At 36.9% G+C, this 72,089-nt stretch overlaps 1 protein-coding gene and 1 long non-coding RNA gene across 2 annotated transcripts; both read right to left on the bottom strand.

The window, feature by feature from the left end:
- Window positions 1-38,752: 38,752 nt before the first annotated feature.
- Window positions 38,753-52,336, bottom strand: LOC133801278 (uncharacterized). The gene is made up of 9 exons (XM_062239454.1): window positions 51,931-52,336; window positions 51,428-51,776; window positions 51,102-51,326; window positions 50,551-50,810; window positions 47,219-47,454; window positions 46,077-46,202; window positions 45,387-45,572; window positions 39,581-39,718; window positions 38,753-39,483 (listed from the first exon to the last, which is right to left on the bottom strand). The coding sequence occupies exons 1-9, from the start codon at window positions 52,127-52,129 to the stop codon at window positions 39,181-39,183; spliced, it is 2,022 nt and encodes a 673-aa protein (XP_062095438.1). The 5' UTR covers window positions 52,130-52,336; the 3' UTR covers window positions 38,753-39,180.
- On the bottom strand, window positions 39,725-45,369 carry LOC133801289 (uncharacterized). The gene is made up of 3 exons (XR_009876814.1): window positions 43,426-45,369; window positions 41,637-43,189; window positions 39,725-41,508 (listed from the first exon to the last, which is right to left on the bottom strand). It is a non-coding gene; the product is annotated as an uncharacterized LOC133801289 (long non-coding RNA).
- Window positions 52,337-72,089: the final 19,753 nt, after the last annotated feature.

Raw genomic sequence — 72,089 nt, 5'->3', positions numbered from 1 at the left:
TCGGCCTCCTCAAGCTTGATGACTTCCTCTGCCCGATCAAGGAACTTATGGGTGGTACGTGCAGACTTCCTTTTCAAACTGCTCCAGAACATACTCTTTAACTTAACTTCTGAATTGATGGCTATTAATTTACCATCATCACTAAGGGATTTCACTCTGGTGGCTTCCCACATAAAACGTTGAATGTAATCCTTTAGAGGTTCATTATCTCTCTATTTTATGTCTACCAGGTCATTCGGCTCGGCGGGAAGAGGCATTGCTGAGGAGAATTAGGAATAGAATGTGCGTACAAACCCATCCCATGATGTAATTGACACTAGTTGTAGCTTGAAAAACCATTGTTGGGTGATTTCTGATAGGCTGGCTGGGAAGATCCTGCAACTGGCATCATCCCGAACTCCCTATAAATCATTCTGTAGTTCAAAGTTGTGAACATGAGATGCTGGGTCCTCTAACCCAGTGTACATTTTCCATGTTGGCATTTTGAATTTGACAAGTATGGGCAGCTAATTAATACGATCTGAAAATGGGGAACCTCTCTGCCTTTCCATTTCAATATCTGTTAACTTGGGGGTTGTCAAGTCCCTTACCAGTCGGGTTAACAGATCCAGCTGGGCTTGGATGTTAAGGTCTGCAGATGCCTGGGATTGTGTTGTATTGCAGACCTCATCCATTCTCGGGTCCTGAACAGGCTCAGGCGGAGCTATGTTGTTCGAATCTCGATTTTCCCTGCTGCAATTGAGAGCATCTTGAAGGTCTTCACCTCCAATGAGGCCTATTCGGTTGAAAACAGAGTTTGGCCAAGTTCTGCCCCCGGCATTCTTCCTGGTACTAGAGGTACTCCCTGGAACCCTCCGCCTCGAGTTGGTTGGTTGATCGGGATATCTTACCCTTGTGGGACAAACGGTCCTTTGGGCTGGTTGCCTCTCTTACCTTGATTATTATGTGGGCAAACCTAGCTTGCTGCCTCATCATGGCTATACCCATCAACATAATGGGGCCTGTATGCACTACTAACCTCTGGCTCATCTCTTTCGGTATGATTGGTTTTTTAGCCAACTAAAGCGGAATCAAATAATTAATCAGAGAGCTTTCAATTAGACAATCAGTGAACAATATATGAGCCAAGAACCTAGTAATAATGAGCAATAAATACTAAAGAACACCATGATTTATAGAGGTTCGGCCCCAAATTTGTAATCACCTATGTCATCTTAGATTTGTATTAATCTTGAAGGTTTACACAAGATCACAAGGGATTACAAGTGGGTTTCTATGTGTAAGAGACAATACAGTATGGCAGAATCACTGCTAAGTACCAAGCCAAGCTGCTCGGTATGTTCCTGGTGCTGGTCGGTCGTCAATTTTTCTGAAACCTGATGCGTGTCATATGTCGTATCAAATTTAAATATATATATTATTCACTTACACCAGCTACTTCAGTATAGCGGTAAATAAGGGTCGAACCCACGAGGACTATGATCAAATTATTATTCAAAATAATACTAGACTGAAATTAAAAAAAGGGTTTTAGTTTTAATAGCTGAAAACATAAAATGAAATAAATATCAACGATTGAATAACTAAGGATATAATGATATTAAAGAAATAGTCAAGAATTACTCTCCACCTTCAACAATCAATCTATCAACAATGATGAATAATATTCCCTACTCCCAATTAAACTATTAACCCCACAGATAACACTTAAGCAGTCAATTATCCCAGTTTCCTTAATATAATTAATTAAAGCTAAGCGCTCTTAATTAACCCTTTTTACCCAGCAATAAACCCATTAAGCATGCAATCTATTTAACCTAGTAAAAGCATTACACTTTGTGGAAACAGGTTAATCTAGGCAACAAATTCATTAAACATGCAATTCATTTAACCTAGGTACTATTTCTCATCACAATTAAAATATCTGTCACAATACCTTAATTGCAATTTATTACTTTACTTAGAATCCTAAACTATTAGGTGAATAGAAATCCTAAGATGATAGTAGAATGATGCAAAACCTTAATTAAAGGTCATCTAAACAAGATTTTACAAGATCCATGACATTCAAATAGAAAAATAAAAGCAATTTAATATAAGGGAATAAAAGGAATAAAATTCGTCAATGCATTCAAGATCTCATGTCTAAGGTTTTGAAATAACCCTTAACTATAAAGAAAACTACTCCATAATCATATTCATATTCATAAACATAAATATTCAATGAAAATAAAAGAGTATTGAGAAGTAAGAAAAACTAGATTGAAGAATATAGATGATGATGTGTTTTCCTCCTCCTCTGCTGCTTTAGCCTCTAAAAATCACAATCCAAAGTTATAATAAAAGTTAACCCTAATCCCTTTTATAGCCCCCCAAAAATTACATTTAAAAATTGAAATTTAAGAAAAAATCGATCGCCGGCCGCGACCAGTGATTCTTGGTGGCCGCGGCCACTAGAAAAACGTATTTTCTAGAAAATCGGGCTCCGGCCGTGGCCTGGGACATTTCTGGTCGTGGCCACTATGTTCTGTCCCCCAGGCCCCAGCCTGGAATAAGGCTGGTCGCGGCCGTAGCAAGTTTTCTCGATTTTTGGTTTTCTTCTGCTGCAGTGACCGAAAGTATGTTAAGCATAACTTCCTCGATATAACTCGAAATTGGACGATTCAAAAATATTTGGAAAGATAAGAAAAATATCTAAAACTTCTGTTTCTAGGTATATTTCTAAAACAGTATTGGAAAGTTATCAAAATCAAGTATGAAGTTTCAGACTTGTAATTCCGAGCTTAACCATTGCTTGTAAAACATCGCAAATTCATTCACTTTCACCCAAATGTCTTGAAAATCCTAAAAACACAAGATAAACTAATTAAACATATATAAATAAATAATCAAGTGCATAATAATAGAAGAATAATGAATTAAAAATAGACAAATTCGGTACTTATAAAATTCCCACACACTTGACATTTGCTCGTCCTCGAGCAAACAAAATAAAAACTAAACACATAAGCAATGGTTTTTTCGAAGGCGTTATTTGTCTCAAAAATTGATCAAACAAATACGTCATAAGAAATATCTTAATTCCACATTCCTTATAATTTCAACTCAATACCCATTCACCACTTAAACTTGATCTCTTTATGATTATACACAATCAAACTTAGCAAAACACAAACATTTGAATCAATTTATACATGCCATAATATGTTTTAAAGTCTCATCTATAATAATATTTTCTTGAAAAAAATCCACTCCATAGATATTAACCAATTGTTCTCCACTAATGTAAACACACATAATCAATAATCAAAAGGTCTTTAAAAGCTTGTAATGTAAGGCTAAGGTTAAAGGTAGATGAAAAAAGAATATTTACGCTTAAATCACACCATAGCCTATATTTTTTTCTTTTCTATTCTCTAGATCTTCCCACAAATTTCCCATACAATTCAAGAAAATACATAATCTTTCCATTTTTTTCTTTTCACATTGATCTTACTACTTCCCCCACACTTATACTTTTGCAATACTTTTTTTTCATATTTCTCAATGCAAATTGTTTTTCTGTTTTTTTTCTTTTTCAATTCAACGCATTGGAAGAAATAGTAGATCATATACTTTCACATTATAATCCAACAAACCAATACAACTTCACATTCTTACAATCCATAATCCAACCCACCAAATCAAACAATCATATATAACAATCAAAACAATCATATGATGTCTTCTTCGCACGTATTATGTTCTATTAATATAACAATCAAAACAAGACCTAGCCTTAATCTCATTAGGCCTATGTGTGGGCCACAGTGCATTTGGACTATGGTTGACGCTAGCTACAGGGCTTTGGGCCCTGTGGTATTTTATCTCGATAAAATGCTATTTGTTGGGCCTTTATCATATTATTTTAAGTAGTATACAATTATTCCAAAAAACTAAATATAATTAAATTAATTTTTAATAAAAAATCATTTCACAAAATTATTATTATAATTTTATTTTCCATAAAATATTATTTCACAAATAATATTAATTTGTGAGATTAAAAATATTACTTTATTACTTTTAATTATTTCTTTTTAATGCAAAAAGCGTACCTCTGTGTTATCGATCAAGGTTGGGACAGTATGGTCCTGTAGTTCTAAGCTCTAGTAATTTAATTAATTTCACTAACTCTTAGTTCCATTAATTAATTTATTATCTATGAATTATTCCACTAGAAATTTATAGTTAAACTCTCAAAACTACAATCTTATTATATTATAAGTTATAACTACAATTTCGTCTATTCATTTAGTCATTGCATGAGTTATGACCCTCTGCTGGTTGTTCATAATTAAAGTTAGGTCTTAATGTCTCCTAACCTCTCTAATTATGTTTTTATCAATTAGTTTCATTGATCCTCTAATGAACAATATTCTATAAATTTAATTATAGAATGAAATTTTTGTTCTCTAATAGAAATTGAGCGCTCTATGTTCAATCCCTGAATCAACACTAAATGGAACAACTAATCTGCTTTCATTTAAGTAAGGAGCATATTTCATATATGTGTAGTATGTTCCCAGCCACTTGTAGTTCTATGGCTCCATGATATCAGGAATTCTTTCATAGGAATATTGAACCTTACCCGATAAGTCAAAAGTCATAAAAGTACAAATAGGAGTTCATTACTCACTTCAGGATTAAGGTCAAGTCTCAAATGACCATCGATTGATGAATGTTGAACTTCTTTATTTTAATAGAGATTATCATAAGTTCTTTATTTCATCGTTTCCTAGTCCAATACAATCTATATTCTATACAGTACCTCTATCTTTTTTTTTTGTCGCTACAATTAACAGTATGGATAAATTGCTTTGTCTTAAATAGAAGATAGATTGTACTCATAATCTTTAATAAATATCCCACTTTATTTAGCGATTATAGATAATTTTTGTATTATTATCTTCAATTAAATATTCTTGTATATATATATATATCATTATACATATACTTAATTGAATACCACATCAATAATATCGGATCTTCATGATAAATGGCAAGTATAATTAAATACAAATATGAGTGCAACATATTAACTTTATTTAATTAACATTAATCATTCATACAGAAATATGCTTTAAGGGCACAAATTCCAACAGAAGTACTTCTTGTGGCCAGGAATCTAGAAAGAAGTGGTTGAGTACGTGGCTCACTACTTATCTTGTGAGCAAACTAAATCAAAACATCAACGACCGACTGGGTTACTACAACCCTTTGAGATTACAAATTAGAAATGGGAGATGATTACCCAGGACTTCATTTTAGGTCTACCAATGATTCTTAAGGGAGAGGATACCATATGGGTTATTGTAGACAGATTGACTAAGTCCGCTCATTTCCTGTTTGTCAATATTACTTATGTTGCACATAAGTTAGTGGATATGTGTATAGCAGAGGTGGTAAGATTGCATGGAATACCCATCTCCATTGTATCCAACCAAGACAGACCATTTATTTCAACATTCTGAGAAAGAATTCAGACCAAACTTGGTACTACGCTTAAGTTTTGCACCGCCTTCCATTCCCAAACTGATGGCCAGAGCGAACGAACCATTCAAACCCCAAAGCATATATTGAGAGCATTTATGCTTGATTTCCATAAATAGAGTTTTCTTATAATAACAACTATCATGATTCCATTAAGATGGATCCATATGAAGCTCTTTATGGGAGGAAATTTTGATCACCAATTCATTATCATGAATCCAATGAAAGGAAATTCCTTGGGTTAGATGAAGTCGATCAGGCTAGTGAGGATATTCAGTGGATTCGGCAACGATTGCAGACCTCAGTGGATCGACAACATAAATAAACTGATCGACAAAGGAGACCCCTAGTGTTTGAGGTTGGCGATATGGTGCTATTAAAGATAGCTCCATTGAAAGGAGTTATGTGATTCGGAAAGAAGGGGAACCTAAGTCTGAGGTTTATCGGACCATTCGAGATCTTGGAAAGGATAGGGGAAGTGGCTTATAGGCTAGCCCAAAGTGTGAAGGAACAAATCAGTGCCACTAGTGAAGGTTCAGTGGTGTAACCACGACATTGAAGAAGCCACATGGGAGACTGAAGCCAAAATGAACGAGTTATATCCCATCTATTTTAAGTTTCGGGACAAAAATCTTATAAATTGTAGGTATTGTAACGCCCCGCGTTCCAGGCGCCTACGAATAGCTGAGAATGGGGTGGTGAGATGTATTTGAATGATAATATATGCTTGGGAAGCAAAACTCATGTTGCAATTGTTAGCCAAAATATGATATTTGCGATTTGGTAACAAATCGAGCATTTCGGTCCCAGACCGAAATGGAAACCCTAACCGGGTAATGTAATGCCCTACTACCATAGAGTCGTTACCAAGTGATTTTAAAATGTGTCATTAGGTCGCTAATCGAGGTCTTAGACTAAAAAGTATGATTAAATTAAAGTGAAGACCTGTTTAATGAAATTTAAATATAAAAGGTTGGACATTCATTTAAATCATAAAGGTGTTACATTGGGATCCCAAAATATTGTCTTAAAATATATTGACAACTCAAAAGTTAGGGTACAGTCAACCTAAGCGAGAAAATCAAACATTTGCACAGTGTCCCTCAAAACTACCCCAGTCGTGGTGGCTAGGTAGGCCAACATGTACGCGCCACTCGATGCCCTCCAACTCATGCTTGGTCAACCTTTCCCTTGCCTTTACCTGCACCATAGAGCACCCGTGAGCCAAGGCCCAAAAAGAAAACTCCACACACATAGCATATAACAATTCATTCCAGTAAATGCATAACTTTAAACAGATACAACAGACTATTCACATAGCGGCCTATGCCGACCAAGGTGCTTTACCAGGCACCAGATTCATGGTCATCACCGAACGGGTGAGTACAACACCCTAGATGGCCATGCGATGGCAGCCTGCATTGAGCCTACTTGCAGTCTTTCAGCATGCATTCATCATGCTTGCTACGGTTCCCGGCCTTTGTCGATCCCGACCTTCACCGATCCTGGACTTTGCTGATCCCGGCCTTCGCCGATCAGTCATAAACACACAAACATGGCATAACAATTATAAACATTCATAAATAAAACTAAACATAGATAATTGGGCCATGCCCTGCTCTACAAGCACAAACAGATTTCTTACCTGAGTCCCGAGTCGATCGTACAGTGCAATCCCAGGCACGATCCCCTAAACTCGAGTCTTAGCAGTAAAACCTAGTCACAATGCAATAATAATAAATATTCATCAAAGCCTAAGACAATTAAAAACTTTGAAAAAATATTCTAGCCTCTTGGACCTCGAATTCTACTAAATTGTGTAGTAGAATCCTTCCCAAGTCCTTAAATTTGAGTTCGCATGCTTAAAAACCCTATTTTGGCCATTTCCCTTAATTTGAGCCGTGGCCGGCCCCTAGGGCCATGGCGCACTACAAGTCAAAGAGCCTCATGGCTCTCTCCTGGGGGACGCGGACCGTGGCGCGCCCTAACCTGCATCGTGGCGCCTGAGCAACTTCAAGGACCCTCTAGGGCCTTCTCACGCACACAAGCCACGGCGCCTGAAGAACAGGGTCGCGACTCGAGCTCCAAACCCAGAACTCCCCTGCATTTTTCTTGAGCCAAATTCACTAAAATCCATCCAAATCAACACCCAAACCCAAAATTACATCAATACAACATAATCACTATAATTTCCCCAAAAACTACCTCATACTTTCATCAAAACCCAAAATCACACCAAAGCTTAAACCAAGGAAAATCTTTAAACTATAGGTGAAAACCACCAAAAATTCAGAGTAAAACCTTACCTTAATGAATAACCACGCCCCTTATGCTACTGCTAGTAAGTTCCTAGCTCCAATCCCCCTTCAATTCCAAGCTTTCCTCTTTGAATTTCAGCAAAGAACCCCAAACTAGAGAGAGAGAGAGAAAGGGCTGAAAGTTTTATGTTTATTCCTAAGTGTTCTACTAAAGTAAGTTGTAACGTCCCAAATATGCTAATAAAGCTTAGTGCCATGATTAGTGTGTCGGGAGGGCATATTTGGATATATATGTGTGAAATTAATTGATTAAATGTGTGACTACGTGGCATACATGATTTATATGGTAATATGAATATATATATATGCATGTTTATGTGTATTAAATATGCATGTAGGGTCGTTCTTGTTAATAAGAGCACATTTGTAATTTTGGCCCGTAGAGGGCATAAAAGTGATTATATTTGTTAAATGATTGAGACCATGTTATCATGTGGATGTATTCGCATTATTCGGCTCTAGGCGATCCTTGAGAGCGAATTTGTGGAATAGTCACAACGGGGTCTAATACCCGGCTCGGGGTGAGCCTAGGGGTATTTCGAGGACTTGGTGTGTATTTGGAATTTATTGGTTAATGGACAATTATTTGGTGATTAGTTGGGCATGTCGGGATTAATTAGGGATTTATAGGAATACTCGAGGAATTAGCAGGATGTGGAAAATGACAGAATTTCCCTTGGAGGCATTAAGTGGCTAAGGGTTAACATAGGGGTAATCTGGCTTTTAGAGGATGGACTTAGATTTAGCTTGGGGGCACTGGAAATAACCAGAACATCTCTAAGAATTCTCTCTCAGCCCTCTCCCATGTTTGCTCTCTCTCTCTCTCTCCCTCTCTTGGTGATAGTTTGAAAGATTGAAGGGAAGGGCACCAATTCTTTGAGTTTTGGGGCTGAGAATTGAGGAATCAAGCTAGGAGCACAATTGAAGTTAGCCCAGGGGATTGAAATCTCAATTGAGGTAAGCTTAACTCTGTTTCTTGATGAACTCCGGCCATGGTTTAAGTGTGTTTCTAGGTTTAAGACTCTAGTGCTGCTTTTGTGTTTGATGGTGTTTAAAGGGATTTTGATGACTACTTTATGATGGTCTTGTGTTGCTGGTGAAATTATGTGGTTAAAATGGACTAGAAATCAAGTTTAGGTTTTGATTTGGATAGATTTTGAGGAATTGGTTCGAGAAAAACATTGGGAAATTTCTGGGTTTTAGCCTCGAGCCGCGGCCCGTTTCATCAGGCATCGCTGCCCGTTTGATGCTTGGGGCCTCTGAAACTGTGTAGGCGCCATGGCTCAAATGGGGCGCGCCGTGGCCCGTGTCCCCCTGAAGAGAGCCCAAGGCTCTCTAACTTGTAGCGCGTTGGGGCCCTAAGGGGCTAGGTCACGGCTAAAATAGGGATTAAGAGCTATTTAAGGGCTCGAGAAGGCTCCTACTACCCAGTTTAGTAGAATTCGAAGTCCCAGAGGCTAGTATGTTATTCTAAAGATTTTAATTGGTTTAGGTTTTAAAGTTTATCCATTATCGCTTTATAACTAGGCTTACCGTTCAGGCTCGGGATTAAGGATCGTGCTCGGGACAGTCTCACACCTTCAGCTCATGACTCGAGGTAAGAAAACTGCACCCGGGTTGTGAATGGGGCTTAGACCCCTGTTAGCGAATATGTTATGATTGTCAATATATATGTATGCTAGAATATATGGGTAGGCATGCTTGTATATGTTGCCCCTGATTGCTTGATGTGCAATGTATATTTGTGATTATATCTATTCTGAAGGCCGGCCTAAGGGCGCTGGGGGCCGATAGCAAGCGTGCAGAATGCAGCTCGACCTAAGCGTGTCGGGGTCAGCTATAAGACCAGACGACTCGAACAAAGGGCATCGGGTCTGAACATTATACAATAAATAGAAGCCCTGATTGCACTTAAGTAATTGTATTGATTGATGTGAATTATTTAGGTGTTTGTTTGAGCTAAATATTACTGTTAAGCTTATTGCTTATATCTTGCTGTTGATTGAACTTATTGATCTAAGCTTACTGTGCATATATTGTGCTTATTTGTGCTTGTTGAATTAAGTTTTCTTGTTGAGCCTTGGTTCACAGGTGCTATGTGGTGCAGGTAAGGGAAAGGGAAAGCTGGACCAACCGTAAGTTGGAGAGCTTTAGGGGTGGTGTGTACATCAGTTTCTGCTCGACCGCCACGGCCAAGGGATCAACAGGGACTAGAGCCAAATTTTATTTTGCCACTTAGGCTGGCTTCAGTTGTAATTATTTTGAGGGTTGTAAATGCTTTGTAAACACCTTTTTCAGATCCTGTGTACAAACTCTTACTTTTTAATGAAACACAACTACTTTATGATCAAAATATTTTAACCCTAATCTATTAATTACCTTAGTAACACATTTATTTCCAAATGACTTGATTAGCAAGTCCTGCACTATTTAAAATACACAATGTAATGTTCTTGGCTATCCAAGGCATTACAACTTGGTATCAGAGCGGTCTAGGTTTAAGGGTTTCTAAAGACTGGCTGAGAATGTACACTCACCGCTAAAGACAAGCTCGACTCAGGGTTTGGTAACCATATGTGTGATTACATGTTTGATTGTTTAAATGAAATATAAATGTCTTATCTGCATGTTTATTATGAAGCATGAGATATAATGATAGGGCCTGGCCCTTGAATATTATGTGTATAAGATGGGGCATGCTTATTAGCATTGCTACTGTATGTGATAATTGCTAAAATGCCTGTTTGCATTGTAATTCTATTTTGTTGCTAGAGTATCGGCATTAGACCGTGGGATGATTTAAACCTATTATCATTGTCTAATCAGTTGAGTCGTTGATTGCAGATAAACTTGGAAAGTTATGCCTCCAAGGTGATCAGTTTGACTTGTCGGCACCGGGATCGAGGCTAGGGATAATGATTAGGGCCAGAACCCTCCACCAATCCTGGGGAACTAACAGCAGTTGCTTGCTGACATGCAAGCTAGACTTCATAGTCAAGAGGAAGATATTCATCTTCTGAGACAGCAAGTTCAGCCAGAGAACGCTATACCAGACCTGCCACCTATTGTGGCACCAATAGTATAGTAGCCTTAGAATTGGAACAAGTGGGAGCCGCTGTATAAAAGGTTTAGGAAGCCTTATCCTCCAATCTTCAAGGGAGGACCATATCCACTTAAAGTTGAACAGTGGATGAGTCTGATCACCTCCATCCTGGACTTCATGAAGGTGGAAGGTAACGATAGGGTGGCTTGCGCCACTTACATGTTTCGAGAAGATGCCCACATTTGGTGGAAGGTAGCATCCCAGACTCGAGATATTTCTACCATGAATTTGGAAGAGTTCAGAGATTCGTTCGACCACAAATACTACAACATTGCACAGGGTAGTGTGACGGTTACTGAGTATGCCCTAAAATTCTACAAATTAACAAAGTTTGCACCTGATCTAGTGCCTATAGATGCAGCCAGGCAAGACAGGTTTGTTCGGGGGCTAATGTTATGATAGCCTGAGATGTGCAAATCACATCAGTACTTGGGGAGACTACTTATGCTTAGGTGGTTGAGAAGGCCCTCATAGTTGAGGAGGCAGAGAACAAGATATGGAGAAAGAGTGCTGCAAGACGAAATGTTCGGAGGGCAGTGCCTCCACTTACAGGATCGAGTAGGGACGGAGGCCCCAATGATCAAAAGAGGAAGACCTGTGACACCTCGACCACTGTCGGTCCTGATAGGAGGGGCCGGGGTGTCCAGGGTGGCCACCAGGGCGGCGGTGAGACATGGAGAAGCTACCCAGAGTGTGCGAGATGCAGAAAGCGCCATCTGTGCGAATGTTGGGCAAAGGCATGCTACTTGTGCAGAGTGATTGGGCATCTCAGAAAAGACTATCCAACTTTGAATAAAGAAGAACCAAGGAAGGCGGACAGCTTGACTCCAGCTCGAGTGTTCACCTTGACTCAGGCAAAGGCTGAGGCTAGTCCCTCAGTGGTGACAGGTCAACTTTCTAGTGATGACACTTCATATACTGTATTGATTGACTCTAGTGCTACACATTCATTTGTTTCTAGCAAAGTTATTGATAGATTGTGTAGGCCTAGTGAGTATTATACTATGGGGTTTGGGACTATACTGCCTACAGGGGAACTGGTAGTTTCTAGGAGATGGATTAAAGCACCACCAATGATGGTGGACAGTAGGGAACTATCAGTAGACTTGATTGAGTTGGGAGTGGATGACTTCGACATGATTTTGGGGATGGATTGGTTAGTCAGGTATGGGATGACTATAGACTATAAGAAGAAGATGGTGACATTTGAGCCTGAGGGTGAGGACCCCTTCATTTTTGTTGGTACTGTGCATGGACCTCGCATTCCCATGATGTCAGCATTGAAGGCTAGAGACCTATTACAAGGAGGTTGTATAGGTTTTCTAGCAAGTGTGGTGGATACCACTAGGGTCATGCCAGTGGGACCAGGGGTGACTAGATTGGAATGTGAGTTCTTGGATGTGTTCCCTAAGGATTTATCGGGACTGCCGCCGCACCAGGAGATCGAGTCTGTCATCGAGTTAGCACCAGGTACAGAACTGGTGTCAAGAGCACCATACAGAGTGGCTTCGGCAGAGTTAAGGAGTTGAAGGTACACTTATAGGAGCTATTAGACTTGGGATTTATCATACCTAACTTCTCGCCATGGGGTGCTCCAGTTTTGTTTGTGAAGAAGGATGGGACCCTGAGGACGTGCATAGACTACAAGGATTTGAACAAGTTAACTATCAGGAACAAGTACCCACTACTGAGGATAGATGACATATTCGATCAGTTGTAGGGTAAGACAATATTCTCAAAGATTGATCTTTGATCTGGCTATCACCAGCTGAGGATCAAGGACGAGGATATCCCAAATACGGCCTTCCGCACGAGGTACGGGCATTATTAGTTCTTGGTCATGTCATTTGGATTGACCAATGCCCCAGCAGCATTTATGGATTTGATGAACAGGGTGTTCAAGGATTACTTAAATCAGTTCGTGATTGTCTTGATCGATGACAACCTGGTTTACTCTCATTCAGAGGCAAGCATGAGTAGCATCTCCGACTGGTATTGCAGAGGTTAAGGGAGCACCTGTTGTATGCTAAATTTAAGAAGTGTGAGTTCTGGCTACTGGAGGTGACGTTCCTTGGACATATTTTCAGTGGAGATGCGATTAAGGTTGATTCATCCAAGGTAGAAGCACTTAGGGATTGGCCGAGGCCAAGGAATGCCTCAGAGGTTAGGAGTTTCCTTGGGTTAGTGGGATATTACTGGCGGTTCATGGAAGGGTTTTCGAAGATTGCCAAGCCATTGACTGAGTTGACGCGAAAGAATCTGAAGTTCGCATGGTCAGACAAATGTGAGGGTAGTTTCCAGGAACTGAAGCAATGATTGATTACTACTCCAGTGTTGAGTCTTCCTTCAGATGGGGAAAATTGATGGTGTATTGTGACGCATCGATCGAGAATTGGGTTAGGATGTGTGTTGATCCAGAGTGGGAAGGTTATTACCTACGCATCGCAGTAGTTGAAGGAATATGAACAACGGTACCCTACCCATGATTTAGAACTAGCAGCGATGGTATTCGCACTGAAAGTGTGGCGACACTATTTGTATGGAGAGAAGTGCGAGATATACACCGATCACAAGAGTTTGAAGTATTTCTTCACCCAGAAGAACCTAAATATGAGACAGAAACATTGGCTAGAGTTGGTAAAGGAATATTACTATGACATCCTTTATCACCCAAGGAAAGCCAATGTAGTGGCAAACACTATGAGCCGAAGGGGCCTAGGACAGTTGTTTAGCTTAAAGTAAATATCGAAGGAATTGGCAGAAGATATGACTAGAGTAAGGATAGAATTGGTAGTTGGCCAATATTACCTTAAAGTCTACCCTCTTGGAGAGAATAAAAGAGGGACATATGGGTGATACACAGTTCCAAGAGATTGGAGGGGATGTTCTAGCTAGAGTAGCTAAGGATTATTCCATTTCTGAGACAAGTTTGCTAAGAAATAAGGATCAAATCTGTGTTCCTATGGATAGGGGTATCAAACAAGAAATTCTTGATGAATCTCATACTACACCATACTTATTACATCCAGGCACCACAAAGATGTATCACGATCTACGGTCGTTGTACTAGTGGCCTGGGATGAAGAAGGATGTGATTGATTACGTAGCAAAGTGCTTAACTTGTCAGCAGGTGAAGGCTGAACAGCAGCGGCCAGCAGGATTGTTATAGCCTTTAGGTATTCTCGAGTAGAAGTAGGAAGATATTACCATGGATTTTGTAGGAGGCTTGCCTAGGAAGGTGGGGCAACATGACTCAGTGTGAGTGATAGTAAACAGATACACCAAGTCAGCTCACTTGCTGGCAGTGAGGACAACCTATATTGTGGACTAGTATGCGGAGCTGTATATGAGGGAGATAGTATGTCTCCATGGGGTTCCAAAGTCTATAGTATCGAACTGGGATCCCATATTTTCTTCCAAGTTTTAGGGTGGTTTGCATAAGACTATGGGGACTGAATTGAAGTTCAGTACAGTCTTTCATCCTCAGACAGACGAGTAGTCTGAGAGGACAATTCAGATATATGAGGACATGCTTAGAGCATGTGTGTTAGACTTCGAGGGGTCTTGGAATAAGTACCTCCCATTGATTGAATTCTCGTACAACAATATTTATCAGTCAACGATTGGAGTAGCTCCATACAAGATGATGTATGGAAGGAAGAGTAGATCGCCCATTCATTAAGATGAGATGGGAGAATGGAAGTATTTGGGACCGGAGATGGTTTAGAAGACTAATGAAGCTACTGAGAAGATCTGAAACTCAAATTCTCACTTCGCAGAGCTGACAGAAAAGCTACGCTGGCCCTAAGCGTAGGGATGTGGAGTTCCAGGTAGTGGACAATGTATTTTTGCAAGTTTCACCATTGTGAGGAGTACGGAGATTTGGGAAGAAGGCCAAGCTGAGCCTAAGATTCGTAGGCTCTTTCGAGATCCTAGAAAGGATCGGGCAGGTAGCCTACAGATTGGCTCTACCCCCATCATTATCAGGAGTTCATGATGTGTTTCGCATCTCAATGCTTTGGAAGTATGTGTTAGATACGATCCATGTATTGGGATATGAGGATCTGAAGCTACAGACGGACTTGTCTTATGAGGAGCGACCAGTTCAGATCCTAGACAAGACGGACAAGGTTCTAAGAAACAAGATGATTCCTCTAGTCAAAGTCTTGTGGAGGAATAGCAAGGTCGAGGAAGCAACCTAGGAGCTAGAGTTGGCTATGTGGGATCAACATCCTGAGTTATTTAGGTCTATTTCGATGACGAAATTTTTCAGTAGGAGGGGATAGTTGTAACGTCCGAAAAATTCTAATAAGGCTTAGTGCCCTTATTAGTGTGCTGGGAGGGCATATTTGGATATATATATATATGTGTGTGTGTGTGTGTGTGTGTGTGTGTGTGTGTGTGTGTGTGTGTGTGAAATTGATTGATTAAATGTGTGACTGTGTGGCATACATTATTTATAGTAATATGAATATATATCAATGTTTATGTGTATTAAATATGCATGTAGGCCCGTTCTTGTTAATAAGGGCATATTTGTAATTTTGGCCCGTTGAGGGCATAAAAGTGATTATATGTGTTAAATGATTGAGGCCATGTTATTATGTGGATGTATTTACAGTATTTGGCTCGAGGCGATCCTAGTGAGCGGATTAGCAGAATAGTCACAACGTGGTCTAATACCCGGATCAGGGTGAGCCTAGGGGTATTTTGGGGACTTAGTACGTATTTGGAATTTATTAGTTAACAAACAATTATTTGGTGATTAGTTGGGCACATCAGGATTAATTTGGAAATTATATGAATACTCGAGGAATTAGCAGGATGTGGCAAATGATGGGATTGCCCTTGGAGGCATTATGTGGCTAGGGGTTAACATAGGGGTAATTTGGTCTTTTAGAGGATAGACTTTGTAACGCCTTGGATAACCAAGACTGTTACACTGTGTATTGTAAAATAGTGCAAGACTTGCTAATCAAGTCGTTTGAACATAAATGTAATTCTAAAGTCAAATAACAGGTTAGGTTAAAAGATTTTGATCATAAACGGTTAATTTTCATTAAAACAAATGTTTGATGCATGGGATCCAAAAAAACAATGTTTATGTGGTAAATATAACTCTCAAAAGTTGATACAACAAAAGCCAGTCTAACGGCAAAATATAATTTAGAGCTATATTCCTCTAACTTTCCTTTGACTGTGGCGGTCGAGCAGCTGACTATGTACATTCTGCCCCCAGAGCTCTCCAACTCATGGTTGGTCCAGTTTCTCTTTTCCTTTACCTGCACCACATAGCAACTGTGAGCCAAGGCCCAGCCAGAAAACCCTAAACAGTAAACAAATATAGCAGCAGTAGCATTCAATCAACTTTAATCAAATTAATTCAATTACTCAACAGAGTACAAGCATTAAGCTAAACAACAGTAAACATGTATTTCAAGCATACATCTCAATCAGTAATACAAAAGTTTAGGTGTCGGCGCCCTTAGGCCAAGCCCTCTGTTAATTTAGCTGATCCCGGCTCGCTTAGGCTGAGCTGCGTTCAGTATGCTTATCATCAGCCCTGGCACCCTTAGGTCGTACTTTCATATAACGCATAACAACCATATAATTACATAATACGTACGTTCAATTACAGGGAAACTCAGTCTCGTTCACAACCACATGGGTGTAGTTTTCTTACCTCGAATCCCGAGCAATGGATAAAGAACGGTTCCGAGCATGACCCTCAGTCCCAAGCCTTAGCAGTAATCCTAGTCACAAGCAATAATGAATAATGATCAACTCCTAATCCAATAAATGTTTTGAAAACAAATACTAGCCTCTAGGACCTCGAACTCTACTAAACAGGGTAGTAGAATTTGTCCCAAGCGCTTAGGTTTGAATCCCCAAGCCTAAAACCTTGGTTTCCCTTAATTTCCCATTTAGGGTCGCAACTTGCCCTTAAGGGCTGCGGCCCACCCCTTAAACAGAGGCCAGGCCCTCCCTGCTGGAGGACAAGGGTCACAACTTGCACCCCCCCTGGGTCGCGGTGCACCTGGCGAAACAGAGGCACCCTAGCCTCTTCAAGCACACGAGCCGCGACACGTGAAGAACGGGGTCGTGGCCCGGGCCACCAAACCCATAAAATCCTTCCTTTCCAACATTTTTCCTCGAGCCTAACCTCAAATTCATACCCCGAATCAGCAGCCAAACTCATATTTAAGCCCAAAATTCCCATCCTTATAGCCTAAACATTATATCTAGCCTATAAACAATTTCTTACTCTCCTTATACACCCAAAATCAGCCTTAGAAACAATTCTCATGCAAGCTCTAGGTTCTAACATTATTTCAACTGAATTCAACAATCAAAATTTAAATTTTTACCTAAATTGATAGCCTAATCTCCCTAGAACTCTTGTCTGGCCTTAGCTTTGATTTCACCAGTCTAAATCCTTTAGTTCTTTCCTTCAAATTTCCTTAGCTCCAAGCCTAAGAGAGGGAGTGAGAGTGAACGTGAATGAGAGAGTGAGAAGGTTGAGAGGTTCCATTAGTTTTCTATTAGTTCTAGTATAATCCTAAAGTGTCTAAGGATAAACTTAATCCCAAAAGACAGAAATGCCCCTCTAAAAACTCAGTCTTCTTTAATTGTTCCAAGGGTAAAATGGTCTTTTCCCAAATTCCCGCTAATTCACCAAGTCATCCTATCAATTCCCAATTAATCCCGACATGTCCAAATAATTACCAAGTACTTACTCGTTACTCAATAAACCCCAAATTATATTCTAAGTTCCCAAAATACCCCTAAGCTCACCTCGAGCCGGGTACTATTCACTGCTGTGACTATTCCGCTAATCTGCTCACTAGGATCGCCTCGAGCCATATACTGCAAATATATCCACATAATAATGTGGTCTCAGCCATTTATCACATATAATCACAATTATGCCCTTAACAGACAAAAATTACAAATATGCCCTTATAAGCAGTAAAAGGCCCACGTGCATATCTAATACTCATAAACATGCATATACTATATTCACATAATCATATAAATCATGCATGCCATATAGTCACACATTTAATCAATTACACACACATATGTCCAATTATGCCCTCCTGATACGCTAATCTAGGTACTAAACCCTATTAGCATTTTTGGGTCATTACAGACTTAGATTTGGCTTGGAGGCACTGGAAATAACCGGAACATCTCTCAACATTCTCTCTCAGCCCTCTCCCATGTTTTCTCTCTCTCTCCCTCTCTTGGTGATAGTTTGGAAGATTGAAGGGAAGGGCACCAATTCTTTGATGTTTGGGGCTGAGAATTGAGGAATCAAGCTAGGAGCACAATTGGAGTTAGCTCAGGGGATTGAAATCTCACTTGAGGTGAGTTTAACTCTGTTTCTTGATGAATTCCAGCCATAGTTTCAGTGTTTTTCTAGATTTAAGACTCTAGTGTTGCTTTTGTGTTTGAGGGTGTTTAAAGGGGTTTCAATGACTGCTTTGTGATGGTCTTGTGTTGCTAATGAAATTATGTGGTTAAAATGGACTAGAAATCAAGTTTAGGTTTTAATTTGGATAGATTTTGAGGAATTGGTAAGAGAAAAATGTTGGGAAATTTTTGGGTTTTGGCCTCGAGTCGCGGCCCATTTCTTCAGGCGCCACGGCCCATATAAACCAGGATGCTTGGGAGCCTTTAAAACCGTCCAGACGTCACGGCTCAAATGGGGCACGTTGCGGCCCATGTCCCCATGAAGAGAGCCCAAGGCTCTCTGACTTGTAGAGTGCATCGCAGCCCTAAGGTGCTAGGTTGAGGCTAAATTAGGGATTAAGGGCTAAAACAGGGTTTAAAGCTCGGGAACCCAAATTTAAGGGCTTGGGAAGGATCCTACTACCCGGTTTAGTAGAATTCGAAATCTTGGAGGCTAGTATGTTATTCTAAAGCTTTTAGTTGGTTTAGGTTTTAATGTTTATCCATTATCGCTTTGTAACTAGGGTTACCGTTAAGGCTCGGGATTGAGGATCGTGCTCGGGACCGTCTCACACCTTCAGCTCGGGACTCGAGGTAAGAAAACTGCACCTCGGTTGTGAATGGGGCTTAGACTCTTATTAGCGAATATGTTATGATTGTGAATATATCTTTATCTAAGAATATCTGGGTAGGCATGCTTGTATATGTTGCCTCTTATTGCTTGTTATGCAATGTATATTTGTGATTATATCTATTCTGAAGGCCGGCCTAAGGGCGTCGGGGACCGATAACAAGCGTACGGAATTCAGCCTGGCCTAAACATTCCAGGGTCAGTGATAAGACCAGAGGACTCAACCTATGGGCGTCGGGCCTGAACATTATACAATAAACAGAAGTGTTGATTGCACTTAACTAATTGTATTGATTGATGTGATTGGATTAGGTGTTTGTTTTAGCTGAATATTACTGTTAAGCTTATTGCTTATATCCTGCTGTTGATTGAACTTATTGATCTAAGTTTACCGTGCATATACTGTGGCTTACCACGTATGTTTAAAATTACTGCTGGGCTCACTAAACGAGCCATTTGGACTAAAACATGTGATTAAGCCACTAAGGATTCATATATTAAAAATCCTGGTCAATGAATAAACATTTCCATTAAAAGAAAACTTAGGTCTTTATATGGGATCCCAAAATACAAGTTTAAATTTTTGCTTACATCTCAGGGATTACAATATAAGCCGACCTAAGGGGCAAAACAGGGTCCAACCCTAGTTCCCCTCAAATACATCGGCCATGGCGGTCGACCAGACTGCATATGTACACATCGCCCCTAACGCTCTCCAACTAATGGATGGCCAAGTTTCTCCTTACACTTACCTGCACCACAAAGCACCTGTGAGGCAAAAGACTCAGCAAGAAAACATATTAATAAACTCAGATAGTCAACAGAATATAACAGCATGCTTAACACTAATAACTGAAACCAAGCATATACACTGTACCAGTAAAGAACCATAGGGTCATACAAGTGCATGTCGCACTCCCATTCATTCATATGGCATCCGAGCCAATCAAGTGCATGATGCACTCCCAGGGTGACCTAGCCATAATAGCTTGTGCTCAGGATGCATAATTTCGATCATGACTGATAAACCATGCCTTGCAAACCCTCAACTCATAAGTCCATCCTTGTGAACCCTTGACTTAGAAGTCGAGCCTTGTAAACCCTCGACTTATAAGATGACCTTGCAAATCCTTGACTCATAGGTCGGGCCTTGTACATCCTCGACTTATAAGTCGGGCCTTGTAATTCCTCGACTTATAAGTCAAGCCTTTTTGTCCCTCGGCTTATAATTTGAGCCCTTTTAGTCCATCGACTTATAAGCTAAGCCCATTTTTGTCCCTTGACTTATAAGTCGAGCCCATTTTTAATCAAGTATACCCTCGACTAGCGGGTCGAACTTTTGGTTAGGTGCAATAGACAGACTTCCGACTTATAAGCCGAGCCTCCCAGTCGGGAATAAACATACATGTAATACATTCATCATACTCCTGACTTATAAGTCGAGCCTCACCGAGAACAGACATACATATTTATACATTCATCTTACTCCCGACTTATAAGTCGAGCCTCCTAGTCGGGAACAGACATACATATAATACATTCATCATCCATAGATACAACGCATTACAATGTACTTACACAGGTATACACATGCATAATTATAATCATGTTCATTAGCTGGGCCCAAGCCCTTATCATGTTTACATTTAACAATTGGGCCATGCCCCAATCATATTACATTTAAGAGTTGGGCCAAGCCCCAATCATATTACATTTAACAGTTGGGTCAAGCCCTTATCATAATACACTTAACAGTTGGCCCAAGCTTTTGTCATAACACACTTAACAGTTGGCCCAAGCCCCAGTCATATTACATTTAACAGTTGGGCCAAGCCCTTACATAATACACTTAACAGCGGGGCCAAGCCCTAATCACATATCTCACGCATGAGGTGCAATTTTCTAAGAAAATACGACATGAAGCTAAATCCTCAAAAGTGTACCTTCGGTGTCTTGTCAGGGAAATTCTTAGGCTTCAGTTTGAATTCAAGGGGGAGTAAAGCCAACCCATAGAAGATCATATCCCTGTTAGACATGCCTTCACCTAGATCACGAAAGGATGTCCAAAGTTCAACATGAAGGATTGCTGCTCTAAATCGCTTTGTATCAAAGTCCACTGATAAATGTCTCCCCTTTTATAACTTATTAAGGGGAACAAAAAATTTAAGTGGAATAACGAATGCGAGCTAACCTTCCAGGATCTGAAGAAACATCTAGGTGAACCCCCCATTATATTAAAGCATGTTAGCGAAAAGGCTTTGTACCTTTACTTGGTGATGACAGAAAACGCGGTTAGTGCACTTTTAGTTCGAGAAGAGGACCAATCTCAAAAGTTGGTCTATTACACTAACAAGAGGCTTTTGGGGGCTGAAACATGGTATCCTCTTATGGAGAGACTCACGTTCTATCTAGTCCTAGCCTCAAGGAAGTTACGACCCTGCGTCTAGTCCCACGCAATACACGTCTTTACCGATCAACCTTTAAGATGAGTTTTACAAAAACTTGCAACGTTGAGATGGTTGTTAAAGTAGGCCATCAAACTAAGCCAGTCCGAAATTTTGTATAAACCATGATCAGCCATCAAGGGGTAGGCCTTAGCTGATTTCATGGCTGAATGCACAGGATTTCAGGACGAACCTATGAGGGAACCTGTGCAAGAATTATAGAAACTGTTCGAGGATAAGTCATCTAATGAGCACAGTTCAGGAGTTGGAATCATTCTAATTACTCCAGTAGGACATCACTTCCACAATGCTCTAAGATTCGGATTTAGCTCCTCAAACAAAGAATTTGAATACCAAGCTTTGCTAGCTAGAATTCAAATCGCCAAGGAGTTAACACGGAGGATATCCAGTGCTTCAGTGATTTGCAGCTCGTGGTAAACCAATTTTTGGGAGAATACCAGGCTCACAAAATTAAGATGGTTGTATACGTAGCCAACGTACAGGGCGAATTGTCAACGTTTGAGTTTTACTATATCGAGCAAGTCCAACGTGAACAAAACACCAATGCAAACGCACTAGCTCGGCTTGCCACAACAAAGGAAGTGGATATGTTGGACATAGTTCCACTTGAATTCCTTGGAAAGTTGAGCATAGACGAAGAATCTGTTTAGATCGATCTAATTCACACAACATCGACCTAGATGACTCCAATCGTAGATTACCTTACCTCTAAAAGACTACCTGAAGATCTCAAGGATGCACGAAGACTAGTATACCAGATCCCAAGGTATATCCTGATCAAATGAATTCTCTACAAGCGAGGTCATTCTATGCCTTTTCTTAGGTATGTTTCCCCATAGGAAAACCAAACTATTCGAAAGGAAGTCCATGAGGGATTTTGCCAAAGCTGAACTATTAGCAACAATAACCTCGAAGAGAGTACTTGATTTCGTAGTGAAGTACATAATTTGTTGCTACGAACTCCCAAGGAAAATCGTATCAGATAATGGGACTCAGTTCGACATCAATCTGTTTACAAACTTCTGTGAAAAGCACATCGTTATCAAGAATCTTTCCTCGGTGGTGTATCCATAGGCTAATGGATAGGTGGAAGCAGTAAATACAACCCTAAAGGCGAGCTTGAATATGAGGTTGGAGGACACTAAAGGATTATGGCCCGAATAGCTCTCGCAAGTACATTAAGCATACAAAACCTCTCACCACACATTCACTGATCATACACCATTCTCATTGACTTATGGAAGTGAAGCAATACTCCCAGTCGAAGCCCAAGTGACATCCCACATGCAAAGGACTTTCAACTAAGAGCAAAACCACAACCTACTAGAAGCATCTCTAGACCCAATCGAAGAACGCTGAGAAGAATCACATATTCAACTCATGCATTACCAGCAGAAAGTAACTCGGTATTTCAATTCAAAAGTTAAAGAAAAAAAGTTTGAGTTAGGAGATTTGGTATTGAGGAGGGTGTTCTTGGCCGATAAAGACCCTAAAGATGGCTTACTGTGATTGAACTAGGAATGACCCTATCAGATCGTAGAAATTCTATGAGAAGAAACATTTAAATTAGCTTGGTTGAACGGAGAAAGAGCTCTGTGAACTTGGAACGCACTACGGGTGAAGAAATATTATCACTAATTGTATAGTCTGAGTTTTATTTTTATGTCAAATTGTAAGGCTTAATTATAATGGCCATTTATTTTAAGTTTTTTACTATAAATAAACTTACTGGTTACTGTGTAATTTAAACGCAATACCAAATTTCGTTAAATTTTGTATTATAACCTTGTAGAAGCAACCTAGAATATTAGAAAATTTTGATCGCTTAGGAGGCAGATACCCGAGACATGTCTTTTATATCTTGAGTCTTTGGGAAAATTCTGTAACTTAGAATTTGGGCATGGATGAAATTTGGTCTCTTAAAAAAGATCAAATTTTCATAATAATTCCAAATAGAACTAAGGTAAAAAGAAAAACCAAAGCTATTAAAATCATGGTTATAACCAAGTATAGGGCTTGAATATTAATAGGTATGCTACTAAGCTATTAAAATCTTGGATCTAACCAGGTACACGACCTGAGAACTAACTGGTCAGCTATTAAGCATAAGGTTCTAAAAATACCTCGATCTAAAGTAATTCATATAACTACACATGTGTATAAAATTTAAAAATAGTATGATACAATGGAATTGTATAAAGATTCAAAAAGTGTAAATTTAGAATGAGGATATTAACCTCAAACAAAGCCAAAATGGAAAATTGTCTCAGCCTTTAAGTCCTTATTTAAAAAGGCATTACAAACCCTCGAAATATATATAAAAAAAACAATAAAAAGACTCCTCATCCCTAAGTCCCAGTAGATTATCCCTGAGAAGACACCTCGTCCTCCCTGCCATATCTAGCAGCTCCAGATGCCTCCACAGTCTCTGATGGTTTCTTGGTCAGACAATTCTGGAACTTGGCATGATAGTGAGCCCACAGCTCAACCTCTAGAAACGAGAAGTCGGCATCATGGTGGAAGCATCAGACCCGATAGAACAAGTCTTCCACAGTCGATTGCAGCTTAGCCTCATGGCCATTAACCTTACCCTAGAGCTCATCCCGAGCTTTGAACACCTCGAGGGCTTGCTCTTTGGCGCTATTTTCATTGGCATGGGTTGTACCGAGCTTTGCCTAAAATTTAGTGTGCGCCTCTCAGAGCTGGGAGTTTCTCTCCTCAAGTTGGTAGCAATTCTTCTCGAGATTATCCCCTCTCTTCTCGGCCTGTTCCAGCCCAACCCTAATTTTGACTCCTCCTCGAAGTTGAACCAGGAATGCCTATCCAAGGAAATAAAATTGAAGGTTAAATAAAGTATGTAGTATGCAAGTTAAAAATAAATAGGGGTATAGAAATGAAAACTTACAGTCAATTGCATCCCAATAGTCGAGTTCATCACATCCTGGGGATCTAATGTCTCTATCTTTTCCAACTCGCATTCTGATAGCCGATTGATATGGCTCACCATATCATTGGCTAGGGTCAACTAGGCCCCATCAGCGATCAAGGAATTTACCCACCTCCACATGGGTGGCTAGGATATAGGATGGTGGAGCAGTAGGAGGGTCAAGTCATGGAGCTAGGGAAGAGTGTCTTTCACCATGACCACGATCTCTTTCTGAGCTCGGGGTTGGGAAGAAGGCAGCTATTTTCCCTTTGGCTAGATCCTAGTAGATGAACCTCCAACCCCAGATATGTTCTCCTGGCCTTTGTTATCCTGGCCTTTTTTATGGTCATCCCGGAGCTAATGGCTGCTGTCAGATCGCTTATGTTTTCATCTTCAAATAACCAAGAGATGGTTAGACAGACTTTAATCAAACTTGGAAAATAAAAAGTAAAGAAGAAAGTCCTACCCTCCGAGCTAGAGGAGGGGACTATGATAATTGGACTGAGGACTGGAGTAACTACTAAAGGACTAGTTAAGTCGTGGATGACTGAGCTTAGTAGAGACTCTGGTGGAACGACCGCTAGCATGATTTTATACTAGAGCTCACTATCTCAACTCAGGTCATACTCTTCATGTGTTGAGAATAGGAATAATGTCCCAGGGGATATTGATAGGCGTAGGCGAACATAAGTGTCGTATTATTGCAAAGTGGCACTTCTAATATTTAAAGTATTATCTACAATTATCGTCCTAGAAGGGAGACTCTGGTTGTAATAGGGAACTAAAAGATCGACACACTACTGGATAGTGACATTTATATCTAGATCCTCAGGGTGTCTGGTCACGATCATCCTCGGGTCATGTCGACCTAGCATGAAGCTGGAAATAGCACGATTAATATCACATCCATGGTTACCTTGCCAAGAGGTCCTTCCTACTGCCCTCGACCTGGGTCATCATTTAGACTGCTCTGGGAAAGGCGTCTATGCACTAAGGATGTGACCTCTTCATCCTCCTCGATCTCCTCAATAAATGCGAGGGCCCTCTTTTTAGTAGGGCCCTGAGATCGGAATGTAAGCAATTGACTGTTTCATATCCGCTTGTAGGCCAACGTGTTGGCATCTGTCATTATTGCTCGCCGATCTTTCTCTTCAACTGGGGCAAAGGCGAGCTGGTAGTATTGGCCATTCCAGAACTGAGAGGCTTCAGACCTCTTATAGACAGTTGCATATAAAGTTAACACTATCAGAATAATGAATATTGTGAAGTAGACAAAAATACCTATAAAATCACAAAGTGAAGAATACTTACGAGGACGATTGAAGTATCGATGTTTGCAGGTCGTGAACCCATTAGACATGAAATATACATCCTTAAAATCACTTGGATGACTCGAGAGCTCGATGACAGTGGCAGTTTTGGGGAACCGAGTGAGGTAGTAAAATCCATCACTGTAAGTCTTGGTGTTGGGGTTGGCCTTGAGACAGAAAAAATAAATAATATCCTCCGGGTGGGGTCCTCCCAATCATCCTTATGAAATAAAAATTTTAACCCCACGAGGATGCGATACGTGTTCAGGGGGAGCTGGAAAGGAGCTAGCTTCACGTAATTCAAGAACTCTAAAAAGTACGTGCTCAATGGTAAAAAGGTCCCCGCCTTTAGGTGCTCGTTGCTCCAAGCCCCAAACTTATCCTCCAAAGGAGTGCAGCTCTGCTCTCCTTCATATGTTGGGCGACCATAAAACTTTGAGCTCATCTGAATTTTGTGGCCCTTTATTAGGGCATTCACTTGGGGCAATGAGGTTATCTGAGACCTCTTTTTCCATTACTAGCCCGAAGTGCGGAATGGAGTTATCCGCAGCTTACTGGCCTTGAGACGAAGAGTCAGGTACTACCTTAGGTTGATGACTCATTATGATGACATGATAATTTAGTTCCCCTGGGTATAGAACAGCGTTGACTGTTAGTGGGCGACCTAAACATACAACTCTAAGATACGGTTTAAAGTTTCAAGTAAATTGGTCTTGGTTAATAACCAGAAGTAAACAACTGGACAACTCGACCTAAATATTTGGGATGGAAATGTAAGTCCTACAAACTAAAAAAAAAATCCTGCAAGAGCTAATGAGATAAGGAATTCCACTTGGGTTCACGCGCATTCCTAATTCACGCGCCTTGTCTTCTCGAGAATTGTGTGTCAGAAACTTGGTTTTGGAAAGCAGTTTTAATGCAAAACTGCTCAGCAAGCATAGCCTCTAAGCTACCTAGTTTTGGGGTTCAAAACCCATAATTTACCCTAAAATGGCCTAGTCTGTTCTTGATTCAAACCCCAAAAATCAAGAAAAATGTTCAGAAAAGCTAGCCTATTCCATTTTCTAAATACCCTTAACACTACCAAACCAATCGACTTTTCTTACAAATCATGAATACATAAACCAAACTCTCAAATAGAACAAGTATGTGGAAAACATAATAGTGTAGAGACATTTCATGAAAAACGAAGTCGAAATCATGAAAAATAAATGAGAAGCCATGATTCATGAACACTTACAGTGAATTGATGCTGTGAACACTTACAGTGAATTGATGTTGTGCAAAATCCTCAAGATAATTGTTTGGGACCTCAAAGAAATGAGAGAGAATAAGGGAATTTTTGGCAAGAATGAAAGAGTGGTAAGGGAGCGTAGAGAAGGCTTATATATAGAATAAGCCCGGGAAAAAACTGGGACCGTTCGATCAAGGGAGTTTTAGATCCAAGGGTCATAATAAAATGGACAAAACAACGGCAAAAAAGTGACAAAACAACTGTCACAGTACTCGTGAACCCGAATAGATGCCTATCGAAATGAGACATGTGACCAACGACAGAAGTGGTAAAACCTCTATTGTGCTTGTCAGAAGCAGGGGTGACATCATACATGAGCAAAGGCTTAAGGGGAAAATGTTGTCCTGAAAAACACAAGTTGGCGTGTGTTGTTTGTGGTATAGCTAGGATGCATTTAATGAAGTTATTCCTTGTCCCAAGATCATGGTACGAGTTCCCTAACGAGTAGCTCAGGTTAAGCACAACTCGACAAGGGATCAAGGAGATTAACTAGTCAGACCTTAAGTCCGTGTAGATATAGCTCGAACCTCTCGATATTTAGATCGACATAACCCGAAGACCTTTAGCTCGCATAGTTTGCATTCAGCTCGTTGTAGATGTATAGAATGCACATATTCTAATCCTTGAAGACTCAGGATTTTATAAGCATAATTAGAATATTGTATTCTTACATGATAAACGTATAATATCATGCAATTGATGTATTAAATGTTATTATTTTTATATTTGGGAAGTTACCCAAACCTAACCATTAAACCGCTATAAATAGAGAGGGGATGGACAGGAAAAAGGATCGCATTTTTGTACTGAAACTATGGAGAAATTGTCATAAACAATTTCTTGAGAGATAAACAGCAATAACATAGTTCTTTGTGTTCTTATTATTCAGTTTAAGTTAAGCCTAATTTCACTCTCGAATTTCTTAATTCTCTGTTGGCAAAAAACTGCGTCAACAGATTGCTACTAGGGTTGGCAGAAGTGTAACACCCCGCTTTTCGGGCACCTACGAGTAAACGGGCTGGGATGGTGAAATTTTGTAATGAATATTATTTGATGAATAATACATACTTGGGAATCATATTTCATATTTTTAGTGTTAGCCAATGTGTGAAAAGTGCGGTTTGTGGTCAAACCAAGACTTTCGATCTCGAACTGAATCGAAAACTTTAATCAAGTAAATGTTTGGATAATTAAATGGAAATTAATAATTATGGCAAAAATCATTTTGGGCATAGATTTATTTGATAAAATTGCTTAAATTTTTAATTTAACAAAATTCTTGGAAAGGAATTTTAAATTTCATTTTAGAAAGAAATGTTGAATTGGCCTATGTGTGAGAATTTAAATCCACAAATAATCTATTGGCTAAAATTTATTGTGTGTGACTAATTAAATTAAATGTGGTATCACATTTTATTTAATTACACTATGTATGTTAATTAGGGAGAAACCATTTGGTGTAATAGAAAAATAGTGGACAAATACCACTTTGTGGTAAATAGTTTTAAAGCAACCTCAAACGAGCCCTTGTGATAAAAAAAAAAAAACCTCAAACAAGCCTTCTATGGATTCTGCTTCATGTTATAGTGTTGTAGGATTGTAAAAGCTTCTTCCATATCATGGACGTGCCCCCATCGATTTTCGATTGGACCTGCATGTGATTAGCATAAACCTCCATATTCTTGCTGATATGGACTTTAAATATTTTAATTACAAGTTTTTGATGCATAGCTCTAGCATTTATAAGCCAAATGGTTTTGCTTTGTAGCAAAAAAGACTCATGTTGGTCATGAAACTTATGTGCTCTTGGTTGAGGGGCTGCATTACGATATCCAAAATATGCATTCATAAAAATTAGTAACTTGTGTTGGAATGTTGCGTGTACAAACTGATATATTGAGGTAAAAGAAAGCAATCATTTGGGAAAACTTTCTTCAAGTTCGTGAATTTACACACATTTACCACTTCCCATTAGACTTTAAAATGACTATTGGATTGGCTACCTAGATTAGGTAGAAATAGACCCGACTGAATTTTTTCTCGTTTAACTTGTTTGCTTTTTTCTTTAGTGCAATATACAATTCTTTATATAAAACGCCTTCTTTTTTACTAAACAACAAGTACCTTCAGGTTAAGGTTAAGAGCATGGCGGATAATTGTCTAACATATACCAGCCATGTCTTTATGCGATTGTTGGAAAAATATTCAGAGCGCGCAGCGAAATTGGCTTGGTGGGCCCATTGTGTACAACAATAAAAATTTTCATTAATCATATAAACAGACCAACAAAACAATCCATAAACATTAACATACAATATTATTAATCATGTAACATATATATATATATATAAATATACAATATATTTATATATAACATGTAAACATATAAACATACAAGAATATGAACTTTTACCTCTTGAAGTCTATCAAGTGTCATTGAGTCTTTTCGTATATTTATCTATCTTCATATCCAATGCTTTTAGCACTCAAACCACGATCTTTCAGAGTGTTCTCTACACCTCAAGATGTGTCTGGGCACATAGAGAACATGGGTTTGTATTTTTAGGAATCACAGGTATTTCTCAATACATGAGAACTTTGATAATGGTCTAAGAATGGCTAGAATAAATAAGAAGAAGAAGAAGAAGAAAGAGTTTTGTCTGACAAAAACTCTAAGAACTATTCTGAATTGTGCATTGTGTTGTATTGTTATGTTGTCTTATTTCTCTTCTTCTTCTATATCATAAATATAGAGATTTATATTACATTATTATTCCTAATAATAATATCATAATGATAATATTATTTGATTTAGGTAAATATCTAACTTACCAAATTCGAAAAAACTATCTTCAAATTATTAAATAATTAAATAAATAAAATAAAAACAACACTAATACAATATCAGTATATGTGGTACACGAATGGCACAATCTTTGGACTGTGGCATGCGTGACCTACTATTCCATTTTCAGAGATTTTGTATTTTTCTTTTATTTATTTATTTGACTAAAATCAATCTCCCACGAAATAAGGTGTTTATATTTGTAAGGAAAAGATGACAACCATATTTCAAAGTTTAAATTTTAAATTCAAATTGATAATCATCATTATCATCATCTTTTAAAATTCAATAAATCAAAATACTATTTTTGACTTACCAATTTTATTTTCTCCCACTCAAATAAATAATTAATTTCAAAATTTTATTTATTTATATATATATGAATTTCAAAATTTTATATATTTAAATTAAAAAATATATTTTCAAAAATTAATAATTAATTCCAAATTAATTATTCAACCTCAATTATCATATAATTGCCTATTTGACCCGAAGAATAAAATTCTTCTTAAATTCTCAAATTACAGTTATACTCTTGTATAAACTCTTACATTGATATGGTGTTGATAGAGCCACCCTGGGGACCTATGGACCTATAATATTAAGCTTCAATAAATATTACATTATTAATCAAAGCTCTTTGATTAAATAATCATATTTACTAATCTCATGATTACTCCACTATAAATATGAGATTGAACTATTGATAATTATAGACATATACTTATTGAGTACATTATTTAAGAATAAAGTGTCCATTGATATAATCATTACATACAGCGTTAATCCTCTATTAATAGTTCATAATTGGAAGGGAATAAAATTAACATTTTATCATTTTAGCTATATATTGTTCCTAGAGTACCATTGACTTTACTAGTGAAGGTTGTGTCACAACAAGTTTGCAACGTGAGCGCTCATAACCTTTTTCAGTTCCAAAAGCCAACCTAATAGGGAACCATTATTCAATGTATAAGAAGGTATAGATTCCATATATGTTAAACTAAATCCCCAGCCATATATATCATTGAGTCCCCAAAACAATTGTTCTTAGCCTGATCATTCTGACAAACCTTAACGCATAAATCTAAGGATCGGATGACATAAATAGGAGTTCATAGCAACCTCAAGATTAAGATCATCGTGTATATGATCATCATTTGATGTGTTTGATTAATACTATGAAACGATGTGTAAACAAGTATTAATAAATCACATCTGGTCCAATTCTACATACTCTTAGCATGCAAAGTACCTCCAGTAAAGTGTCCTACTACACTAGTAACTCGGATCTAGGTCACATGTATTCATAATACTAGTGGACCGTATTAGCGGTAATTAATCTAAAGATTTCATAACTTTATTTTACTGTGAACTGTTTTAAGTTTATTATCTTAATCTCGATCATCTCATACCAATATGAGATTAAGACCACAATGATAAACTTTGGAATTTTCTAATATTTACTTAATATTATCAATCTAATATTGGACATAGTCTATATATTTATATATATATAATTCAATTCAATTATTTATTTTATTTAAAACATTTGTCAACTACAATTGTTTTAAGGGCACTATTCCCAACAGCGACTAGGCAAAGACATCTTGGTTTCTTTTTAAGAACTTTACTAGATTTGCTCGAACTTCTTTATTTAAATGTTTTTCAATCCTCACACTCCGGTAGGGTGACCTTCATATAACTGAACCTTGTCAGGCTCCTTGACAAGTTCAATACCTCCTATACCATCCACAAAACTAGGATATATCTTTCCTCATTTTCAGCAACATTTTATTAGATAGATTCCTCACTACTCGGTCCTTCTCACGACAATTTTTCTACAATATCCTCTATATTTTATCCTTTGAATCAAAAGCACATTTTCCTTCTTCGATCATCTTCTCTATTTCCACCTTGCACTTGCCAATTTGAGGTATGTCCCCAAATATCATCATTGTGCAGGGGTCAACCTTCTTTACTTTATTGATGAAAGTGTTATAGCACTACTAAGCTTCCTTCTAGTCACCCTGAAGACAACCTATCCTAGCGCTAGTTGGGAACTTCAATGTGAGGTTCCAAATTGAAGTCACTAGTCAAAAATTAAAAGAAACTAGTCTCCTTATTATTGTATTATAGGCCATTGGTCAGTCAACCAACAAAATTTTCCATGGTTGTTGAATCCCAATATGAGTGTAATGACCCAACTACTCTAGACTTTTGGACCATTAACGAAAACTAAACATACTAATCCTTAATAAAACTTACATTGTGAAAATACCATAACTTTATTAGGAAACTTGTAAAAATAAGAGTTACTTACATAAAATGTCAAGTAGGATATGGGATCCCATTGTTTTAAAAACAAAACATAATTTAAAATAAAAAGGAGTTACATAGCAAGTGCGGAAAAATACATGTAAAACCATAAAAACAAGACTACATCCTCGAAAATCGAACTCTCGACTCAATGAATCCATTCATCACCGATACACAATCCCCAAGCATCCACGAACCTTACCGCCACTATAGCTATTTCCCTGCACATAAAAACAAAAAGGAATGAGCCTAATGCCCAGCAAGGAAAATCTACCACATAGTTCATATACATAAATTTCGTAAGAAACATAAGAACATAACATAACATAACATTTATATCATACACATACTATAATGGCCATTATTACTTGGGGTCCCATAGACTAAACAAGTCATATGCCCATTAGATTAGTGGGGTCCTACTAGCTAAGCAGGTCATATGCCCATAATCTATTTGGGGCTTGTTAGTCATATGGGTCATATGCCCAAGTCTACAAACATACATACATAACACTTATCATAACATAAGAAACATAAGATAACATATAAAACATATAACATATGAATTTCTATCCTATTTTCCTTACCAAAATACCGGGATAAGAGGACAGAGGTGGAACTTTGGAACACTCCTAAGAACCATTTGAAAAAGAGTGAGTATAGAGAAGAAGAGAATTGAAAGGAATGGAAGGACTAAACCATTGAGAAAATACTTACCAAAAACTTATGTGTGAGTTCTTAGATTTCCTAACCAAAATAAGAATAAGGTTAGAATAGGTAAAAGACTATGAGAACTTTTAAAGAAAAAGTACAGAAACGAACTAGAGTGTGGAAATACCTTGAAGACTTGTAAGACCAATCTAAACCTCGAACTAAAATACTATGAAACCTTACTTCCCCAAGTGTTTGATAAGCTTATGATGATCAAGCTTATGATTTCCCACCCAAGTGTTTACACTTTCACACTCACCTAGCAACTTGCAGCCTCTGAACTTAGAGCAAAAGATGAATAATGGATGGGTACTAGGTCCTATTTATAGAGTTTAGGAATGAAAGGATCTTAATTTTACTTGAATAAAAATAATGGCTTTTTAGGTGAAAATAATTTGAATAATCGTTCAGCAGAGGCTGAAGACTCGTTCAAAAAGGTGCTGGACTTATCAAGAGGTTGAATGGTTGAATGGAAAACGAATTCGAAAACATTCAAAATATACTGAAGGAGGCGATATATCGCCTGGACCATTATGCCCGAGGCAAACGTGCATCGCGTTTCGTGTTTTCCGCATCTACGTGCTGCGATATATCGCCCCCTATAGCTGCGATATATCGGCATTCGCTGATTATTTAAACACGAAATTACACATTTTTAGATTAATTCAAATTGAGTAAACAGCCTTGACTAAGCCCTCAAACGTATTCAAAGCTGCTGACTGACCTAGCATTCAAACTTTACCCTTATTAAATTTAATCCTCTAAATACTTAATCCTTAATCACCCATACATAACATGTGCTTAAAATCCTATTGGTTCTTATCTAAACCTTATAGTATAATAAATATTATCCTTAATATCAGCCATATTAATCAAACCTTAGGTTAACATTAATATTCTTAAACTATAGGTTAAACTTAGAAAATCTACAAGTACTACTATGAGTGTCCAAATAAATTCCGGTTTGAACCAAAAATCCACAGTCATAAAGATAATACTATAATTACTATAATACTACTATCTAACTAGCTAAGTAAAGTTCTTGGACTCTACAGTGAGGTTCTTTACTTTATTGTGCAGGGGTCACCCTTCTTTACTTTATTGATGAAAGTGTTATAGCACTACTAAGCTTCCTTCTGGTCACCCTGAAGACAACCTATCCTAGCGCTAGTTGGGAACTTCAATGTGAGGTTCCAAATTGAAGTCACTAGTCAAAAATTAAAAGAAACTAGTCTCCTTATTATTGTATTATAGGCCATTGGTCAGTCGACCAACAAAATTTTCCATGGTTGTTGAATCCCAAGGTGTCTCTCCTTCCATGACTAGTAGTCTTATTAAGGCTATGGGTGCTAGGCCTTCTCTAGCAGGAGTGTGAGTTGTGAATAGATAACTTCATTTTCTCTAAAGTGGACTTTTACAAGACGGGGATTGAGATATCAATATCAATAAGCACCCTCAAAACTCTCATGTTCGTAATTTGACACGTACAACCAAGGGTCATTGTGTGGGTATTATAAATGTTCGAAATCATCCTCGGTGAAAGTCACATATTGATATTCCAAGCGAGGAACCTTTGAGGGTCTCTATTTGAGTGCTAAAATTTCTCCTTGCTTATGACACAACTCGTGAGCATACTTCTCTCTTGACTTATTACTATCACTCGCCTGGTGTAGACCTCCACAGCTCTTTTGATCTCTTGTACTCCATCATCTATAGAAGGTGATTGTTTTCTTCTCTGGCCTTGTTGGTACCGTCCTTGTCGTGGACATACATATTTCCTCAGAAGCCCTCTTCATATGAGAAATTCATTCTCATCCTTCATGTGTTTGCACTCATTTGTATTATAACCTATATGTTTATGAAAATGACAATATTTATATAGGATTACTTGCTAGCTTCCTTTTTTATGGGTCTATGGAGCTTATAAGATGCTTGGTTCTCTAAGGCAATGCATACATCCTAGCGAGACTCGACTAGGGTTGTGTAATTTGTGAACTTTGGTTCATATTTGGGCCTCTTTTCATCGTGTTTTGCACTTTTGGAAGTGTTTTTCACTAGTTATTATTGTTCTAGTCATTGCCTAGCTATTTACTTATTGTTGTTGTTGGACACGTTGCTAATAGTTACAACTAGTCAATGCTTTATCCTTATTGTTGTTGCTTTTCCTTGCACGGATGTCAAAGTTGACAGACTGTTTATGGAGGTTATCCTAGAACGGGGTTTTGTTTATATTTTGACTAAGATAGCCATCATAGCCAACACTTTTGGCGTAAGTAGCTTTTTCAGTGAATCATACTACGAAGTCCTTTAGTGAGTTATTCCCTCTTATTTCAAACTTGCAAGATGGTTGGCCTATTTAGGATGTATGGAAGCAGCATATAACTAATTATTGAAGTCTACCGACAACTGCATCTAAGAATAAATGGAGTTAAGCTAGTATTTTAAATACCACTACTTGGTAACTCCTATCAATGTTGCTTGGAAGACTCTACAATAAGCATCCTATAAATCTCCATGATGGCTCATATGGCATCCCAAAGTTGAATGGAAATTCTGCATTTTGGATGCGAGCAACAAAAGAATCACCCTACTCACCTTCAGAGTCTAGATCCTTCATCAGACTTTTTCCTCTGAATCGTCTTACCTTGTAGTGTAATTTATCCACCTTAGCCTATAAAAGATCTACTTCAGCCTGGGACCTACTTCTTGCTGGTCAAGGCCTAAACTCATCGATCCTCTCCTCGCAGTATCCCCTGGTCAAAGAGGTATTCTTAAAGGTTCCAACCTTTACCACTTTGTACATGGCCCCCAATCTATCAAACAAACTATTGTCCATTGATTGGTTTCCTATTCGGTTAATTCTATTATTGTTCCCATTAGAATTCTTGTGAGCAGGGTAAGAACAATTTATAGCGTGTTCTACATTTTCCCTTTCATTGTGATGTCTTTGTGCATCCTGATCAATGACCCCCTAGTCATTAGTAGTAGACTGTGGTAGGTGTCCAGGGTTGCTTTCTCTACCAACTCTCTGAACAATTGGGTTCACCTTATCCATAGGCCTAGCATGTGGATTGACTATTTTTCCATTTCCACCACCTAGACCAAACCTATAGTCACCATTGTTGCTAGCATGTCAGCTTTTGTGAATTGCCTCTCTTATTGTTCACTTCCCTTTTCTTTCTTCCTTGCCCATTCCAAGCAGTAAGATTTTGAGAACAAACTCTCAATTGATGGGACATAGGATGGATTTTTTGCCATTGCCATCCGCAAAGCTTCTTTCAAAGAAAGTTTTTTTTTCTCTTTGGCACTCTTCTGTTTCCCTCTGTCATAGCTCTAGCTCATTGTTGTGCTGCCAGAGCTATAGCTGCCTGAGCCTACTAGGCTTGCATCCTAGTAATCTCATCCTCCATGAAGGCCATGCCTTCATGCATTTGATTGATGTCCATGTGTTACAGTTAATCATCTTAATCACTGGGCACAACCAACTTTTTTTCCCAGTATATGCTGCATCAACTTGGGTATTGTAATTGTTATTCCCGTGGGTGTTTTTCTTTGGGCCGTTTGTGAATGGGTTAAGAAACAAACAAAAAAACACAACTTTCTTGAGCTCAATTCTATATGAAAGCACCAAAATACTTTGGCCCGTTTGGTAGAATTTTTATTTTTGAATTTTTTAAACACAAAAATAGAAATATTATTTTACTTTTGTTTTTTTATTTTTAAAAAATAAAAGTATGTTTGGTAACTACTTTTGTTTTTTGATTTTAAAAGCAAAAAATAATAAACGTGTTTGATAACTCTTATTTTTATTTTTTGTTTAAGAATATGAGGTGTTGATTTGAAGAAGAGAAAAAATAAAAGAAATGAAAAAATTGGAAACTGTTTAAAAAAAATTTGAAAGTGAAAAAATTCTATTTTCAAAATACAGTTACCAAACACATTTTATGTTTAATTGTCAAATTTTTAATTAATTAAATAAAAAATTATTTTTTTAAGTGTTACCAAACATCAACAAAATAATTGTCAATGTCAATTTTAAGAAGAAAATGACATAAATTTTTTAGATACAACAAATTGTAAAGCTTATGAACTCAAGAAGAAAGAACACAAAAAGAATTTAACTTAATACAACCATAAGAATTGACATATGTCCACGAGTCACTCATATTACTCATTTTAGCTTAATGCTATAAAATCAGATGAGCTCGAGTCATTTGAGTTTTCTTATAGCACCAAGCACTAATTACTATTCTACAACTTTCCAGTTTTCAAAAGAATGTAAAAAAATCTTCACACCTGAAGGTCATTTATTTATAGACTGGCTTTCAAATTCTTTTATTTTTAGGAAAGATAAATATCATTTCATTTAATTAAATGATACCTAATTGAATATTGTTATAGGACACCAATGGTGTCCAATACCACTTGTTGTGATATACGATGATTGGTGCAATTTAATATAAGATCTCACATATTCTAATTTAAAATATAATATGTAGGATCTAATATTAAATTACATCATTATATATTTAATGGTGTTGGACACCGTATGGTCTCCTATAGCAATACTCTACTAATTAAATGCCACCAATTAGCACATGTACATTTATTCTGCTATGTTCCATATGACCAAACCCAATACATGGAGCATACTCATTTTCTTATTTTGATCTTCCACATTCTAAATACTAGATTTGATTTTCTTGAAAATTTCCAATGATCGATAACCTTCATTTTATAAAGCATATCAAAATTAATCATATACCATATTTTGATTAAATTATTTTCATAAGACTCTATTTACCTTATTTTATTATAGCTAATACAACTTTGATTTTAATTTTTATTATAGTTTTCATTTTTAAAATTGAAGTAAAATAATAATAAAAATAAATTATTATAATATATCATATGAGATCTTTTATAGAAGAAAAAAGCTAGTTTAAAAATCTAACTAAAATTTTATTAATAATAGCAAAACAAAGGTAAAATTATCTTATTGAAAAAAAATCGAGAATAAGAGTAAAAGTTTAATTTTGATAAATTTTGTAAAACATAACTACCGAATTTTTTAAGACAATCAAATTTGGTATTTATCTAAAGACAAATAGTATTTATATAACGACTTCTTTTATTTTTAATTCAGGCTTTATGACACTTCATACTCGACATGCATTAATCCGCCAAACTTATCAAAACCCGTCCGCTTTGAACTCACCCATTAAAAATCCCGCCGAAATTGGGTTGGGTTGAACCCAACCAGCCACAAGATGGATTGGGTACGGTTGCAATAATATATGGAAGTCCAACCTACACCCACTACTTTATTCTTTTTTGTATATACATTTATAGTAATAATCTAAATCTAAAAATACAACTCGTAAAGGCTTCGTTAAAAATTATAAAGTTTGTGACTATTTTAATATGTTTGATGGAGATACTGGATTTTGGGATGTGAATCGTAGTATTCTTTATATTTATACATACATATATAAATATGGTAGTCCAAAAATTTAATATTTTTTAATAAAAGCTTTCATTACTATGAGATTAATGGTAGTAACTTAAGAATTATAAGTAAAAAATTGTTTAGGAAATATAGATGAAAAAAGAAATAGTGTTCTTGTATTAATGGTTTTATGTTAGTGAAATTTTTCTTAACAAAACTCAAATTGTTAAAATTATTAAAGTGTGGATTGATAATTTTAATACCATTTATAATTTTTTAGATAATTATTATAATTTTATTTTGTAAAGTTTAGTTTCAAGTTTGAGATATGATAATATTTTATCAAGTTATTATTCATGATTACATTGATGATAAAAAATGATATAAATTTAAATTTTATGGTCTACAAATTTTTGTTTTTTTTAAATATTATTAATTAATAATTTTGAACTTTAAATCAACTCAACCCGCCCATAAACCACATAAAACCGACTATAAAAAACTACTAAAACCACACACTTATTGGCTAATTATGAATTGCATTTTTCTAAAACTGTCAAATAAAAAAACAGCACAAACCGCTTGCCGTGCACCCCTAATGTTTAGGCTGTTTCTCCCCAACTTTGAAATGTACATATTTTGAATACAAGAACTATCATTTGTATGAATTTTTTGTAATACATAACACAGACGCAAAAGCTCAAAACTGTAACCCTCCCATACCGAATCTCCGAATCTCAGTATCAAAGGATTTCCTTGATATTCAACACTTCACTAGAGGGAAAGCAAAAATAAGCCGACTCTTCAACCTAAGAATGTTAGTTAAGTAGAGGCATTTCTCTTGTCAGACCAGATTCTGTCTGCCATTTTGCCAGCCGACTTGGTAGGCTTGTTATTGCTCCCTGAAACTTTTCTTTCAACAATTCTTTGCATGATCCTGATGGGAATTCCACCCAAATCGAAGTCTTCCTTCAAAGACTTTGTTAAGAACCTGATGTCTGTATCTGAAAGCCGTGTTTTCCCACTCACAAAGGCAACAAAAGTGGGCGGTCGGGACTTTACTTGTGTAAAATATTTGACCTTGGGCTGTGCAGCCTGATCTTTCCACGAATGCCTGCTCATAACCTGGCCAAATAGGGATGTTATAGAGAAAGAGAGTTGACTACCCATTTAACCATTTTAGTTTTAAATACGAGAAAATGAAAGACCATTTTCAACTGACCTTTCGTAACCAGCGGTTGAGGAGAGCAGTGGACAATCTTAAACACCATTTATCATATGTATCAATGACTTGGTGCATGACAGCCATCCTGCCCTTACCCTCCACTGCAGCTATAAATACAACTGGTATTCCAGTCACCTGTTGCAAATGTTAATCCTTGAAAGTATATTCAGCAAGAAAAAATATTAAAAAAAGATAAAAGAAAGAGATTAATCGCATATCTCTGCTATCTATTCATTAGGGCTAATAATACATATATTTATACAAAAAAAATCTGATAACAATATTCCTAAAACTAAGGAATAAAACTCTAACAACCTAACAAATATTGACCACGCTAACACTCTCCCTCAAGCTGGATAGTACACATTGAACAAACCAAGCTTGTTCTTCATATTTTCAAACATAGGCTTGAACAAGGCTTTTCTTAGAATATCAGCAGTTTGATGAGAAGATGGTACATAAGAAATATTAATTGTGCCCTCATCAATTTTCTCTTTAATAAAATGTCAATCCACTTCAACATGTTTAGTATGATCATGATGAACAAGATTGTGAACTATCAAAATTGCAGCTTTATTATCACAGTAAACCTGAAGGGGAAATCTAACTTCAATTTTCAACTCTTGTAAAAGTAATTTCAACCATATTGCTTCACAAATACCAAGAGATGTAGCTCTAAGCTCAGCTTCTGCACTACTTCGGGTTACCACTAGTTGCTTCTTACTCCTCCAAGTCACAAGATTACCAAAAACATAAGAACATTACCCTAAAGTTGAACGTCTATCAATAGGAGAGCCTGCCCAATCAGCATCAACATACACTTCCACTCCTCTGTTTTTCCGCTTTTTAAACAATAAACCTCACCCAAGTGTGCCTTTCAAATACTTGGGGATTTTGTACACAACATCAAGATGACTTTTAGATGGTGCATGCATAAATTAACTCACACAACTTACTGCAAAAGCTATATCTGGTCTTGTATGAGATAAGTAAATAAGTTTACCAACTAATATCTGATATTGCCCTTTATCGACTGGTTGATCATCAAAATGGTCTTGACTAAGCTTTACATTAGCATCCATAGGTGTCTCTACAGGTTTACATCCCAACATTCTTGTAATTTTCAACAGATTCAGAACATATTTCCGTTGAGAAACAGAAATTCCATCCTTATTTCGAGCGATCTCCATTTTTAGAAAATACAGAAGATTCCCTAAATCTTTCATATCAAAATCTTCGGCAAGCTTTCCTTTTATTCTACTAATTTCAACTCCATCATTGCCAGTAACAATTATATCATCAACATACATTATTAAGATTACTATCTTTCCATTACTCAATCTATAGAAAAGTATATGAACTGCTTGAGTTTGTCTATAACCATTTTTTTTAACAGCCTTGGTAAATCGCTCAAACCAAGCACGAGGAGACTGCTTTAATCCATATAATGATCGCTTCAGTCTACATACCTTTCCATATTTTTTCTCTGAGTCAAATCCAGGTGGCAATTCCATATACACTTCTTCTTCTAGATCACCATTCAAAAAGGCATTTTTTACATCTAATTGTTGAAGAGTCCAGTCCAAATTGGCAGCAAGGGATAACAACACACGAATGGTATTAACTTTTGCAACAGGTGTAAAAGTTTATTGATAATCTATCCCGTAAGTTTGTGAATAACCCTTAGCCACTAACCTGGCTTTGTATCGTTCAATCAAACCATCTTCTTTATACTTAACAGTAAAAACCCATCCGCACCCAACTGGAACCACTCCACGTGGCTGATCAACAACCTCCCAAGTATTGTTCTTGTCTAGAGCTCTCATTTCTTCAAGAACAACATGTTTCCAATTGCTATCTTTGTAGGCTTCTTCAAAATTGGAAGGAATTTCCGTGGTTGATAAATTAGTAACCAGTGCTTGCATCTGTTTAGAAAGATGAGAATAGCCAACAAATTTAGAAATAGAATGCTGAGTACAGCTATGGGATCCTTTCCTTAGAGCAATTGGAAGAACAATTCCTTTTTCAATTTCATTTATATGTAAATCATTACCTGTACCCAGATCAGATTCTTGAGGTGTAGGTTGCTCGGTAGTGCTATCTTTTTGCATAACAGGTCTTCGCCTAGAGTAAGTAATAATAGGAGGTTTTTCTGGTAAAATATCAGGAATTGAGTGCGAATTTTGAGGCACAGGAACTGGAGATAATTGAGGTATTGAAGAAGAACTAGGAGCAGAATTTTGCGTTGGGGCTAGAGAACTTTGAGGCAGCCAAAAATATTCTCAATTTGAATTTAACTGGGAGTTGGTAGATTGATCAAGAAAATTCAGATCACTTAAATTCTCCCCCTGAGACTGAATTTCCTTAAAAGAAAATATTGATTCTCTAAAAAAGTGACATCTTTAGAAATGAAATATTTATTTTTTTCAACAGAAAAACAACGATATCCCTTTTGAAGAGATGAATAGCCGAGAAAAACACATTTATTAGAACGTAGTTCAAGTTTGCCATGATTTTGAGTATGAACGTGAATGAAAACTGAGCAGCCAAAAACTCTGAGATTGTGATTGTTTGAATATTTTTCTGTGTATTATTATCTCAAAGAAAGGGAATATATATACAACCTAGGATCTGACCTAATAAATACAAATAACTAATTCTAGAAAGTACAACTATAAAAATCCCCTAATTTTAGAAAGAATAAATATACAAAATATTTGGTATTAATACCAAATTGATCCCTATTTACAGCTGTGGTCAACTAACTAATTACTGAAATAAATCCACAGAGATCAATCTCTGAAAAAAAATCTGTTATTAGGAAAAGATTTTTGTAGACATTGTAAAGGAGTTTGAAACTTAAGAACTTTGGAAGGCATGTGATTAATTAAAAAACAGGCTGTCAAAAGAGTACCACCCCAGAAACGTTTTGGGACATTAGCCCCAAATAAAAGACTCGAGAGACTTCCAAAAGATGACGATTTTTTCATTTAGCCACCATGTTTTGTTGAGGGGTGTTAACACAAACTCTGATGAATAATCCTTTTTTTAAGAAGAAATGAACTAAGGACAGAATTAAAGTACTCAATACCATTATCAGTTCGTAGACCTTGAATTTTTGTTTCATATTGTGTTTCAATCATGACATAGAAATTTTCAAAGATATCAGAAACTTCATTTTGTTCATGAAGCAAATATACCCAACACACACGAGTATAATCATCAATAAATGAAACAAACCATTTTTTATTAGAAACAGATGAGATCCGAGAGGGACCCCATAAATCACTATGAATAAGTGAAAAAGGTTTAAATGGTTTATAAGAATGCATACGAAAAGAAACCCGAGTATGTTTAGCAAGTAAACATGTTTCACAAACAAAAGAGTCTTTATGTGAAAACAAACTAGGAAATAAACGACATAGATAAGAAAAACTAGGATGACCTAATCTATAATGAAGAAGCATCACTTTATTACGACGAGAAGAGGAAGATTAGGTCACAAGAAGGCAGTTGCTCCCACTCCCATTCGAAGACCTTTTATGCAAAAAATAATAGTCCTGACACTTCCTTAGCACTCCTAATCATCTAACCCGAGACCTGGTCCTGAAAAACACATAAACTTGGTGAAAAATTGACCGTACAACCGAGATCTGCAGTTATCTTGCTAATGGACAGCAAGTTACATGATAACTCAGGTACGTAAAGGACATTTTCAAGTAAAAAATTGGGATTAAGGGGAACTGAACCAATGCCAGTCACATGGGTGAAAGAACCATTAGCAATTTTGACCATACGATTACCATTATATGGAGAATAATTAGAAAACAAGGATCTATTACCCGTCATATGATCAGAAGCACCCAAGTCAATAATCCAAGGGGCTGAAGCAGAAGAAGAGGTGGCTGCAATAGCAGAAAGTGTTGTACCATGTGTTGTTGACACAACTGAATTCCCAGAAAAAAATTTACTCAACTGATCCAACTAAGTTTTTGTGAAAGGACTGTCACCCTCGGTAGAAGATGAAGTTTGTAATGCTTTATTCTCAGTGCCACGAAGATGACGAGGAACCCAATCAGTTGGTTTGCCATGAAGCTTCCAACAGGTAGCTTTTGTGTGGTATGGTCGTTGGCAGTGATCACAAAACTGAGATGACTTCTTAGAGTTGCGATTATCAACATTACGAGCAGCCAATGCCGAAGCCTCTTGAGAAGAAGGATTTTTTTGTTGGACAGTGAAAGGAAGCATGACATGCTTGCGAGATTCTTCTCTACGAACTTCGGCAAAAATTTCGTCCAAGGAAGGGATTGTTTTGTTGCTGAGAATTCGGCTGCGTACATGATCTAGGCTGCTGTCCAGTCCGGGAAGAAAATCATAGATCCTTTCCTTTGTAAGGATTTTGCGATAAATCTCAGCATCTTTAGGGTCATGTCATTTTTGTGGAGAAAACAAATCTAATTCTTGCCAGAGTTTTGTTAGATTATTAAAATATAAAGTAACATTGGTTTCACCTTGTCGAAGAGTGCGAGCCCGAGTAGGAAGATGAAACATCAGAGAAGCATCTTCAAGGTCAGAATAAGCCATAGTTACGACATCCCAAATTTCTTTTGCCGTTGAATAAAGAAGATAAATTTCAGCAATAGAATTCTCCATGTAATTAATTAACCACGACATCACCATTGAGTTATTGATGCCCCAATCGGAATAGGAAGGGTCTGAATCTTTTGGAGGTAGTTTGGAGCCATCGATGAAGCCGATCTTCCCTTTCCCACGAATTACCAGCTGGACCGATCGGGACCAGCTTAAAAAATTTCATCCATTTAATTTAAATGCCGAAATTTGATGGAAAAATAAGTTTTCAGAGAGAGAGTTAGGAGTAATTTTGAAGCCCGGTGGAACTGAGTTCAAAGACTCAGTCTGAACCTGATCTTCGCTTACCCCTGTCGAAGTCATATTTTCTCAATTGCTGAATATTTTTTCAGCTCTGATACCATGAAAGTATATTCAGCAAGAAAAAATATTAAAAAAAGATAAAAGAAAGAGATTAATCGTATATCTCTGCTATCTATTCATTAGGGCTTATAATACATATATTTATACAAAAAAAATCTGATAACAATATTCCTAAAACCAAGGAATAAAACTCTAACAACCTAACAATAACAAATATTGACCGCACTAACAATCCTAAATCACTATCTTTGTAATTTTTATCATTCCTAGCATAGTATTTAGTATAGTTTTGAATATTTGTGCATATGTCAAATATTTAACACATATAAAGTGACGACTGCCCATGTATTCTATGTGCTTATGTCAAATATTCTTAGCTCCTCCACAATCTATTTTCCTTAGATGCCTTTATAATTTTCCCAGACCTATTCCCTAGTTCATGGCTTTAATAAATTTCAAAGCAAAGTCCACCATGCACGATAAAACTGGCAACAATATATACATGTTTTCGTGAAGTGTCCAATAAAAATTCTGTCTTATGATGTTTTGTACTGCTACATGATGAACTATGTAAAGAGTTAATATTTGGCAATCTTTAATAATCTTTTAATCAATAATACGACAATAGTAGCCGCATCAATGGTCTTGGCCGTGCTAATAACATTCAAAGGGTCAGGGAGGACCCCGACTTTCCCAACACTAGAAATCCTACCCGTGCTTGTAAAAAAGAGGAAAATACATAGATAATACTATAAACATATATACTTATATAAATACCAAATATGGGTTCAAATTATACATACTTCAACAAAAAAAAAATTACATAGAGCAAACATTTGTGCATGCATACCTGAGGTATAACAGTCTGAATTTCTTCGGGAACAGCTTCCATAACTTTCTTATATAAGGTAGAATTTTTGTGCCCTCTCAACAGATCCATTTTGTTCACAATTACAACTAAACCACGCCCTTCTTCTACTGCTCGTCTTGCTATAACTACTTCAGTATGAGTCATACTTCTCTTAGATTTCACAATCTGTAAATTATAGCAAAGACAAATGCCAATGAATCAATATAGAATAAGTTTTGTAAACAACGTCAACCTCTTCAGTCATAGCTTTGTTGGAGTTAATTCTTGACAAACTGCTGTTGATCAAGAAAAAAGAATATAAATGGTTTTTTCTTGCACTTGAAATAACAATGTCTAAAAACTAATTTATTTCTCTCTCCAATTACTCCTAGAAATGCCCAAAAATGATCCTGGAAAAGTTTATACAAAAAACAAAAGTATAATAAAAATAAATATTAAAAGTGTAATTTAAGAACTTTTTGTTCCTATTTAGGTACAATTCCCTTTTATCATATCCCATATCTTGACACCCCATCCAAGAAGACCAATTTGCATAGTGAGGAAATAATTACCACAAAATTGATTGCATGAATGTATTTTCTTTTAAAGTATATTAGCATTAAAAAACAGGGATCTAAATAACGTCAGTTCACCATATTTCTGTAAATGTGAAGAAGATTCATAACAAACCTCTTCAGCATCAAGCACCAAAGCAACTACATGAGCTCTCATTAGACTCTTTCTTGTTTGCACAATGCTCAAGGATGAGGGTCCTTTCTCATCTTTTGTCCTCTGCAACCAACCTGCAGTATCAACCTGAACAGAAAACCACAACAGAAAAAAAAAATGACTTGAATCCAACTTTTTTATTCAATTTAGATTTAGATATGAAAAGATACATCGAAATTCAATTAAATCAAAAAATAATAGACTTGTTTAAGACAGGGGAGATACAAGTTGAACATAAAGAGCAATGACTACAGCAGTTATAACTATATTCCAGCAATGCTTGAGTGCAATGGATTCCCGGCAACCTTGGCAAACTTCTAAAAATATGCATTATAAGTCTTAACAGTTAAGTTAGCTTTATAACAGAACAAAACAACTTTATTTAATCCTTTCTCTAACTATTAATTGCAAGCTCACAACTGTAAGGCATAGAGACACTGTATCCAAAAAGAAGGGGAAAAAAATAAAACTATTCCTGCCATCAAATAGTGTTAGTATCCCACAGTGTTTGAAGTAAGAGTACCTAGCTTTTATAATAAATGACGCCTCTAACTTGAGTAAACACTTTCTGAAAACCCTGAGAATATTATGGGAAAAAAAATACTATAATTATGAAATGAAAAATCCTGAAAACGTTTCAAGTAAAAAAAATAAAAATAAAATCCTGAAAAATTATTTCAAAGCCAATTCCAACATCAACATGAAAGACCAGCAACAAAAGAACCTGCAAGACTTGTTATGAAACCATGAAGTTGGTGAACCAAAGCCAACTACAATTTTAAACTGGTAAACTCTGATATAATATTCAATTAATTTTTAAATTTGATACATGAGCTTGTTTGATGATATTATTTACAACAACAAAAAGAAGAGGTCCCAAATAGAAAGCTACTAAGGAAATGGACCATTGATGAACAATCAAAGTCCAGCTAGAACATGAAGAATAAACCCTGGCCCTGATTACATGAATTCAGATAAGTCAAAGCACTACATTCATCACTATGTGAAAATATTGATGAATGGTAGTATCCATATTACTGAAATCAGAAAGAGGTCCAAACTTGATTGATAAAATGATAATAATATTAAAAAAGACTATTCACCAGGTATATAGTTCTCTCTTGAAATTTAAATTCGGCTCTGATAGAATCTCTTGTCAATCCAGCTTCTGGACCCACCAAAACACGCTCTTCTTGTAACAATGAATTCAACAAGGTTGATTTCCCAACATTGGGCCTTCCCACAATCGCTAACTGTAATGACAACTTACTCTCCTCAACCTCAGAGGAACTGCTGTCCTGAGTCTCGTGACTCAAATTACTCCCCTCACCATCTTCATCTAGCATCAGTAAGAGTTCATGGTAACAATTAAAATTAGGAGTCTATCCACTCAAGTATCATATAATGACCATACAATAGACACAAATCTTTTGGAAAAACATACTCCATAACCAAAATGATCAAAATCTCTTGTCACATTCACAAGGTTAATATAAAAGAAACAATTTAAAATCACGTAAATTATTGAGCCATAAGCATATAATACGTGTTATAAATCATGCTATTGTCCCTTAGTGAAATATAGACAACTATCATGGAAGCCTACAATGCCAGGAGTTACACCAATACCCAACTAGGTCAGCCAAGCATACCAAGTCATCAAGATTTTAGACTCTCAAAAGTGTCAAAGAATTTCAGGTTCAAATTAAGGAGCCATATGTGTATATTATATATTCGTGTTAATGTCCCGTGAATTAGAAGAGCCAAAATCAAGTTAATGAAGGATAGGCAACTACCATCAAAGCCTATTTTGGGAGTCAGACTACCTATTCCCAACTAGGTCAGCTTAGCTTCAAAGTCGTCAAGATTTTAGACTGTCAAAAATGTCTGATTTCAGATTTATAAGGATGAAGGGGCAAAAAGAAAAGTGGTCTATGGAAGTTACAATAAGAAATACTAGACCACAGGTATAGTATATGACTATTCCCATCTCCTGATCCTAAGAGGGTGCTTGGTATGAGAAATTCAAAGTTTTTTTTATTAATGGGAAAGTTAAATGTGATTGTCTTAAATCATGTAAAATAGTGTCTGGTTGTGCATGGTAATCTTGTGTTAGATTTATGGCAATATTAGATAACATTATTTGATTGTAATTGGGAATGTTATAATTTGTTGTTTTTATGTAATTATATGTGGATCCCACATGTTTATAACGGAAGGAATCTAAAACCCAGAAGTTTAGATGAGTTTAAGATTATCCCCTTGGAAGGTAAAGGTAAAAAAGAAAAGAAAAAAAAAAGATAATGTCTTGAGATTCTCGTTTCCATACTAAGATTAACCCTACCAAAAGCCCACTAACTGTACTATTTTCAACAACTACATCATTTGGACAATTAACATTGTTTTGACATTGGTTTAGAATTATAATATAATCTATTTCTCAAGATTTGTAAAACAATTTGACAGCTTGGATACAATGACACTACAATTTTCACTCTGATCTCATTAAATTCAAATATACACCAAATTCTGTAAATACAAAAATAAAAATAAATAAGTAAGCCATAAGAACTTAAGATGTGTTATACATAGCTTCCCAGTACCCATGTGTATTAATAATTTGTAAGGACAACACCACATCCAGAATTAAAAAAAAAAGACAGGGGTGGATTCTATACAGTGTCGACACATAGAAAAATGCTTCACATGCTAATAAGTGAAATCAATAGTCATGACAGTCAATATCCACAAGTTATCCCACTACAGCATTTGTCGAGACCTTAGGATCATTGTCAATGAAATACCTAGGTATGCCTCTTGGGGATAATCCAAGATATTTTAACTTTTCGGAACCAATCGTGCAAGGGTGTCCAAGAGTTTAGCAGGTTGGAAATGTGCATACTTATCCAGGGGAGGAAAGCTTACTCGTATTTAATTAGTCCTCTCATCTCTTCCTATTTACTATTTATCCTTATTTAAGGCACCTGTTTCAGTCACTGTGGTGATAGAGAGGTTGATGAGGAATTTCTTTAGGGAAGGCAGAAAATTGGATGGTGGGGAACATTTGGTGGTTTGGTAAGATGTGGTAAACCAAAGAGATTGGGAGGCTTGGGAATAGGTAACTTGAGGGAAAGAAATAAGGCTCTTCAAATGATATGGTTATGGAGGTTTCCCAAAGAGAAAAATTCCCTGCGGTACAAGAACATCAAAAACAAGTATAGATTCAAGACAACGGTTGGGATTTGAAGAGTGGGAGAGATTGTCCTCTAGACATCCATGGAGAGGAATTGTATCCCTAATGAGTATTTCAATCAGTTGGTGAAGCTCAAGGTTGAAAACGGAATGAATATCAGGTTTTAGGAGGATATGTAGTTAGGTGACAAACCATTCCTTGAAGTCTTTCCCAATCTTGTCAGGCGTCAAGAAAAACTGAAGCCATAGCTGACTTTTTTTGTCACAGAGAGTGGGGAGTGCAGCTGGAATTTTCACCTAACCCGAAGCTTAAACGATGGAGAGTTCATTCAGTTCTTAGATATGAATGCCTATCTTCTAAATCAAAATCTTTGCTAGGTCTTGGAAGATCGAAGAGTATGGTTAGGTGATTCCTCTTAAATATTTTCTTGCAAATCAGCCTTCAACATGCTAGTGAGAGAGGTCTCACCTAGACTTGTAAAATGGACAGATTAGGTTTGGAAATGTCCTATGCCTTCCAAAATGCGTGTTTTTGTATGGCTTTTGTGCCTCAATCATTTTAGTGTCCATGAAAATCTTCAAAGGAGAAGACCCCTTTGGATGCTTTCTCCAAGAAGGTGTGCTTCATGTAAGAATTGCGGAGAAGATATAAATCATTTGTTCCTTCATTTGCTCTTTCTCCTTAACCATTTGGTCTAAATTTTTGAGGGAACTCAATATGGCGGGGTGTTTTCCAAACAACTGCAGTGGAGTACTAATCCATCATGTGTCAGGTAATAAAGCTAAAAAATCCTTATGGAAAGCAGGAGTAGTAGCTAAAAAAAGCCTTATGGAAAGCAGGAGTAGTAGCTATTTGGTGGGTTTTATAGCTTGAAAGGAACAAGAGAATATTTGAAGGAATCGAGAAAAAAAAAAGCTTCTCTTTGGAAAAAAGTTAAATACTGGGTGGCTTTATGGCTTTTTGATAGCAAAGAATTCCAAGATGTCATATTCTCTAACTTTTGCAGAGATTGGCAATTTTACATGTAATGTGCTCTTTTGAGCCTCCTAGTTTTTTATTTTTCTTTTAAGGCTTTCTCCTAATCTGTTTGTACTTTTACCTCAATAAATAAAGTTGTGGTTTTGTTTCAAAAATAAATAAATGCTTGAGCACAATTATAATTTAGGGAACTTATCATTTGATAAGAACAAATATCTAAGAAATGCATAATCATTTTAAAAGGATAATCAAAATGCATTTTACCATTCAAGACTTTGAGCATATAATCATCAAGCTTAGGCCTCAAAGCCTCATAAAGATCTTGCAAACCCAGTCCAGTTTCAGCTGATATAGCTATTGGGTCTCCAAATCCTAATCTGTAAGCTTCAGCAGCTACAGAGACAAGAGAGTTATTGCCATCAAAAAAACATTCTGATTTGTTCAGCGCTACTACAAGCTTGATGTCAGGTGCATGTTTCCGCAACCACTTTCCAACCTCCACATCAAGAGGGTGCAGTCCAATTCTAGTAACATAAGATAACACCAAAGAAAGAATTAAATATCATACTTAAAAAGGAGAGCATGAAACAAGGGTAAATAGTGCAAGGCATTTTTTTAGTATTTTCCATGCTACAACAATGAACTCACTCTTAGATAATAGCATATGGATCTCTCTATCATAAAATAAAATCATTTCTACACAAATAACAAGTGTGAAATATAGTGATTTTTTCTTTCCAAAATATACTGTCATTTTATATTTTCTTGACTTGTATATTTTACATCAGGGAAACATTTAACACCCATTAAATAACCTTGCATCAATTAAGAATATTGCAAACTGAGATCTTCCAAGCACATTTGCCGTCATTCCTGCAGTTCTGTCAAGAATGGATCCTGAAGTTGCTGCAGTTTCTAAACCAGCTGAGTCCAGTACTTTAAATCGTAAATCACCCAATTTTGCAATGCCTTCTCTAAAGTCCCTGGTAACATGATCATCAGGAGTGTTGAAGACTAAAGCCTCCCTTCTCCGAATTAACCTATATTAAAAGAAATAAATAAAAGTCACAATTTAAATTTGTAAATAAAAATTATAGGTTTAGACAAACTAACAACTATAGATGATAGAAATGATACAAACCGATTAAATAGCGCCGACTTGCCCACATTTGGGCGTCCAACAAGAACAACAGTTGGAAGAAGATTTTTGTTCACCGTGGTAAAATCTACAGGCTTTTGGTACCTTTCCTCAACCTTCCCAGTTGTGAAAGCATCAACCTTAACATGGGTTCCTGAGGAAGATCCAAAATCCCCATTTGTAGTTGTACCAATGGAGGAATCAGAATCTAACAATTCATTACTGGGTAGTGAGCAACATTCTCTAGAATCCTGAAGAAAACAATGAGGAAGGCCAGAAATGGACCTACAGCAGTCCCAACCCCGAGATGGGGTTCCAATGCCGTGTAAAGAGGCTCTATTAAGCAATGATCCTGAAACACGTATTTCATCAAACACCTTCTACGCAAAACCACTCTAGCAAAAATTACATAGCACACAGACAAAAACCAAAAACACTAAGTTACATAGCACAATACAAAAGTAAACAAAATATGCACAGGAGGCTGGCCTGAGATGATTATTTACCTAAACTGGCAGTAGAAGAATCACAGCTGTGAACTGTTGAAGTTGAACAAAAAGAGTTTCTGGGTGCCTCTTTGCAGGAGTTGGGAACTAAGCTGCTGAAACTATGAGATAAACCGATGATTTTACTATTGAACAAACCGAAAGTTGCATTCTTCTTCCGAACTGACAAAGCTCGAACCCACGAACGAGACATGCCCATCAAAGAGTTGGGCCTTCTTTTGTAATAGAAACCTTCAAGTTTCGTATCAGTGGTGGAAGCCAACTTAGTGGGTATCACAACGTAGTACGTACACTATAAAGTTCAGAGACAGGCAGAGAAAGCGCGCGTAGACTGCATTTCAGTTTCGCTATGCCCCGACTAGAGGTGGACGCCGTGTCATTTGCTATGGACGTTGGTAGTCAAATTATTATTGGAAGAATTCAAAAACAAAAATAAACTTTTATATTTTTATGTCAAATTTAAAATTAATTTTTTAAAGATTTTTTTATTTAAAAAAAATACGATCTTCTTTTTTTTCTTTCTTTTTTTTTCTCATTTGTCGTGAAATACGATCTTCACTTGGTAAGAAAGTCTTAAATTATTTTTTGGTAACAAAAAATGGGAGGTTCTAGGGTACACACCATATTGGGTGTACTGGTATAACCCCTCTTATATTTGGCATTGGGATGATTTTTATCGTGATTTTTTTATGACGGTGTATATTATATTTATTTAGAGGATCTGCAAATTTTAAAAAATTATGAATATAATGTCGAAAATAAAATTCAAACAGACTACTTTTTACGCACATAAAAAAAAACAATCACGCGCGTGCAACAAATTATTTCAACCTTGATTTCGCTGATGTAATTATTCGAAATTTTATGAAAATTTGTAGTATGTTCTAAATAACTACAATATACACAATCATAAAAAAAATATGAACCAAAAATCATCCTGGTTTAAAAAATAAGAGGGATTGTACTGGTACACCCAAAACTCGAGGTGTACCAAAGAATTTCCCAAAAACATTACTTCCATAAAATGTAAAAAAAAAATCACTTTTTTCAATATAAGCATTTTGGTAAATAAAAAGAAAGTTAACAAAAAAATAACAACTTATTTGACCAAAAGTATATTGTAATGTCCTGAATTCTCCGATGTGGTTTAATGGCGGGAATAGTAGGCCGGGAGGGTCATACTTGCTTAATTATGTCATTCGTTGATAAATGCATGTATATGTGAATTATATTATAATATGATGTTAAATGCATGCATGTGGGTCCACATTTTAATTACAGGGGTGTGATGGTAATTTGGCCCGTTGAGGGTATAATTGTATACGTGTATGCATGTCGGTGACATATTGTTGAGACCACATTATAATGTGGGTTTGTTCGAGCTATTCGGCATGAGACGATCTTGGATTATTGATTAGCGGTCTAGTCATAACAAGTTTAAGTTCGGGGCTCGGGGTGAGTCTCGGGGTGATTTTAATGATTAGAACGTTGCCAGGAATTAAAGAGTAACGGGATATGAATTATTGGTGTTTGAGATTATTGAGAATAGCGGGAATTAGAGAGCGTTAATTATGATTAACGAGATAGGTGGGGAATACCAATTTTGCCCTTGGGAGCCTTTAGAAACCTTTATTAGACCTAGGGGTATTTTGGTCTTTTCACCCCTAGGATAGATATAAGCCATTTTAGGCTGGGAAAAAGAGGAAAAACATAGTATACTTGAAGCTTATCCCGTACCTTCTTTCTCCTTCATTTCCTTTGAGATTTTTGAGCCATTTTTTAGGATTCAAACTTGGGAAGTAAGCCTTGGGAGTTTGGGAGAGTGTTCCTCCATTGAAGAGCATCATAAGCTGAGTCTTGGGTAAGTTTCTAACCATTGAATTCTCTGGTTTGCCCTGTTTTAGTTCTGTTTTGCAGTTGTGATTTCTAGGTTGAATACTTGGTTTGGTTGGGAGTTTTGGCTAGGATTCTTATGGTTGTGATGTTTGGGGTGTGTTAGGATGGATTTTGGGTTCATTTGGCATCAAAAATGGGATTTGGAAGCATTGGAATCAAGTTAGAATTGAAGGAGTTAAAGAATGAGGTTTCAGGGGGTATCTGGTCTGGAGGTAGCGCTACAGCGCCCACCCTAGGGCGCTATAGCGCTACACAGGAGGTATTTGGGCTTTTTGGGGGTTCTAAGAATAGCGCTGGGGCGCTAGGGAGCAGCACTGTAGCGCTACTCTATTCCTTCAAAGTCCTGTTTTGAGTGTTTTTAAGGGTTTTTGGCTTGGGGTTTCAATCCTTAAGGCTCGGGATTGAATCTACTCACCGTGTGGGCATGTTTTGAGGTCCCGAGAGTGGTGCTTAGGTTAAGACCCTTTCCATGTTGATTTTCATTAATGGAGATTATAATTGGTTGTGATTAGGTAACCGCTAAGGAACCAAAAGGTTAATCGTTCTCAGGGGTCGTTCTTATTATATTTCTCGCTCGAACCTGAGGTAAGAAAACTGCACCCTGTGTATGTGACATGCGTGATTGTTATTGAGGCATGTTGGTTGATAAATGTGGATATTGATTGCATATTAAATGCTAGCGAATATTGTTTACTTGTATATGGCACTGACTAGTCAGGGACACTGACCTAAGAATCAGAAATGACATAAGCATCCTGAACGCAGGGCCGAATGAAGATTAGATCTAATCGATATCAGCATTTAATGGCTCTAAGGCATTAATGCTGGACTGACCCTAAGGTCGATGAATCTTATAAGCGCTTGATTAGAGGTGAAAAATACATATTTATTGATTTTAATAGTCAAAATAAATTAAGTTTTAATTAATATTTTCATGGAATTAATATGATTTATTTTATAAATGAAAATATTTGATTATGATTTAATTTATTATTATTTTGTAGGAATTAAAGTTGTATTTTGACACTTGAAATGAAGAGAAAATAAAATATTTAAATCTGAAAAAAAAAAGAGAAGAGAAAATGGTATTTTTGAATATCAAAGACCAAGAAGGAAGCCCAATGACACGCAAGCCCACCAACATCACTCCCTCCACCATCTGAAGCAGCTTCCACGCCAATCAGCTTAGCAAATATACTTCCCTTCAGCCAGCCCACGCAGGCCCAACATTCCACCATCTGAAGCAGCCCAATCTGAAGTATCACAGCCATCACCAAACCCAGCCAGCCGTCCACGTGTCCTCCTCCCATTGGTTGCGCCTGATCAATGGCCCAGATGCCACCAGCCACATTTGGCCCAACCTTTTATGCGCCTTGGGCCATGCAAATTGCCATTTTGAGATTTAAAACTCATCTTTTTTGGTGTTTTTTAAAAAGGGCATTTTGACCATACACCAAAATAACTAGGTTAATATTTATAATAAGATTTGAGTTTTCAAAATCATATTTTATTATTAATATTTCAGATTTATTTTGTAAACCCCAAATTTTTGTTTAATTTATTTTTAGTCATTTTCTCCCTCTATAAATAGGGACTCTTCTTTCATATTTTCTATGTAATTTTTAGGTAGCAAAATTCTACCAAATTTTAGTCTAATTTCTCATATTTTCTCTCTAGAATTTCATGAGAATGTCTAGCATAATAGGCTAACCTTCTTAGGAAGGTTAGGATGATACTATATGCACTATGACTTTGTTTGGTATTTTTGATTCACCATGTGCTTAAAGTTTATATATTTTAGTGATTTATTTTCTTTCATCTTATTATCTATATTTATGTTTACTAATAGTATATAGATTTTGTCATGCACTTTCTATGTATTATCAAATTAGTGAAAATAATATAGATAATATCTTTATCATTTTCTCCATCTCACTCATATATATGTATTTTTGCTAAAATCTATATAGAATTAGTCATGCTCTTTCTATGTATTTTATAAATAGTAAAAGTAATATTTGTGTTAGGTTTTATGTCCAATCTTTTATTGCATTATTGCCAATGGTATAATGTCATTTTTAGATTTCTCATAAGATTTATCTCATCTTTCCATGGTAAAGAATAATAATCACTTGAATATATTTTTGTAAAATATATTTGTGCATCAATGTTAAATCTTCCAAATGAATAGTTGGGATGTGAACTTCTCATTTGTGTAACTTTTGTGAATCAAAGATCCAAATAAATAAGTATGCATATTGGTGACTCTTGATCCTTTCTACTTGTTACCTATTGTTACATCACACTTTATTCTATCTTTATTTCTAATATTTAAATCTCCAAAACAAAAAAAAAATATCATTTGTTCTATTTTCCTCATATTATTTTTCTCTAAACTTTATTTATTGATTAACTTTATTTATTTGCCTATTTGTAGAATTGACCGCCCGATCTATACTACAACCACCGCTAAGTGGAAGTCACGTTTAGGCGTTAAACAAATTTTGGCGCCGTTGCCGGGGAGGTAATACTAAAAAAAAAAAGTTGTTCAATAAATTTTGCAAAGATGTAAATAATTCTATCCTTTTCTCTTTTTGTATATTTCTCTAGGATTTTTTTAGATTTATCTTATTTACCCTAAAAAAAAGTAAAAAAAAAATCACTATCATTTTTTTATCGCTCATTTTTAGTTAGTTTGCCATTTTTTTTTATCATTGTTGTACTAAAAGAAAAAAAAAATTCTATCATTTATTTTCTAGGATTTGTTAGTTTTATTTTTGGTTTATTTTGTTATTATTTTTCTTTTTCTCTTTTTATTTATTTTTGTTGTAAAAAAAAAAAAAAAAAAAAAAAGCTTGTTGTGGTGTGCTTAGTTTTTTTTTTCTCTTGTTAATTTAATTTTGGTAACTTATTTCATTTTTTTTCTTCTTGGTGCTCTCTTTCCTTGTTAATTTAAGCTTGTTGTACAAAATTTTTTTTTTAAAAAAAAGGCTTGTTGTGTGTTTATTTAGTTTTTTTTCCTTGTAGCTTATTTTATTTTATTTAGTTTTTTTTTGTAACTTATTTGATTTTATTTTGTTGTTATTTTTCTTTTTTTTTCTCTCTTTTTTTTTTTTTTATTATTGTTGAAATTTTTTTTTAAAAAAAACTTGTGTGTGTATTTAGTTTCTTTTTTTTAAAATTTATTTTTGGTATCTTATTTTATTCTATTTTTCTCCTTTTTTTTTATTGTAGTAAAAAAATAATAAAAAAAACAAACTTGAAAAAAATAATAAAAAATATATATATATAAATTGGTTGCTTGACTATTTGTTAGTTTAGTTTTAATTTATTTCTTTTTTTTTATTTTAATTATTGGTTCCTTAGTTTATTGGTTGCTTATATTTTGTTAGTTTAGTTTTGTTGGTAAAATATTTCTTTTGTTTAAATTTTTATTTTTTTGTTATTTTCTATTGTTAGATTTGTATCTTTATTTTATTTTATTTATTTATTGTTATTAGTTTTTTTAATTTTTAGGTTTTAAATCTTAAAAAAAAATCATAAAATACAAAAAAAAAATATAATAATAAAAACAAAGCTTGTTTTGTCAACATAATCAATTTTTGCTTAAAGGCCAATTTGAGTAAAAGTTCCCTCCATGCTTACTTAGTAACCTCGAGGAGTTCTAATAAGTATTGGTTGTAAGAGGACCGTTTTTATGAATTGTGACCCCTCCACAATTATCTAGCAACCTCGGGGAGTTCTAGATAAAGTGTGGGTTTTAAGTGGGACCATTCTAAAAACCTCAAATCGACCTGGAAACAAGTAAAAAAAAAATCAAAAATAAAAAAATCATAAAAACAAAATTTAAAAAAAAAATGAATGATGAAGAGAAGAAACGTTTCGAGCTGTATTTTCCAATGTATTATCCTTCAGTTAGAAACAACCATAATTCTAGTGCTACTGAGGGTACTAGCCGTTTTAGGAGTGCATGCAAACTTAGTGTAAGAGATTACCGAGAACTTGAGGTCTTAGAAACTAAGTTTGAAAGAGAAAGTTACGAGGTTCCCGAGCTAGATTATGATGAACGTTATTGTAACTTTGAAAGAGTCGACCATAGGAATCATAATTCTAGTTGGACCAACCCCGTAGATTTTAGTTGGAAGCCAGAGTACAACTACCATGCACCACCTCCTATGAATTTTGAGCAACATTTTCCTAACTTCCCACATGAGCCTCCATATAATGTCTGCACTAATACGAATTCTTTAGAGGACACTTTACACACATTTATAGAGGAGCAAAAAGAATTCAATAGACAATTTGTGGAAGATTTTAGGGAAACTAGTACTCAACTTTCAGAATTGACCAACGCTATTATTTCACATAATTTAAGTCAATTCCCGTCCCAACCTGAGGCTATAACACCATCCCCTACTCCTAGTTCAAAACCCGATGAGGATGATGTTATTACCATTTGGAGTGAAACTCTTTCCAATACCGAAATTCTTCCAACCACTCCAAAGAAAAATGGAACCTATCATATTGATGTGATAGATTTAATCATTGAGGAAATCTTACACATATTTGTAATGAAACAATCACCAAATTTCCTCCACGATTTTGAACCCGAACATTTTCTTTATCCTGAAAATGTTACTAACGCTTTGATTTTTGAGACGCAGGATAAAAGAAAATTCATTTTTGATACAGGATAGTACGCAAATATGCAGTTGGTAGACTTACCTGAGAGCGATGCTTTTGTCTACCAAAGACTGATCAGGTTTTATCTTTCTTTTTAGTGTGTTTTATTTTAATTTGTGTCTTTATTTTATGTTGCAAATTTTACTTTTTGGGGTTTTGTTGTTTTTGTTGGTAATCATATTCCTTTTTTCTCGCACAATGCGCTTAACGTTAGACATTGAGGACAATGTCTCAATTAAAGTTGGGGGTAGTAGGCATATTCATGCGTTGACATATACTTTGATTACCATTTTGAAAATTTAAGTTAAATTTTTGCAAAATTCATGACAACAAAATCTTGGTGAGATAGTTTTTGCTATTTTTACTATTAGGAAGTAATTTTTTAGAGTAATTTCATGCACAACCAAACATTGAAAAAAAAATTGTTAACACATTCAATTGAGAAAAATCCCAAAGTTTAAAGCTTCTAATTTTGTGAGTTGTGAGAATGAGAAAACAACTTTGAAAACTTTTATTGATCATTTGACTTGGCAAATTTAATTTTTGGGATTTAAAACATGACATTTACTAGAGGGATAATTTTTGTTTTAAAGAGCCTTTGTTGTATTTTATTGTAATCTTCCTTTTAATTTCTTGTATTTTTTTTTTATTCTTATGTTGTCTCTTGTAAAAAAAAATTATAAAAAAAAAGAAAAAAATTATTATAAAAATAAAAGAAAAAGAAGAAATATATTAAAAAAATGAATAAAAAAAAGAGAACAAGAGCAACATTTCTCATCAATATTTTTTGTAGTTTTGTTGAAAAAAAATTATAAAATAAAAAATCAACATTAGTACATTTGTTTTCAATTTATGTTATCAAAAACAAAAACAAAAGAAAAAAGTTTGTGTATTTTATTTTGGCTCTTAATATCATTTTGTAAACTCCCGAAGGCTCTTATGTCATTTAGATTCAAATTAATTGATTAGCCTATCTTTTGATCAATATTCGTTAACATTGTTTGTCCTAAAATGATAACATCCATTTTTTAGCGTTAATTTATAAATTTCCAACTCCAAAAGTGTCAACCATCTCCCATAAAAATACTGTCAATACATTTGTGAGGATTTGGAGTTGAGACTTTATTCTTTGGTGATTTTTCAATATTGTTTGTGTTAATTTTGGAAAGAACGTTATGGTTTGGTGCACACACACAAAACGATTGAATTACAACTTTGATAGTTTTAAATAGCATTTTCTAAATTCTCACTAAATATTTTGTTAAATGATTTTGCATAATTTAGTTCACTAATTCATCTTGGTAATAATTTTTATCCGCTTGAATTGCTAGGGACTAGCAATAAGATAGTTGGGGGTTGTGATTAGAGGTGAAAAATACATATTTATTGATTTTAATAGTCAAAATAAATTAAGTTTTAATTAATATTTTCATGGAATTAATATGATTTATTTTATAAATGAAAATATTTGATTATGATTTAATTTATTATTATTTTGTAGGAATTAAAGTTGTATTTTGACACTTTGAAATGAAGAGAAAATAAAATATTTAAATCTGAAAAAAAGAGAAGATAAAATGGTATTTTTGAATATCAAAGACCAAGAAGGAAGCCCAATGACACGCAAGCCCACCAACATCACTCCCTCCATCATCTGAAGCAGCTTCCACGCCAATCAGCTTAGCAAATATACTTCCCTTCAGCCAGCCCACACAGGCCCAACACTCCACCATCTATACTTCCCTTCAGCCAGCCCACACAGGCCCAACACTCCACCATCTGAAGCAGCCCAATCTGAAGTATCACAGCCATCACCAAACCCAGCCAGCCGTCCACGTGTCCTCCTCCCATTGGTTGTGCCTGGTCAATGGCCCAGCTGCCACCAGCCACATTTGGCCCAACCTTTTATGCGCCTTGGGCCATGCAAATTGCCATTTTGAGATTTAAAACTCATATTTTTTGGTGTTTTTGAAAAATGGCATTTTGACCATACACCAAAATAACTAGGTTAATATTTATAATAAGATTTGAGTTTTCAAAATCATATTTTATTATTAATATTTCAGATTTATTTTGTAAATCCTAAATTTTTGTTTAATTTATTTTTAGTCATTTTCTCCCTCTATAAATAGGGACTCTTCTTTCACATTTTCTATGTAATTTTTAGGTAGCAAAACTCTACCAAATTTTAGTCTCATTTCTCATATTTTCTCTCTAGAATTTCATGAGAATGTCTAGCATAATAGGCTAACCTTCTTAGGAAGGTTAGGATGATCCTATATGCACTATGACTTTGTTTGATATTTTTTATTCACCTTGTGCTTAAAGTTTATATATTTTAGTGATTTATTTGCTTTCATCTCTACTTCCTCATCTTATTATCTATATTTATGTTTACTAATAGTGTATAGATTTTGTCATGCACTTTCTATGTATTATCAAATTAGTGAAAATAATATAGATAATATCTTTATCGTTTTCTCCATCTCACTCATATATATGTACTTTTGCTAAAATCTATATAGAATTAGTCATGCTCTTTCTATGTATTTTATAAATAGTAAAAGTAATATTTGTGTTAGGTTTTATGTCCAATCTTTTATTGCATTATTGCCAATGGTATAATGTCATTTTTAGATTTCTCATAAGATTTATCTCATCTTTCCATGGTAAAGAATAATAATCACTTGAATACATTTTTGTAAAATATATTTGTGCATCAATGTTAAATCTTCCAAATGAATAGTTGGGATGTGAACTTCTCATTTGTGTAACTTTTGTGAATCAAAGATCCAAATAAATAAGTATGCATATTGGTGACTCTTGATCCTTCCTACTTGTTACCTATTGTTACATCACACATTATTCTATCTTTATTTCTAATATTTAAATATCCAAAACAAAAAAACAAAAATCATTTGTTCTATTTTCCTCATATTATTTATCTCTAAACTTTATTTATTGATTAACTTTATTTATTTGCCTCCTTGTAGAATCGACCGCCCGATCTATACTACAACCACCGCTAAGTGGAAGTCACGTTTGGGCGTTAAACAGCGCTTGACTAGTCTAAGCTAGTTACTCAGAGCCAGGGCCTAAGGCCCAGGTGACCATTTATCACATGGCTAGGGAACGATGTTCTAGGGTTAGGACTCTATGGTCATGAGGAAGGTTATGATGGTGACTAGTCACCATGCACCTATCCTATTTAAGCCAGTGAAATGTTCACTTATCTGTTAAGTCCCGGTGACCCTATCGTCACATGGCTAAAGGGAGTTGTCCCCATCCGGGTGACTTTTGTGACTGTCACTTAACTGTTTTGAACTGATAGTCCTGAATGATTATTATGATCATTGCTGATATTATATCATGCTATATTGTGTTTTCTTGCTGGGCCTTGGCTCATGGGTGCTATGTGGTGCAGGTAAAGGGAAAGAAAAACTCACCCAGCCTTGAGTGGAGAGCTTAGGTGGTGATGTGTACATATGTGGCCGCTTGACCACCACGACCAAGGAGTTCTCAGAGGAACTAGGGGGTTTACCCTATTTTTTGCCGCTTAGGTCGGCATGTTTGTAATTTTGAAACAGTAATGACCATTTTGAGTTGTAAATAACTTGTAAAAGATTTTATGGGCCCGTGAACAATTTTATGTAATTAATAAAATATATCATTTCCTTTTTATTGTTTTCCACCTTAGCCTGTTAATAACACTAGAAGCACGTTTTTAACCAAAGGACTCAGGTAGCGAGTCAAATTTCCGGTTCACCGTAACTGTTCTGGGGTAACCAGGGCGTTACATATATGTTGGAGAATGAAAAAAATAAATACATTTTTTAGTTTGTTAAAGGGAAATTTCATGTTATATGCACGATAACTTAATGAAATATTTTAATATGTCAACATAAGTTATTATCCCAAATATATGACAATATAAATATTTTGGACAAAAATACCCCTAACATTCAAACATTATTTTTCTCTCTCAATCCGAACTTTTTCTCTTTCTAACGTCTCTCATTCTAAACTTGTAGATCTCGAAAAAATACCAAAATTTAAAAAAAAAATAATCTGAAATAGACATTTGAGGGACAAAATATGAATCTCCAAAGTTTTCGTCCAATTTCAGTGTATAGCATCGAAATTGCATCGAAAAAGCATCGTTTTGGCCAAAAAATAAGTTTTCATGATTACATCGCAAGAGCATCGAAACATTATTGATTTTGGCCAAAACGATGCTATTTTGATACAAAATCTATGGTGTTTCGATGCAAAATCGATGGTGTTTCGATGCTCTAGTGATGCAATAATGAAAACTTGTTTTTTTGGCCAAAACGATGCTATTTTGATGCAAAATCGATGGTGTTTTAATGCTCTTATGATGCAATCATGAATTTTTTTTTTACCAAAACGATGCTTTTTTGATACAATTTTGATGCAAAATCGATGCTGTTACGATGCAATTATGAAAACTTGATTTTTGGCTAAAACGATGCTTTTCAATGCAATTTCGATGCTTTGTACTGAAATTTAACGAAAACTTTGGAAGTTCATATTTTTCACTCAAATGTCCATTTGAGATGATTTTTTTTTAAATTTTGGTATTTTTTTCAAGATCTACAAGATTAGAATTAGAAAGATAGTGAGAGAGATGCAATGAGAGACGTTAGAGAGAGAGAGAGTTCGGACTAAAAGAGAAATGTGTGTTTGAATGTTAAGGGTATTTTTGTCCAAAAAATTAAAATTATCATATATTTGAGATAAGAACTTATGTTGGCATATTAAAAGATTTTAGTAAGATTTTATGCATATAACATGAAATTTCCCCTGAAAAGACAGGGATATGAATTTTAGTAAAGTCGGAAACGTTTGATAGCGAATTGATTCAATGCTAGCTGTCAAGACTTTAGCGTCTTCGCAACCCAAATTAGAGTGATAAAGTGTCTTTCCCATTTGTTAATTCGTATCATTATATTTATTTTGTTCATGATAGTAGAGTTCTCAATCAATATACTAATATAAAGCTTTGTTTCCTCAATTTTTCTAATTTTTTTAAAAATTTATTCCTATTTTCTTTATTACATTTGTGTATTTATTGTAACTCACAAACCTTTTTGTGTTTTTGTGACATCCCGTGTAATAATTATTATTAAGCAAACGTTTTTCTTTCTATAACTATTATTAAAATGTTACTTTACTTACTTTTTTCTATAATTATTATTAAAACGTTATCATTAATTAGTAAAGTCATGCAATGTGTCTATATAAATATAATCTCATCAGTACATCTAAAGTCAACCAACCACTATTCAACCAACTTATTCACCATTACTCGCAGATTAAACAAAAGCTATTGACCATTATGTAAAAACTACGAAACCAGCAACATAAGAGGCAAAAACATGCTCAGGAGAATGGAATCCTTCTAAAATCTCTCAGCTGCAAAAAAGTTACTAGTCTGTCTTTCCAATAAAAAAGCAATGCATTTCTCTTATTAAGATCAAAATTTACATAGTACAAAATAAGAATGGAATTAAATTTTCTTCGACCCTTTTGTTATTCTCATCAGACTGATATTGGCCTTAACGTACACATTTTTCTTCTTCTCTAACATCGTTGCTTCCCTTTACATATTTCTAACTTTTTTTTTTCTGGCAGCTTCAATTACACAGCATCATATGACTCCTCTGTTGATGTGTGGCTCCAGATATACGTTATATTATTTATAATATAATGGTTAGATTAAATAATGTGACAAAGTATGTCACATATTATAACATAATATCTATGAGAGTTATATTTTTTTGGATAGTGTGAATATCCAAATATGTAACATGTTTGGAGTTACAAATTTGTAATTCCCAAATATTATCAAATAAAGAGTAGATTTGATGTTACACATTTTGATTTGAATTTGTCAAAGTCATAAGAGATACGGCTGTTGGAGAAGTGATTTTAATTCTCATAATGTGTATAGAAGTTACAAAATCGAGTGAGAATTAATTTGGAACGCTTTATAAAAGTTTGGAAAATTGGGTGGCTGAAAAGAACTGTGACCGCGGCCAATGATTGTCCCAGGCCGCGGCCTGGCGGATAGAATCCAGCGGCCGCAACCAGGAATATCTCAGGTCAAGGCCTGGAGTGCTAACAGGCTTTTTCAACTTCGGTTTTATCCAATTTTGAACATTTTCAACAACCAAGTAACTACAATATCTCCATTTTAATTCCATAAACAACCAATTAAACATTGGTAACAGCCACAGGGGTTGGTAGAATTTGAAATTCAAAGAGTGTCTCAAAACTCTTTAAATAAGAGCATATTGCTCACTTGTTAGAAATATTATTTTCTATCCATTAGAGCATTTGGCTAGAAAATCACCTAGAGACTTGTTTATTCTAGAGAGTTATTTCCATTTGAAAGATTTCCTTAGTGCTTGAGATTGGGTAAAATAAGCTTTTGGACAAAGGTTGTAAACCTTGTTCAAGTTGGTGATCCCCAATGTTCTTCACTTTGGTTGTGTGAGTGAGAGTGTTTGTTTTTTTGTTATTGTTCTTCTTTTCTACTATTGTTTTTCATCTTCTTTTCTTTATTTTCCTATTTACACTTTTTCTCGTATCTTTTGCTTTTAGAGTTGTAATCTCCTTTTTTTCTATATTTACATGTATTTTTTGCAATAGAGTTGTAACTTATTTAATCAATCACTTTGTCTTTTGTATTTCTTTGCTTAGAGTTGTAACAGTTCTTATTTTCCATTGAGTCAATATATATATATAACATTCAAAATCTTATCCCTTGTTTGTTTCAATGAAAAGTGAGACTATCAAGATCGTGAACCAAAACCTAGTGAGATTGTATAGGTTTGATGGATCCAATTTCACTAGGTGGCAAGACAAGGTGAGATTCTTCTTGACCACTCTCAAGATCGCCTACATCCTAGAGTCCACCCTTGAACCTCTCTCAGCGCCATTCGACAAAGACACTCCCGAGGTGGTGAAGAAAAGAATGAAGAGAGAGGAGGATAATCTTCTTTGTATGGGTCATATCCTCAACGCCCTATCTGATAGGCTCTATGACCTCTATACCGAGAGCAAGTCGGCAAATGAGATTTGGGATGAACTTGAGACAAAATTCAAGGCGGAAGAGGAAGATACCAAAAAGTTTTTGATTTCTCAATACTTTGATTTCAATTTTTTTGGTGATAAACCTATTCTTCCTTAAATTCATAAGCTTCAAATAATTGTTAATAAATTGAAAGTTTTGAAGATTGAGCTTCCCGAGGCCTTTCAAGTTGGTGGAATAGTGGCAAAATTACCACCAACTTAGAGGAGCTATAGGAAAAGAATCATTCGTAAAAATGAGGATTATTCTTTGAAGGAAATCCAAAAACATATTCGAATCAAGGAGGAATCAATAGATAGAGATAAACTTGTGGAGGGGTCTAATGGAAAGACTTCCAAAGCAAATGAGGTGTCACAACGAAAACATCCCAAAAATAAAGGGAAAGGCAAGAAGGGTGATGAGAAACCTTTGGGTCCAAAAACCAATCTAAACAAGTTTAAGGGCGAGAAAGGTCCTTGCTTTGTGTGTGGGAAAAATGGTCACTATGCTAGAGAGTGTAGGCATGGAAAAGACCAACAAGGACATAAGGTAAATGCAACTCAAGAGGAGAATATAGTTGCTAGGTGAATGCAGTCCAAGGCAAGGTGAAAGGGTAGTGGTATGGCACATGTGCCACCGTCCATGTCACTTATAAGAAATCATTGTTCAAGATCTTTGAAGAGTCAAAGGGCAACCATGAGATTCAAATGGGCAATGAGGGCAAATCCAAGGTACTTGACAAATGTACCATTGAAGTCTTTTTCACCTCCGACAAGAAGGTCACATTAGTGAATGTGCTTTATGTTCCCGAAATGAGTAGAAATTTGGTAAGTGAAGATTTGCTTGGAAAACCCAGCATTAAGGCTGTTTTTGAGTCTGATAAACTAATTCTTACCAAGTCCAATGTATTTTTGGGAAAGGGACACTCTTGTGAGGGTATGGTTAAGTTGTGCACCAATGATGTAACTTTCAGTGTTATCAATAAAGATGTTAATTCCGCTTATATTATTGAGTATGATTCTTTATTTTATTTTTTTTGCATCTTAGACTATCTCATATAGGTTTTTCATGAAAAGAGTAGTAAAATGTGAAACATTAAAAACTATGGAAAATGTGAAACATGTGTAAAAGCAAAAATGATAAAGAAACTATTTCCTAGTGTAGAAAGATCATATAATTTACTTGATTTAATACATAGTGATCTTTGTGAATTAAATTGTGTTTTAACTAGAGGTGGTAAAATGTATTTTCTTACTTTTATATATGATTTCTTTTAAAGTATAAAGATGAGACTTTTTATTAGAAGTTGAAAATCAACTAAATAAAAAGATTAAGGTGCTAAGAAGTGATAGATGAGGTAAGTACTTCTCTAATGAATTTGTACGCCCTAATTTTCCCACGGGCTATTAGCGAGCTGAGATACGACCTAAATCATATCAGCCACGTGGATCCTCCATGACCGGAGCTGCTGTCGTCAGGTCCTACCTCGTCAGCTTGGGTATCCAAAGGGTTCACCAAGATTACTTAAGGACTGAGTCTGGACTCTGGAGACCACAGGTCGAGGGAAGCATCCAGCTCGTGGTACGAGCTAGAGTTGGAGGCTGTGACCTTTTATAAAGTCATCCATGCAAGGTAAACGTGCATATATCAGACATCACGTGTCTGATATATCCCTGACTTCTCAGACATGCAACATGAACGTGCGTATTCAGGCGCCCACGACTGGGTTGGGCCGTGCGGCCCATTATCCCCCTTACCTATTGATTAGACCACACTTCATGTGTCAGATTTTAGGAATTAATCATGAATTTTATAAAAGTGACATGATAGGTAAGAAGGTCACGGGATGACCTTCTTACCAACTCCCAGGTGCCCTCTCCTATAAATATGGAGACCCTGGGAGTTGCAAAGGGTTGGATTCTATTGTGTAAGGAAATACCCTGTAAAAGAATACCAAGCATATAGCAATAATATTGGCTGATGGAGTAGAAGGATTTTAACCTTTGAACCACCTAAAAAACGTAATTGTGTCACCAGTCCATTTACAAAGATCATTCATCTATTTGCGGTTCATAGTTAAGCACTAATCCCTTCCTCTTATTTTCTTAATTACTTGTTGGCGAAGAACTGCGTCAACACTTTGGTGCTTTCATTGAGAGCTAGTTATATTGGTGCTATCGCAAACATCCAACTATGGTGACCACTAGATCAAGACACGGTAACGAGGCGGAACAACATGATGGGCATGAGGCTCATCATGCCGCCATCTCCGGTGAACAAATTCCTGAGGTCCAGCAACGGTCGGGCAAACAGCCGGTGGGCCAAGATGACACTGGAAGTTCGGCGCCCCGGCCACCTAATCCAAACCCAGATTTTTACACTGCGGTAGAAATGGAAAACGCTCAACTGAGGAGCCAACCAGCGAAAGTTAATTAGCAGATCAAGGAGGTGTTGGCCCGACTACCCCCTCTTACAACCGACGCTAACGTCGGAAAGAGGCAAGGCGAGACTCGTAAGTTCCGCAGGGGTAATCGGTCCAGGCCTAGCCGCTCGGACAGACCGCCGGCATCCAACTCTATTCCCTCATCGCATCGTCGAGAGGCAAACTTCGAAGAAATGCCTAGAGCCGAACAACAGTATAGCCGCTCGGTCCGAATTTCAACTCCCAGCTCCCAACCAGCCTCGAGCGCGCCCAGGAGAGCTCGAGGGAATTCCAGAAGGAGGTCCGGGGAGGGCACACAACATCAGCCCGTCCCCACCGGCCGTCCTGCACCTCGTCCAAATCGCCAAGCGCGGGACCCGCAGGTTGGCAGGGCCGAAAGGCCCCCACCTAACTTGATTCGCCCTGATGGAACCAGGATTGCGTCTCCGGTTAGGCATCCTCCATCACCAATAAGATATCCGTCTCCTCCACGGCCCATCCGAGATATTCCAGCTTATGGAAGCAGCAGGAGAAACTCGCCGTCCGCAGGACCTTCCCGACGTAGCAGGGCGCCAAGAGGGAGCCCGAATCCTCACCCCCAGAAGCGGACTCTGAGCTTCTCTAACGGGAGCTACTGGACCAGCAGTCGCCGGAGTGACCTTTCTAGCGGAGACCTGAGCCAACGTTTAAGCTCGGCGCAAAGTCCACAAACCACCTAGGGGGGCGACCTGCGAGATCGCCTAAACTCTCATAGGGGGGAACTAGTAGGAGGTGGCAGCCATGCTCGCTCAGGGGGAGACCTGTCCGAGATACGTAACGGCGGGAATGCCCCAAATAACCTATCTCAAGATAGGAGGGGCAATAACCCACCAAACGTATACAATGGATCCGAAGTTGTCGAGCAGCCCTGGAATAACCAAGGAAATCAGGACAAAACCCTTGAGCGCCTGGCTCAAATGGAGGAGCTAATGAGGAAGCTCCTGTCGGAGAAAGAGAAAGATGAGTATGATTCGGGGGACGAGCTTGACCTCTTCGCCCCCAGCATAGCAGCAACGGCTTACCCACCCGGTTTCCGTATGCCGCACCTGTCCAAATTCAACGGAGATGGAGACCCGTCGGATCATCTGGGGATGTTCAACACCCTGATGTTGGACCACAACATTGGCCCTGAGCTAAGGTGTCTGATATTTCCCTCCACACTGACTAGACCAGCCAGGCAGTGGTTCAAACAAAGCAAGAAACAATCAATCAACTCCTGGAAAACTTTCTCTGCTGACTTCAAGAGGGCATTCCGAGCCTCCCAGGCTGCCCGCGTCAAGGCTGACTCTCTGGCTAACGTGAGGCAGCAGCCCGACGAGCCTCTGAAGGCTTACCTGAGCAGGTTCGCGAACGTCGCTGCTCGGGCCAGAGACGCAGATGACAACTCCAAACTCATGGCCTTGAGGACTGGAATCCTCGTCGGAGGGGGACTCTGGAAAGAAATACAAATGAAGGGAGTTAGCTCAGTGAACGAGTTCCTAAATAGGGCCGAGGAATGGATCAACTTGGAGGAGGCCGAAGCCTCAGCTGTAGGGACTAGCCAGGTCCCTGAGCAGCCCGCTGGAGTGGGAACGGAGGTCGCGACAGCAACCCAGAATGTTACACCGAATAACCAGTTCGGCAGAGGCAAAAGAAAGGGGAACGACGAGGGCAGCCGGCACGACCCAAAGAAGAATAAGTCCGTAGGCAAATTTAAGCCGGTCTACACAACTTATACAGAGCTCACCCACTCTAGGGAGAACATCTTTCTGGCGAATTCTTCTCGCCTCCCCTGGAAGAAGCCGGAGCCGCTAAAGCACCAGAAGGGGAAGAGAGACACCTCCAAATTTTGCCGTTTTCACAACGACGTTGGCCACAATACTGATGATTGTAGGCATTTGAAGGATGAGATCGAAACTCTCATCAGAGCCGGCCCCTTGGCTCAGTACGCGTGGAATAGGATTCCAGCAAGCCGACCTGCTCCGGAAGCCCCGGCCAGTCAGCCCGGGTCTTGGGTGGATCAAGACATCCCCCCTCCAATGATAGGAGGAGAGATATCCACAATCTCGAGGGGTCCACATTTAACTGGCACGAGCAGGGGTGCCCAAAAGAGGTACGTAAATAAACTCAAGGCGCATAACGAGGTAGAGTTCGTCCCGGAGCAGCGTCTTCCAAAGCAACAGCGATTGGAGAAGCAACCAATCATTTTTATAGAAGAAGATGCTGGCCATGTCCAGTTCCCTCATAACGGCCCTCTGGTCGTAGCAGTGCAGCTCGCTAATCGGAGGGTTAGGAGGGTGCTGATCGATAATGGGAGCTCGGTAAACCTTCTATTCCGGTCCACGCTGGAGAAGATGGGTTTAACTATCGCCGAGCTGAAGGCGACCTCCATAATGCTGTATGGTTTTTCGGGAGAAGGATCAGCAGCCATAGGGACGATTGAGCTGGTGATCACCCTAGGAGACGGACCTCGGACAGTCTCCAAACTCCTCGAGTTTGTGGTCATCGACTGCTCCGTTGCGTACAATGCTATTTTGGGCCGACCCACACTTATAGCTTTTGAGGCCATCACCTCCGTTCGCCACCTCGCGATGAAATTCCCTACTTCCACGGGAATGTGCACGGTCCGTGGTGATCAGCTCGCTGCTAGGGAATGCTACAGCATTTCCATGAAGGGAAAATCGAAACCCGGGCAGCTAGCAATGGCCATCCAAAGTGGAGGAGAGGAATCTCAGGAACCTTTAGCTGATCCTGGGATTGAAAAACCTCAGAGCGCCGAAGGGGAAAATATCGTCTTAAGTGAGGATATTAACCCCTGAATAGGCGAGGATAAGTCTGAGCTCCAGGCTATTGAAGAGCTCAAGGAAGTAAGCATCGATCCACAAAACCCTTCACGGACGGTCAAGCTCGGGAAAAGCCTCTGTAACAAGAGGAAAGCGGAGCTGATTAAGTTTCTACAGGATAACCTGGATGTGTTTGCGTGGTCACATGAAGACATGGTGGGAATCAATCCAAATGTCATCATGCACACCCTTCATCTGGACAAGAGCGTTCCTGCGAAGTCCCAGAAGCAGAGGCGCCTGGGAACAACCCGGGCTGAGGCCTTAGAGGAAGAAGTAGCCCGGCTCAAGAAATGCGGCTTTATCCGTGAAGCCAAGTTTCCGGTTTGGGTCGCCAACCCCGTGCTGGTCCCGAAGCCCAACGGGAAGTGGCGGACCTGCATCGACTTCTCCGACTTGAATAAAGCTTGCCCCAAAGATTGTTTTCCCTTGCCAAGGATTGACCAATTGGTGGATGCCACAGCGGGGTACGAGCTCATGTCCTTTATGGACGCGTACTCAGGCTACAACCAAATCGCCATGAATCCGGCGAACCAGGAGCACACCAGCTTCATGACCCCGACTAACATCTATTGTTACAAGGTCATGCCGTTCGGGCTGAAGAACGCCGGTGCTACATACCAGAGGTTAGAAAATAGAATGTTCGCCAACCAGATCAGGAAGAACATGGAAGTGTACGTTGATGACATGCTAGTCAAGTCGAAGACTGCCGATAACCATGTTTCCGATCTGGAGGAATGCTTCAAGATACTACGGGAGTATGGCATGAGGCTTAATCCACAGAAGTGCACTTTTGGAGTCGCATCTGGAAAATTCCTGGGTTTCATCATCAATACCCGAGGAATCGAGGCAAACCCCGACAAGATCAGGTCATTACTCGAGCTTCCCTCACCCAGGTCGCGCAAAGACGTCCAAGGCCTGACAGGAAGGGTGGCAGCCCTCAATCAGTTTATTTCAAAATCCACCGATAAATGCCTGCCATTCTACAACCTGCTCCGAGGAAATAAGAAGTTCGAATGGACAGAAGAGTGCGAAAGTGCTTTCCTTGACCTGAAGGCACATCTGGCCGAGCCACCCGTATTATCCAAATCAAAGGCAGGAGAGCCCCTTTTTCTCTACCTAGCTATCACAGAGGATGCAGTTAGTGCCGTATTGGTCCAAGAAGAAGACCGGGTTCAGAAACTGGTCTACTACATCAGCAAGA

The sequence above is a fragment of the Humulus lupulus genome, chromosome 1 (assembly GCF_963169125.1).
Source record: "Humulus lupulus chromosome 1, drHumLupu1.1, whole genome shotgun sequence".
Taxonomy (NCBI): domain Eukaryota; kingdom Viridiplantae; phylum Streptophyta; class Magnoliopsida; order Rosales; family Cannabaceae; genus Humulus; species Humulus lupulus.
Note: the sequence above shows the minus strand (reverse complement) of the source record. Positions and strands in the feature narration are given on the sequence as shown.

Excerpts from the sequence above, each read along its gene's own strand:
- LOC133801278 (XM_062239454.1), bottom strand. The coding sequence starts at position 52,129 with ATGGGCATGTCTCGTTCGTGGGTTCGAGCTTTGTCAGTTCGGAAGAAG. Across the intron at positions 51,777-51,930 it reads TTCTTCTACTGCCAGTTTAG|GATCATTGCTTAATAGAGCC; the intron begins GTAAATAATCAT and ends TACGTGTTTCAG. Across the intron at positions 39,719-45,386 it reads TTCAGACTGTTATACCTCAG|GTGACTGGAATACCAGTTGT; the intron begins GTATGCATGCAC and ends CATTTGCAACAG.